The sequence below is a fragment of the Cygnus olor genome, chromosome 2 (assembly GCF_009769625.2).
Source record: "Cygnus olor isolate bCygOlo1 chromosome 2, bCygOlo1.pri.v2, whole genome shotgun sequence".
NCBI lineage: Eukaryota > Metazoa > Chordata > Aves > Anseriformes > Anatidae > Cygnus > Cygnus olor.
The window spans coordinates 7,662,620-7,723,567 of NC_049170.1; the positions used below are offsets into that span (position 1 = coordinate 7,662,620).

Below are 60,948 nucleotides of genomic sequence, written 5' to 3' on the forward strand. Positions count from 1 at the left end.
GTACTGGGTACTTCTTCTTAAATATGCGTTTTTATTAATAATCTGTTCAATCTAAACTATAAAACGTGTTGTGCAACATGACTGAACGAATATTGCTGTGAGAAATATTTTCCCCTTGTTTGAGTAATTTAAATTTGTAAGCTAATGTAAGTTTTTGTATTAAATAATGTACTGTGTGCAATTTTCTTTCTTGTAAAGCACTTTGAAGCTTTCAAAGGGCACTCTAGGTTAATAAATAATATGGTATCCTTTGCCAGAACTGTAGGGCATTTCCCATAAGTTCTGAATCTTCTCTGCCAGAATTGCAGCACGTAGCATGCCAAATCCTGCACACAAATGTTCTACATGTGGCAAATGCATATTGGTGAAGACCAGAGGCATGGCATTCCTGGATTTCTTAGGGAGAGCGGGGGAAGGGAAAGAAGTGGGAGGGAATAATGAAGGAGGGCAGGGAAGAAATTTATGTGTGTGCATACATCTTAAAAAAAAAACCACACACAAACCAACACCACCCACAACAACCCATAGCCCATCCTTCATTATTTTCAAAGACTAAACAGCTTGCTGCATGTAGCGCAAACTCCCAAGTACCCAGAGCTGTTTTTCCTTCGTTTATGGCAACAGGGTTCCATTTTTGTGATAGCTTTAGGTTCTTCAAACCCAGACCCTTCTAAAGGTCAAAACACCTGCAATCCTTGCATCTCTGAGCACGTGATAAAATAAGCAGAGAGGCTGTGAGGCTGGAGAACCATGGTCGGGACTACTGCTATTTAACAGGCTGTGAAAGCGAATCCTCGTCTTCAGGCAGAGTTGTGAATGCATTTCATATGCCCTAGGCTACTGGGAACGAACCAAGATCAGTATTTACAAAAAGTGAACACTTGGCCTTTTTGCAGTCTACCCATGGAAAAGTAGGCTTCTACGTCTGTACCCTGGGAAAAGAGGAGTAAAAAGCAGTAAGACTCAGAAATGAAGTCAGTGCATTTGACTGCATATCACAAAGGTTACATTAATGAAGGATACTAGGAGTTTTAAATGACTTTGGTTATAATTTTCTTGATTTAATCGCTTCCTGCATTAAGCACAAACAAATAATTGCCAACATTCCTCACTGGTTGGGACTGAACGTAAACAGTAATTCAAAAACGTTAAGGTTTCCTGCCCTTCGCTAAATTTTAAGAAAATGATAACAAAAATCCTTAATCACCCAGCAACAAACAGCTCATTTAAAAGCTACTAAAAACTACTTAGAGCTTACCAGGCCTTAAGCACCAGGATTTGCCAGACATTTAAAAAACAAACTGAAATTAAAACTGAACACCGCATTCTGCAATACTAAATGAACGTTTTACAACATTGTTTTTTTTGAGGTGGCAAGAAACGACTGTAAAACCTTTGGTGTTGCCAGAATTAAATTGCTTGGAGAAAAATATCCTGTGGGTTACCATTTGTTGCCATGATTTACAGAGATAAGGCCTATAGTCTGTATCAAATTCATGCTGAAGTTTTAAAGGAAAAAAGCTTTCTGCAGAGCTTGTAGATTTCTGCATAATCGTCTGCGTTGTTGCAAACAGGGCTAAGTGGTGCTCCCTCACAAGCTTTTCAAGAAAGTTAGCACATTTCTTCAGATTCATCTCCTGCAAGTTAAGACTCTCCCCTCCGTTGCTTCTGTCTATCCAATAAAAAGCTGATATGCTATCTAAAATCAAAAGGCAGAGAGAGGGGTGAGTGCAAAACATGTTTTCTAGAGAGTAAAGAGTGAGAAGTAACTGGGTGCTGCTACTACAGTTCACAAGAAATAGCCTTCCCAGGCACTGCTTTATCATTTCCTCTGTGCTTTGCACCAATCTGTGCTCAAGAATGGTCACTAGACGAAGCATATCGAAATGGTAGTCTGTATCAATGAACATGACTTCTACTTCCAGTCCTCCTCCTGACTTTGGAATGATGCAGCGGGCTACCAGGTGGTAGAGCATTTCAGTTTTTCCTGTTCCTTCTGGACCGTGGAATTCAATGACATCTCCTGTTCAAAAACAAAGAAGCAAGCAGTCACGTGAGGCCATTTATAGCTCAGAGTCCAATTTCAGTGTTTACTGAACCAATATTCACTATTCCACTAATTGGAAAATGTGTTTTTGAAAGCTTTGAGAGCCATAAAAATTGTTTAAAGCCTGGTTGGCATCTACCAAGAGAAATTCCGATTTTCAAGGCAGGCCTCTGAAGTGAGGAAAATCAACTGGCAGCAACGGTTGAAAAAAAGCCTGCCAATAGCATCTAGGACAATGATACCACTAAGAGGTTGGCAACTGGATTTCATTTATCAATACAGGTAGATGAAGGTTTGAAAAGGAAACTGCTACACAAAAAAGTGGCTAAGAAACCATCTATTTACGTTATGTACATAAAACTAGGGAAAAAAAACTAGGGGACAAGCGAAAAAAAAAAAAAAAGATGACATTAGAGGTTCAAATCACGTTGGCATAGCTATTTTTGCAGCACAGGCTGTCCTTCAACATTTCATGTCTGCAATGTGCTTGTTTGGTAGCTGCACACACCACAACATACCGATTCTTATTATGAGACCATAATAAGAAGCTGCTTCTTTGTCAGAAAGGGTCTCGCAGGTTGCTTAACTCCAGACAATGAGTGCTGTCTGAAGCAGAGGTCTCTGTTCATACATACACTCAGCCTAACTGCCTGACCTGTGTGTGTCAGTAATATGAATATCACGTGAATTTAACAAGTTAATTAAAAAAGCATAACCCATGACTAGGAAACCAGTTCAAATGTGAATGCAAGGGACTCTAAAGCCTTTTCCAAAGGCCTCTTATGTCTTAAAATCAGAGCAAGAATCTAAAAAAAGGTTAATTTATTAGGTGTCCTTTCCAAACTTCTAATTTAGAAAACTGGATTATTTATGATATTCTGGATTTTAGGGTAAATATAAGCAGTAAGGAGAATCACACAACTATAGCCATAGGAAGGTCATGGACTTCTATGGCCTTGAGAAGTGCCAATGGGCTAACAGCTTTCCATAGCAGGATGCAAGAGTAGAGAATTAATTGCAACTTTACCCAAACGTGTTTGTGCCTGCCTGAGTTAACAGGGTAAACTCAACTCGCAGAGGATGCCCTTGTTTGCACATGCATATAATGTCAGCATGCAGCTTGGGACAAGGGGCAGAGCGTGGTGAGGAAGAATTAAGCTCTTCACCCATTGCAAGTGTTGAAAGGAATTTACACCTAATGTGACAATTCGCCCACTTCAGTGGCACTCGGACTGCCCGCCTCTCCGTATTCAAGTTCCCTGCTCCTCCAAAACTGCAATGCCAGTTTCCTGAAATTCTGATACTTTGAAACTTATTTGAAAAGCTTGATTGGCTCCCAAACCTTCATTTATCTGTTCTGAATGGCTCTCCCCACTTTTGAGATGAAAGGTGACTACACGTCCTATGACATAGATCTTCATTTTCTCTTTCTGTTGAGAAGTCGCGATATCCAGCTCCACCGCTTGCAGCCAGCTGATGCTCTACTGCGTTACATCCATTGTGCTGGTGACATAACAAACCTGTGACAATAGGACACCAGCTTGGGAGAAATCCTTCCAAATATGCTGGGTAGGCCCTCCTATTTTAAGTCTACTGAAATATTTTAGAACAATTGTGTAAGGCACCTGTCATTAAAGAACAAACTGTATGTTCTGCCTGCCACAGGTTTCGGCACAAGGCTTCTGCCACCCTGAGTGGCATTGCTGAATCCAGATCAATGACTGGACTGGGCCACTCTACAATACAGATTGCTAGACCTACCATCACAGCAAAATACCTTGTTTAAAAAAAAAAAACAACAAAATATTTTTGTTGCCCTTTCAGAAGCAGCAGCGGGCAGATCTGACTTACTAGCTGGTATTATGCAAAAAAATGATTCTGTGAAGTGCTTGACTCTATCCGTTTGAAGATGTTTTATCAGGAGCTCCGTATAACCTCCTATAGCACATTACGTAAGAGACCTGCAATGCACAGAACAACATTGGAGGGACCTTTATTGGCAGAACTAACACATTTATTTAAGTAAAAATTATAAGCTCAATGAAAAATCATTCTTAAGAGTTTTTGTGGTGGCTTATAAACGTTAACAGCACGACAGCTAAGCACTTGTCAAAGTTTGTTCCACATTGCCCCAAAAGATGGGTTGCAGTTTGACCAAAACACGGACATTATGCTGACGCTCCAAAAAGACTAACAGCTTGGACTGTAAGAAAACCTCAAGGGAGCAGGGGATTTCTGTGCCTTCACGATTATTAAGGAGACTGCCCACAAAAAGAACTGGGGCAAAACAGAAGCCATTTATAGCAACAACTGTAAATGCAGGGTTTCATTAAATTAGCAACCAGGCTGTAGCAGTAAGATAACGAGGGGAAATTCATCCTTCTGGATCAGGGTGGACAAACAGTGACACAGCAGAGGAGGAAGTGTGGCCAGTAGTGTTTTCAAAAAGCCACTGACACTATCTCTCACGTTAGGTCATGGAAGAAACTAAGTGATCAGTACCAGCATCATCCATTAATGTCAAAAGAGTTTGAGAGCAGGATTAGTAAAGAGATACTGTCAAGGGATGGAAACGGTCTGGGAGGCCGAGTAGGGATAGACACTTTAACGTGGAAGAAAGTTAATGGGAAATTTTTTATTAGAATTGGTGTTGCCCAACATTACTGGTTCATCTACCAGTAGATTAATCTTCCATTAGCTTGGCAAAAGGTGGAGAAGACAAACTAATTGGGTTAATAACTTAAGGCTGTGAAGGTTTTAACGTATCAAGTTAGATTATCAGAATGATTTCATAAGAAATTCAGCACTGACAAATTCAAAAAGTATGTTTTAAGGAGTAACCCAACACATCGCTTGGCTCGTAGCAGCTTGAACTAGAGACAAAGCGGAGCTGGCCTGCTACAGGCAGACTACAGAGCACAATGGTCCACTGCTATGCAATGTTGCATAAACTTCGATATTCATATAACACTAATATATTTTTAACTAAAACATTGTGCTCAGTTCTGGTCATCTTTTCCATGTTATTGTTTGAACTACATTAGTCTTAAAATTTTCCTGTAATCATTACATTAGTGAATGTTGGTAAAACTATCTTCTGACACTGGAGTTAGAAGCAGATGATTAGAATACTCAGCAATAGCTTTGCAGGTTTCATACCATAAAATACCTTTAAGTTACTGGGCTACTGACTTATAATACCATGCAGAAACTGTCACTAATATTTGCACCATCTGTAAGTGGGGTAGAAAGGCATAATATTTATTCCAAATCCATTTTGGGTGTCACACTACTGCTGAGCTTTATGTGGACACCCATACCTTCATACCAGGGCCACAGGAGAAATATGCCTGGCAACAGTGGAAGCTTATTTAAAGCTCATGTCACTTTTCCTCCATTCCAGAAGAGCTCAAATGGTATGTAATTAATACTTATGTCTTCTTAAATATACAGTTCCATCACAATCAGAATCACAGCACTACCTATATTAACTGTTCCTATTCTGTAGTATTCTGACATACATGTTACGAACACTTAATGATGTAACCTTTACATGGTTTATTGAAACTTTACATATACGTAGCTTTGTTACAAATACTATCGGGAAAAAGAAAAATGCAGGTCATCACGTTGCTTTAATCATACCATTTCTTTGTGGGCAATGTGTTCCAGTAGTCCCTAATGACCTACTAAATGCCAAGTTCATGACAAATGGAGAGGTAGATCTTCAACAGGGATTTAAGACTGAATAACGAGAACACACATCAAAATAACACATGGACTCACATAAATATATATACTGTGATATTAAAAGACAAAGCAAAAATAAAATAAAAGGTGAAGGCCATTTATACACATAAAGATCTCTGCTAACATTATGCAACTCCATTAGTGTCAGCCAAGAAGCATGACCAATACAGACAATAATTGATGCCATTTGTTAAAAGCAGAAGAAAAACAGAAGTGCTTCCCAAGCTCAATGTATGTGTTGGCACAGGGAGAAACCAGTGATGAAACTAGAAAGTTTCCAGCCATCTCAGAACTGAGGTTCCGGAAGAGTTGTTAGACAGACATGAACAACCTATGTAGCTTTAAAATCAAAGTTGATAATTTTGGGAATGGAATTATGTAACCCTGTTGACTGCAACACCAAGGGCAATTACTGAATCGCAGGAAGGCTTCTTGGAGGCTGTTCAATCAGAGCAGGCCTCGTTCAGTCTGAAACATTTGTTACTTGTATGTAAAGTACATAAAAATAGACTGAAATATCAGCATTTCCTATAGCTGCATTTCTTTTAAAATAAAAAAAAAACGCGTTACAACTCCAGGAGCCTTTTGAATCCTACACCATTTTCACTACTGGTTCTTAATTCTTCTTGTGGCAATTCAGAACTGAGAGCGTTTAAATAATCTTCCATACTCTGCTCCATTCGCAATGACTTACCAGGATTTCTCTGCCCTTTATCTTTGTTATATCACATTTGAAACTTCTAGGGGCAGGAATCATATATTGCTAAACCCTTAATGTACTCCCAAGTGCTGCAAAATAATACGTGAATGGTCTCACAGAGACTGCATTTGTAGACTAAGCATCATCTCTCATCCAATTATCTTGATTCTTTTTATTGCTTTTTCTGCCATTTCTTCTGAACCTTCTATAATTTGTGGGAATTCAAATTGCAGACAAGTATGCTGATAACCACTGCAGCCACATACTTTTCATATGAAGCCCATTCATTCATTCATATATATATATATATATATATTCAACAACTGTGGTACCTCACAGCATGAGCCTTTCAGTTTGCCATTCATACGCCTTTTTCATTATGTATTTCTAGTTTTGTATAATCAGAGTAGTTTTTTCCATTGTAGAATCCATGACATTTCACACAATCTGGAAAAACAGGCAGAATTCCTGGATAATCAAGAAATTACTAATTGTGTTAATTTCTATTTAGCTCAACAATTTCTTTCATTACAACATCCAATCTTGATTTTAAAACTTCTGGCTACAAGACTCTACCTTAAACTTGCACTGGTGTCAAAAAGACCACTGATTAAAATTAGACCACTGATTAAAATAAATAAACAAAAAGGTAAGTGACAATGTAGAACAAATATCTGCAAAACTCTATGGTAACCAACATGCTTGGTATTTACTCACCTACACCTGTGCTTTAATACCCATAAACCATTTTAAAGTAGAATAATGCTCAGGAGGATGACTTTGCATTATTTCATTTTGTCTGGTTTGCCTAAAATCACATCAAGAGTTAAAATTCTGAATCCAGGGTAAAAAGATCTATTTGAATGCTTCTCTCTGAGAAAATTTTTACATTGACATTTTTGCATAAATAGGATAAAGATACGTTTTTACCATGAACGGGAGATCCTTCTTCAGCAAACAGACAAGGTTCAAGATTTTTCAGAGAACTTCTGCCCTCAAGGCGTGCAAGTAGCTTTTAACAAAAGATAGAAGAGACATGCTGTCAGCTCAAAATAATGGGTCTTGGGAATCACATTTAAAGGACTTCAAGAACCGGGAGTTTTCAATGACAGTCCTATCAAAAGATTGGTTTGATTTGAAAACATTTTTATAAATACATAAGCACCCCCACAGTCTTTGGGTACAGCAGCAGAAGTTTCCATCCTTACAAACAATTAACACACAGATTCAGTGGCGATAAGGAGTGGATATACACTGGGAGAAATATAGCTTAAAGAAAAAAAAAAAAAAAAAAACAGAAAAAGCTGCTCAGGTAAACTAGCAAGAGGGATTGCCTCTGGTATAGAGCAGTGCTGCCATTCGACACAACAAAGGGATAGCAGAGTATCTGTAATAACCCACACCTCCACAAGGCCACAAGGTTGAGAGGCAGAGCATTACCCCTCATGAGTCTCCTGAGTCAGCCTCTCTGCATATTTATAAGTAAAACCATGTACATTTCATTTGAAAAGTATGCAGGACTCTTATGGACCACCTAATTTGTATTATTTGCAGTTTTGGCACACAGCACTTCACCCTGTGCAAGAGCTGTTATTCCACATGTACATTAACACACACGGGAAAGGACACTACCAGGACGCTCACAGCATCTATCCTGGTGCTGAAAATTTTATTCTCCAAGACAACCAGCTGCCATTTAAAAAATTAAGCCAACTGAAAAAATCCTGTTTGCTTTTACTGCATCTTCCTTAAAGGCAGTCATGAAACAAGCAGTGGGCACAAACCTCTAAACATGCGCTGCCTTACCTTGCTTTCCTCCCTGCCATATTGATGAGCAGCATTTACTCTGAATTGTCTTAAAAGTTGTTTAAACAGTTGTGCATGTGTTTGCCTTTAATAGCAGAATAAAGCCCCATTAAATGGCCCTGAATTTACTTGAAGTGGTCATGATGGGAATTTAAGTGTGACATTTTCATTGACATTTTAACATTCCCTTCCATTAACAAAATGTCAATGTGTTTGCCTTTGTTTGCCTGTTCACACATTTCCAGGGGAGTTTTTTGACATGTTCACTGAAGGGCCATAAAACACTCGAACTGACCTCGCTCAGGATCTGCAGACCCTCCTGTTACGTTTCACACGTTTGTGCAGCGCACAAAGCAAACGTGGAGAACTCTGGAGTGTTTTGGGAACCAGTAGACTTCCGTGACCTGACCAAAGTAAAAATCTGGATGGATTTATATCCACAAGAACACACGACTGTCTTTGAGGGCACATAAACTAGGAGCTTGCGACTACCAACCGCACTGCTGCAGACCCTACGCACGCAGCCGGGGCTGCGGGGAGGAAAAGCTTCCCTTCCTGGAGAAAGGCCGGGAATCTCACCCCCCTCATCTGGTGCTGGAAGTCGAGAGAAACAGGAAAACCACCACAGGCTGCTGCTTTCTGATGCCCTTCAGTTCCCAGCGATAGGAAGGACCACTGCGGTGCTCCGCGATGCCGGGTGCCACCAGCACTGCTGGGCTGGGACACGAGGCCCCACGGGATGGTCAAAACATGGTGATGCTGCCTCCTGCTCCCAATTTCATTCCTACATTAACAAATACATTCCCCACAGGTTTTTTTTTTCCCCTTTCTTTTCCGGAAACTAAGAGCGCTTTCCTCTTAGACTATTACCTCTTTAAGATTACCACTCCAGCTTTGGAAACACACAATAGATTGATCTCTATCGTTTAAATATGAACCTGTGGTTGTTTAAATGATGAGTTTTTACATTCATTTTAAATAACTACAGGTGCTTACTCTGAGCAGTGCTCATGTAGGTAATTTATGATAATTTGCTGATGATAGTGCACCTGTGTTTTTATCAAACTTGTATTTACTTCCGAGTTCTGAAGCAGAATCTCCAAAGGCACTTGCCTCATTAGTGTCACGCTGTGAGCAATGGGGTTTCTGGCAGAAACAGCGAACAATTTTCCTTCAGATTTCACAAAGGTTTGTCCACACCACAGCAGAAGTGACGGCAGCGAAGCTGCACCGAGATGAGACACCAGACAGCAATCCCTCACCTCTGCAGACAGTGAAGACAGTGACAATATGGGTTCTCCCAAATCAGCAGAAGCTGCCTTGGCTCAGCTCCAGGGAGGGCATTTCCATGTTGCCTTCTTACACTGTCTTCTATGTGGGAGGAGGGAAAAATCTATGGCAATTAAAGAGCAATCTCGATGGTGGGAGTCGGGTGTCTCATGCTGTGTTGTGGACATTGTACTGCTGGATAAAACACTGCAATGGAAAAAGCTAGGAAAAAAAGAAGCCTGCAATTTCAAATAATGTATTAGAGACATCTGATTCTGTAATTCAACTGTAGATGCTCATTTCTTCCTTTTTAATGCTTTCATCTTCTTTTGTACAAAACATAACCTTTTAGCAACATGCTAGTGGTAGGTCTTCGCTCATACGTGTCCTTGAGAAATGCAATTACACAAACAAGAAGCTGCGCACAGGTACACATGGCAGAAAACAAGCTATCCAGCATGAGCTGGGCAACAGCTGGGTTAAATTTCATTAATGACAACAAGGCTGACGAGACTGAAGTATTTAAGTAATGTCTTTTATGGCTTATCAATTCCATCTTTTTAATAAAGAAATATGCATATGGGCTGTCCCATTGACTAATATATTGTAATGCTTATACTATATTGGATTCAGTGAAGTTATGCATAAATGTAAGAATACGCGTAGGTCTTGTCAGAGATATTACTTAATTAAAATGTTAAAGAAATTCAAATTAAATACTCTAGCTCTGCTAGAGGCCATGAGCTAACCTACAGGCTATTTATAAACACAAATACATCTCAAGTATGAGACAAAATTTAATTTTCAACCACTACAACCACTCTGAGCTTTTGTAAACTTTGGGCATGAAGATGTATGCTAGCAATTTATCATTTATTTTCTTGTGAGATACCAAAGATGTTTTCTGAGAAGTTCTAATTTGTTGCATTAATTACATTGAAGAATAAAATTATAAGACTGCGGTCTCAGCCTAAACCTCACTGAAGTCAGATATTATGCATCAGGCTATTTGAGGAAGTTTGCTTTAAATGAAGTTCTGTTTCAAGGGCTTTAAGCATTTTTCTTGACCATGTTCGTTACTCTTTCTCAATGCCTTGGTTGTCAGTTCTTCCCTTGTTCAGGTCTGCTCATCTGTTCCACCACTGGTTGTTCTGCCACGTGAATTCCCAGCTGGTGCTGCTCATGTGGACAAATGCTTTTACCCACTTGGCCACAAGTGGAAGACATGTCCTTAATTTGTGTATATTTGCTGATACTGGGCAGCTGTGAGTGTTTTATGTGCCAAAAGGGCTTAAGAACTTGTGCCTTGAAAAAAAATAGAGAGCTTTAACAAGAAATACTTACTATCATGCATGTTTCTATGCTTTTGTACTTAGCATATCATGATACAGTAACACACATCTCCACCTAATTAACATGCTGATTGGAAGTCGAAGTAACAAGTAAACATTTAAGGGCAGGGAAAACTAACAAACCCCAAAACTCAACCCCCTTTTCTCTGAAGAACACGAAAGCAACTCCACTTTGCGCGCTGTATTGAAACCAAATCCTCCTCGTTTGTTTCCACAGCTCTTCCTCCTCGCTGCATCCACGGCTTGGGAGGTGGACAGCGAGGAAGACACTCGCGAAGGCGGCAGTGTCTGGGAGCCACCGTGACAGGAACTTCTCCTGGTGGAACAAACCCTCCCGCCGTATCATCCCCTCTCCGGCTCCTTCACCCTGAGGCGCTTCGCAGGGCGGCGGGGCGCGGCTCTGCGCCTTCCCCTCCCCTCACACACCGCCAAGCACGGGGGCAGGGCGGCCAGCCGGGTGTACCCTGCCCTGCCCCGCAACCCCCCCAGGGAGCAGACGGTTCGTTTACACAACGCCCGGGCACAGCAAGGGGACGAACGACCAACAAAAGCCCTACGACCACCGCACCGCCCGGCCTCCCGCCCTGAGGGAAATGGCGGCGGGCGGCGGCCCGGGGCGGGGGGCCCTGAGGGGGGGGGGGGAGAGGGGGGGCTCACCTGAGTGCCCGACTCCGCCCTCCGCAGCGCGTCACCCATGGCGCGGCTGGGGGAGGGGGCGCCGCTCCCCGCTCCGGCCCCAGCGGCGGCGGCCACTGCGCAGGCGCGTTGGAACCGCCCGCCTGTCCCCTCCCGGCGCACGCGTGGCTCAGCGCCCAGCGTGGGCTGTGAGGCGCTGCTCTGGGGGTCCCCGGTTCGAGTCCCGCCTCGGCGCTTTGTGGCGCCTTATGGCATTCCCGAGGGACTGATCACTGCAGGGAGGCCGAATTTTATTTTGTTATTATTATTATTTTTTTTTTTTAAGAGCGTTTCTTTTTATATGTTCTTGGTGTGGGTTTTGCTTTTATTTTTGCTTCTGGTCATTATTGGTGGCCCTGAACCACCACCTTGCCCCTATGGGGAGCAACATCAGGCATGGTGCAGGTCAGCATCCTGTGGGGTGCGAGACTGCGTTGTGCCCTGCGGGCGCTGAGGGCATCACCCCTGTCAGCCTTGTGGCCAGGGAAGTCCTGCTTCCTTGGTTTTGCATGGCGAAATGTGAGCAATGTTTCCCATCCACAGAAATGGCCGTCTTGGGGCTGAAGTGACTCAAAGGAAACCCATCTGCACGGCCACCATTAAACCCCGACGCCTGCAAAATTACTCCCGCAGAAGCCAGCTCGCAATTATGGCTTAGATGAAAAGAGCTCTGGAATATTTTGCATACATGCATACACCTGAGCGAGCTGGGCTCGCATGGCGTGCGATGCTCCCGGGCAGGATCCGACCGCCCGGCATGTCTCTGGCGTAGGCGGTGGCGTGCTCGTGGTAGGCAGTGGGATCTGCTGAGGACCGTGGCCTGTCCACCGCCACTGTGCAAGGCAGCAGCGTGAGGGATGACGAGCAGGCGAAAACGTGGAGAACCTGTTTGTGTTTTCCATAGGCTAAATGCTAAACCAGCAGGATAAGAATAGCAATCCCACTCCCCGTATCTGCATATCAAAGAGCAGTGGTGATATCATCCCTTTGGGTTTAGCAAGGTTATCAGCGATACTGCACGTTCTTACAGTTAGGAGGAGAAACTGGTGGTGGTGGAGTTCTTTGTTTCTTCAGAGAAATAAGTTTGTCTATATAAAAGAAGTCTCAGCTAGCTTGAGCCTGAGTACACCACAAATCTGAAAAACCTAACCTCAAATGAAAGGCATAGGCCTTGTTTACTCTTTCAACCTTCTTTCAGCCCCAAATATTCTCCCTCTAATTCAAAACACCCTGATGTTGCCACCCAAATCAAGGTTTTAGATACTTCCACAAGGACGGTCAGATTTGACCTAATTCCAAACAGTACTTCTAATGTCAAGTCCTAATATCTCTCATTAAATCACTGAAAGGAGATGGTCTCTTTTGGACAGCTGTCGTAGCTTTTCTTATTCTCTGTGTATGGATACATATGCAAAATTATCAAAGCCAAGGAAGGTGATTAGTGAGCTTGGATGGCTACACAGGGACACGTGGCACAAAACACAACTGCAGTACTCTTAGTTTAATTTTACTGAAGGAAGCCTCTGCCTCACGTTTTGGGAAAAGCCACCATAAGGGACAGACAACCTTAAGAGTTGTGTTTCTGACTGTTGTTACAGTACCTTAGAGGTCTGAACCATATTCCCTGGAAGAGTTCAAAAGGCCTGTTAATTAGAAGTGGTTGCCCTTGAAGCTGACTGATGATTGAATCTAACCCAACAGTAGAGTGGACTCATTGTGAATTATGACAAAGACACTACTCATTGCATCAACCACTTTTTTTTTTTTTTTAATTATAGCTTCTTTGTTGCTGTTCTCTAATTAAAGCTGCTGCGCTAATTTAAAAAAGTGATTGCTGTTTGAATTTGGAAACATAAAATATATAGTACGCATAAATGCCAGTTGACTGAAACCCCCTCCTACCTCGTCACTTATCACTGTCTGTATCCCAGTAGGGTCCTATGGGAACTCTTCTCCTGCATGGGCGAACACAGTTTTGGTATTACAATCTAATGCAAGATGAAGTGTCACAGTTGAATGGAGATCAAGTGACAAAGATTCCAGAGAGGGTAAAAGCATCGAATTCACCAGAACAGTAAAAAGTGGATATTTTAATGGCTTGATATATTTAGTACATAACACTTAGAAATGTGTAAATCAAACACAGCGGTCATCTTGATAGACAGATTGCTGTAACCACCTCTCATATGTTACCTTTGCATTCATTTGCTTAATACAGTGTGGCTGGCATTATGAAGTTAGAAAATTGATGCTTACTTTGACAGCACTCTGCCTTAATAAAGAATCACATTTGTGCTTTTTACATTTATTTGTCAGTAGAAGTACTTCTTTTCTCTGCAGATAAAAAAGCTAGGTTTTGGCAATGATACACACTTCAGCCTTTAACCCCAAGTCACATAGATCTTTGTATACCTAAACTTCTGCTCCATGCACTCCAGCAGTCAACGCCACTGGCACCTTACCAAATTCAATATTATTATATTTTTTTCAAAACAGTATATGTATTTCTCATCCCCTTTTTTTTTTTTTTTTCCTATGTGTAGAGTAAATCTCTGCATTTACCTTGCTCCTTTAGAGGAAAACATAGGTAACATAGGTAAGCAAGAAATCTCTTTACCATTGGCTTCAGCAGAGCCAGGATTTTTTACTCTCTCCTTTTTTTTTTTTTTTTTGGTTCTATTTCCATTCTTTCATATTCCTCTGCTGCATTCTCGAGTGATGGTGAGCACCAGGAGTACAGGATCCTACCTGCTCCTTACTCTGTTTCTCTCCTAAATAGCAGAGTCCTCCTTAATGCAGAATCCTCCTTAATGCAGTATAGTTTTAAGTGGATTGTAGTATCCAGGGATTCTATGCCCCAGCACTCCTGTTTCTACAGGCAGAAAATTAGTCTTCCTTTGTTTGGCATGTGGGGAGCCTGAGGGTGCCCCTTGAGCCATAGGCACTGTTTATGTAGTGATTCAGTAGCAAGAGCAATGACTTTTCTAATAGCAGAAAGATCAGACTCTAGGGGTATGCATCTCTCTCTGTATAAAGTGTATATTGTGGAGAAAATTCCTCTTTCCCAGTCTAGAGTTTGAACGTCTTCCACGGTGAGAGATTGTGTTTTCCATTGAACGTATCTAAGACATTCACCATAGGGAGAGAAAATGACGGTGCTAGAGAGAAAGATATTTAAAGAGGAGTTGCAACCCTAAGTGAATTTTGTTTTTAATTTTTTTTTTTGAGGGGTGTGGGTATTTGCTCATTTATGTGTTCATCATTGCTAATTTCAGCCAACAGAAGGAAACTGGGTTGGGCTCTGGGGAAGGAAGGACTTGCACAGGTGCCCTGGGGCTGTAGAGACCTGAGTCTACTGTTTATACAAATATTAATATTTTTTTTTAGGACACAAAGTCCTAACCTTAAATTGCCAGTTGGTCTATAATACAGAGCCAGCCTAAAGAATTAACACCCTGTCCTGGAACAGGGCCTGAGGTAAGAGCTAAACAAAAGGGAAAAGCATGAAGAAAACCAATGTGGTGACAGGGAATTTAGATTGTGTGAGGATGTTTGCAAAAAAGGTTAAAATACTTCAAGCTACTTTTATATTTAATTAGGTAATAGCTAAATTAGAAACTGGAATTTAAATGTTTCCTCCTGTAAGCGATTTTTTTTTCAACCACAGAGATTTTGTTCCAACATGAGCTTCTTCATTTTCAGTGTATTGTCACTTAATGTTCTCTTGCAAGATTTGTGTGGGTGACATTCCAGCACAAACCAGCTCCAAACAGATCTTCTAGGTTGAAAACAGTTTGTCTCTGTTCATATAGTTGAATTAAACTCTTTCAGTAAAGTCAGCTGTTGTTTTTCTAATTAACCTCTAGACTCCTAAATACCTTTGCTCCAAATGTGACAGATTGGCTATCTGAAAATTCATTAAGCAGAAAAATCACTCCAAAAGACAAAATAGGTCTCATTTTCTCCGTCTGTCTTATCTGCTCCTTTGTCTAGTAATGCTCAAAACCCCAAAGGTTTATGAACTAAAGGCCTTCTCAAAGTTGTAAGTCTCAGCCAGGATTAATAATAACAATTTTGAAAGTTGTGACTTAAGGTTTATGAACTAAAGATGTTCTCAAAGTTGTAAGTCTCAGCCAGGATTAATAATAATAATAGCAATTTTGAAAGTTGTGACTTAAGGTACACGTTGAGTCTGCAGGTGGCAAAGCAAATGATGAACTGCCTTTCAGATTATGTGCAACCTGTATGCTGTGTGACTCCTCCAGTTTCATGCAGCTGATTTCTGCCCCACTGTTCCAAGTTTCTCTCAATAACTGAAGTGATCTGTCACTGGGCTTTATTAGATTTTCTTAGAGCAGATGGCTGATTCTTTTTACCTGGAGTGCTGCCACTTTCTTTAGATGCATCTCCGTTTTATGGTAGTATAATTTATCTGTTTACCTGACAAATAAACAGGTTAAATTACAAGGCTGTTATAATTTCAGTGACCTCAGAGAAGGTGATAGATTTGCTGTATAACCTGGAAAAAAAAAAAAAAGAACAAAAAAAAGAATTTAGTCCATTGGTGGATCGACTGCTCGCCATGAAAAACCAAGCCCAAGTCATTACTAAATTCTGGCATCCATGATAAAGTTTCAGAGCTGGTTGCTGGATATTTCACTTTACATTTCAGCTTGCAGAGCTACATGGTGAATACACTTGGTCTGTGTTGCCATTCACATACACTTATGAGTAGACTTCTTATTTCTGGAGGTTGCGTTTTATTGGCTTGTAATCCTGAGTTTGAATTCCTCTTTGTTTATTTGCACCAGGTTGTTCTTTTCCTGCTGCTGCTTCCGTCCTGTTTGAATAATTGTGTGCTGGTTCATTGTGAAACTGCCAGATACGCCTCACGCAGCAGTTAACCACATAGATAAGGACTGGTTTTGTACCACTGACCTGCTGAGGGATATTTTCTTGCTTTTTTTTTTTTTTTTTTACAAAAACTGTCTTTAATTGGAGCCTGATCTGAGACCCAGTTTAAGGTTAGCAATAAATAAATATAAAACATACAGAGAAGAGCATGCAATTTATATTGACATGCTTCATAGTCAGTGGTGACTACACATGAAGTTTTGTTCTGAGTACTCTGGCTCTGACCTAGAGCCCACTGAGGGAGAGGTTTTGTGTTTTCCCTTGTGAAGCCCCATCACTGCTCAAACCCCATAGACAGGAATAATGCAAGTTTTGCCCCAGTCAAACATGCTTTTGAAAAGGTTCTCAGGCTTCTACAAAGCTGTTCAATGAAGTATGGATGATCTTTCTAAATTCTACTCTTGCAAGTTCCTCTTTATGTGACTGTTGATGCCCTTACAAACCCCAGGTTTTACAAATGTGAAAGAGAAGCCATACAGCCAACATGATCTGGTTGGAAAATAATGCAAATTCTAGGCTTATTGATAGGAATTATTTAGTACGTTAATTAATTAGCTATCTATGTTGCACAGGGTATGCTGCTAAAAAATGCATCCAGGTAGTTGGAGCCTAAGCCGACTGGTATTCCTTAACAAAAGTGAACCAGACCTTGCCCCTGTGGTGCAGAGAACTAATGGTGCAGTTCAAATGTGCATTGCTAACCATGAAACTATGAGATAAAGCCCAGGAAGAACGGAAGAATAATGGAATAATCCAGGCCATTCCTTTTTTTTTTTTTTTTTTTTTTTTGAGAACTGACTAGGGAATCCCCTTTTTACCCTTTTTACACAAATTTAGCATTAAAGTTTCTGTTTTCTGTAATCCCGACGGACCTCCTGTCAGCGTGAAATATACATCTATTTCTTTTCTTTTTGATCTTAACACTTGTAAGTAATAAATAATTGATTGCCAACGGAATTCTGGGAATATATTCAGCCTTAAATTGAGCACTAAACTATTTGCAAATGTGCTTAGGCACCAGCCCAAAAGATACATCAAAAGAATGTCAATTGGATATTGGGAAGTGAAGTGCCATCGCATGTTAGAATTAGGAAGCATAAAATATAAGCAGAGAGATAACAGCTGTCAGATCTGTTACTAGTAGTAATAGAAAAAGGTATGTTTTTATAGAAGGCTATAAACCTCTGTTTAAGCTAGACCACACTTTCACCTCGGTAATGACACTCCAGACCTTATTCAGGGAATGCCTCGTTTGCTGGCTGTAGTCTTGAAATTGGGGCTTGCTAGTGAACTTACCCAGGAGACACCTACAACTTTATCTGAATCATCTGTGAAATAAATCTATTAGAAAGAACTGGGGTGTATCTACTGCCGTGACTAGCCGTCTTTGGTATGGATGACAGATTTACTATGGCAGTCTTATTGCACCATGGCCTGGCACGAGCTTGGTCCATAAAGCTATAGTCTGTGCTCCTGTGGCTAGACTATTTTTAGGGTCTGAACTAACCTGATAATACTTACACTGCTGTGTTTGCAATGCAGACAAACTCCCATATCTGAATGTCTGTGGAACGAATTTAGATGTTATGTTGGCTTTGCCACTGCAAATGAAGCTCAAGTGGCCTCAAGTTGCACCAGGGGAGGTTTAGGTTGGATATTAGGAGACATTTCTTCACTGAAAGGGTTGTGAGGCATTGGAACAGACTGCCCAGGGAAGTGGTTGAGTCACCATCCTTGGAGGTAAAAGACGTGTAGATGTGGTGCTTAGGGACATGGTTTAGGGGTAGACTTGGCAGTGGTAGGTTAATGGTTGAACTTGATGATCTTAGAGGTCTTTTCCAACCTTAACGATTCTATGTAGTGAGTTTTCTTGTGACATCCTCAGATCTGTTAGGTTTGTCTTGTTTAGAAGTTTCTTGCATCTGTCCAAATTGGACGTCCGTGACCAGAGGTGTATATCGAAGATTGCCTTGCACTGGTTTTGTCAGAAGCTGTTCTGCCTTCTGGAGCTACAGGAAGCTGCATCAGCTATGACGTAGGTTTCATTAGCCTCAGAGATTCTCTTGTGTAAGGCAACTTGCAGTAACTCTTGTGAGGTAATGCATGTGTGGAGTGTTGCAAGGAGAGCCTGCTCTGTCCATGTTCATCTGGCATGCTCGTGGTTCAGTCATGATGATGGAAGACGGTCATAGGAGTGATATGGAATAGAGTCAGTCGAGTTCAATGATCGGTAGTTTTCCTATCAGGGATTACAAGCTGGTGGAAAACAAAAAGTTCTTATGGACAGATTTGTGACAGAATGAGAAGGGGTCGGAGGGGATTCTCATCTTCATAACTGCAGGGGTAGGTTTTTTGGAAGTTTTGGAGACATCATCAGTTAGCAATTTCAATGGGAAAATTGTCTCATGGAACAATATTCTTTTTTTTATAGCTTTTGAAGTTCGTTATGCTAAAACACTTGAATGAGAAAGGCCATAGCTGAAATGAAACATTTAAAAAATGTTCGTGTTGGCTCACTGGTGGATTGGAGTACAAGACTTTGCTCTTTTGGTTTTGAAATTTTGAAACTCCCCTAGGATGGAAACCTCTTCCTAGTGTATGAAAAAGTGAATAGCCATCTACAGTTATATTACATTAGGGTAGAACAAAATATTCTTGTCGCTTGAGAACGTTGTCCTGTATTTTGATTTCTTATATTCACTGCATTGTTACACTAGTGAAAAAAGTCACTTTGTGATAAATAGCATTTCTCTAATTTTTAGATGTATTCACTTTGCTTGTGCTCATACCTATTTTAATACTTGATTTTCTGCAAATGTTCTGACAGTAAGCTGCTAATAGGAATGTTCACTGAGGCAGCAAATTTTTTAGTGAACTTTCAAGTATATTGTGAATGAAAATGAATTCTAAATATATATATAAAGTGCAAGATTTTTCATCAGCTGTATGATCTGTGCGCTCACATAAGCAGTCACAGCCTGAATTTTCGGATGGTGCATATGTATAACAAACGTGCTGAGACACAGTTTACAGAAGAAAACATCTTAGAGAAAAGTTTAAAAAAAGGTTAGAACTGAGATCTGGTAATGGTAGTTTCTGGATAAAAAAAAGTATATGACAACATCCTTTCTCTGCAAATGGGGTTTTCTGAAATGCTATCTCAGATTATGTAGATCATAAAAACATGGTCACCTCTTCCACTACCATAGTTTTTAATTAGCATTGCAACGGTGAATAAGGTTGTATTTAAACATTAACTGTGAAAATGAAGCACTTCAGTAAAACAAATTTGAGTAATATAAGTTTTCCAACGTGGAGACTTAGGCTGCAATTGCCTTATGCTTCAAAATGGCATAAATTCAAGCTGCTGCTGCAAGACATGTTCTCCCTCTGGGGTCTAGGTTCTTGCTGCCTCCTTCGTGCTGTACTGGTGGTTGAGAGTGAACCAGTTCAGCCCTGTGAGCCAGATGGGAGCTGATGGAGGCGAGGGGAAGCAGTCTGCCTTTGTTTTCAGCTGCTTAGCTCCCTGATGTGGTGATGGGAACATGAAACCAGAGGTGAGAGAGGGCAGGACTGTCTCATGCTGGCAGCCTGTATTTAGTTTGGCCAGAAGTGACTACAGAGCCAATTGCAGGGAGACCTGGAAGCACTGTTTAATCTCAAAAGGTTGATTTCTCCTCTGTGAAATTTACTGTCTCAAAAACAAAGCTTAAAATTCTGAAGCACAAAATGAAGTGTGCAGAAGACACCCTGTTGCTAGGCCATCCGGAGGTGATCCAAAGTGTTATTTGTGCCTGGCCCAAAGCAGGGCAGTTTCTACCCTTTAATTTGTGAAGGAATTGCAGTAGGCTAAATTTTTTTTGTATAAATCCTCTGACGCCATCAGAGTTTCAACAAGGGTGATTTTGCCCAAGGTAGTATCTGCAGTAAGAGATGTGTAACAATGCCTCCCAAAGACCTGCACGCAAGCACCAGCGTGGATTTATTAAACAGATGGTCAATAACAAAGAAGATGGTGTAAGACAACATGGTGAGTTGGGAAGGTGTAGCAGACTTCTGGGAGCTGTCACCATAGATTTCTGGGAGCCCCTCCATGTCCATATGGCATTTCACAAGTTACCAGGCATAATAAAAATAATTACAGGGATTCTCTGCATCAAGAGCAAGGTGTCTGATGCATTATGGCCATTTCCAAAGGTCACTGGATTTCTGAGAGACCATTGCAGTTGCCAGCAAATCATTCTGTTGCTGCAGGCATCAAGCTAAGATTAACAACCCAACTTCTAACTGAGCATAACATCACTGAAATTGGTGAAAAAGGATCTGAATTTAAGGATAACATCATTAAGTTTTGAATTATTTAGACCATCACAGAGTCATGGGGACCCAGAATTGCTCTTTTCACCCTGTTATCTGGAGTCATCAGCTGACTGTCATATTTTCCTATCTTTCCAAGGTGAATCTAATAGTTCCTTGAAAAGGAACTAAATAAAATATCCAGACTTTCCCTCCATTCCCCTTTACCTCTTCCTCTTGGCAAACAAAGCCCTGACAAACAGAAGTCTTCACTAGTGTAGCCTCCAACCCTCAAAATTAAACTGAAAGGTAGCATGGAGGTAAAAAAAAATAGTATGATCTGGGTAATTTTACCCATTATTATAATTAAAAGTGTTTATAAGCAAGTGTTCTCCAGCTTCTCGAGAAGTGAAGTTCCTCTGAGGATTTAAATAAAGCTGGGTAGATGAGGAGTCTCAGGAACAGTGAAAGAGAACACAAATAGGTCAGCTTGCTTTCCTTGCAAGCAGTTCTGCAAATGTTTTAATGCAGACATAAGTTAGTGGCCTGGAGAGTGAAAAGGAAGCAGTCCTGATAAGTTTGATCGATTGTGGAAGCATCTTTTGGGGGCAGAGTTCCAACTTTATCTGCATCTTTGATATTTTCCTCTTTCTCTTGGGACCCTGTCTTGGAAAAAATATCACATTTCACAATCCAAGGTAATTAGCCAACAAATGTGATTTAAATAATTAATTATGAGCATCTCTGCTTGCACATGACTATGCGTTGACCTTTGTATGGCTGGATGGACTCCTGTGTCGCTGCTTTCTTACATCTTTTTATCACTTTTTATGGCCCATCTCTCTTGTCCTCATGGCACGTTGTCTTTCTGTGCCTTGCCTGTGGGGCATTTCAAGCCAGGTAGCAGCCGTGCGCTCCGTGGATGTGCAGCTATTTTATTACGTGCAGTTATTTTCGTTCATGCTGGCGTCCTTTCCACTGGCACACTGGCTCCTCAGTGGCAGCAAATCATCAGGATCTGGCCCAGAAAATGGTGGCTGGTGGATTACAATATTGCTGTCTTCACAGTGGCAGCCGTGCGTTGACCACAGCAAGAGAGATACATTTTTATTTTCTTTTTCTCTGGGTTATCCTCTCTTTTTCAGTTAAACAACAAGTGCATCAGGCTCAGTCGGTGCCGAGGTGACTGCTGACATTCTCCAGCTGTGCATTTATCATCTGCTTCTATTTTTTTTCCTTCCTTTTTGTAGGATGAAAGTAACGACAATGTGGGATTCTAAATATATCCGAGTAGCTCGCAGGTTCTCTGATTGCGCTGTAGGCTGTGTGAAATCTGCAGGCAACAGGACGCCTGCTTTCAGTGTTGCTTTAGGTGAAAAGCTGTTTAGTGCCCTAAGACAAAGTCAGAGACATACAAAGGCCCAAAGGCTAACACGCTGGAGGAGACGCTGGCAGGGTTTGCCTGAAACCCTTCTTCTGTCAGCAGGCCATGCTCCTGCTGGAAACCAGTGTGGTAGATCCCCATTACAGTGAATTAGGCACCCACCAGCAGACAAAGGTTTATCCAGTGAAGCAGTGCCGGGATAGGGCAGAGGAAGGACCATCCTCGCAGAGGAACCCTAAAACTAACTGATCCTGGTGAGACATTAATTTTTTAGGGCCTCAGGCCTGCTGAAACCATCCCTTCTGCTCTCTCACCTCTTCCTCCGGCCAGCCGCTCCTTCCCGCTCCCTTCGTCCTCCTTCTGCTACCCTGGCACAAGCATTTGGACATGTGGTGAAGTGCAACGGGAGAGATGATCTGGCTGAAAACAATCCTGGCTCACAAAGGAGGGACAGGGGGCTAGCCAGCTCAGCTCCCTGGCCTGGTCTATCTGCTGGGGGCACAGGGAGAAATGATGCAGGGACTCCTTAAGTAGACGGAGCCACTGAAAATAATGCTCCTTGGGCTATGGTGGGATTTCCTTCTTGTGATTACTTCTTCTGCCACCTGCACAGAGACAAGGCTGCCCCATTGCAGGTTACGTGGAGAGGATGTGGAGGAGGAAATCACCTCACGGCCTTTAGCACTGGGCTCCTTAATTTTGGGGGCTGGGATGTGAGCTGAAGGGGGAATTAGAACAAAGCGCCCCGTCAAGATCTTTTAGATCCTTGTCTGTTTGGCATATAGTTCAATTTAAAATAACAGGTTTAAACTAGTGAAGCCCTGCATGGTTTGAACCTTGTTACCTCCAAAAAGAGGAACTGTTCAAAAGCACTGCTAAGAGAAACCAAGAGACTATTAGAGAAACATCTACATAAAGGGAAATGTCTCCTTGGTTCAGGAGTACCTTAACTGTGCTCAAAAACTTTTATTGTAGTGTTAAATATTATCATTACATTTATGTGTATATCAATATTTAAATATGTTTCTTTTATTTTTCAGTGTTATGTACCTCTTGGCCTGAAAAAATAACTGAAGGCTACAGAGAGCACTTTCAGTGAGGAACTTCTAAAGTTGCTCTGAGGATCTTAAGTCGCACGAGTGCTTTGTAAAACATGACCGAGGGTCACACTGGACTATACCCTGCTGCTTCAGGGTGAAATAATGCTTCCTGACCAAGTCCTGGCCACCAGGTAGTGACCCCAAGCAGCTGAGCAAAGTGCTGGGAGTCTCCAGGTAGTCAGTGAGGACAGCTGAGAGGGCATTTCAGAGTGCCTGAGGCAGTACCTTTCCTTCTGTCTGCAATGAGCCTACGGGATGAGGAGGTCTGAGGGAGAAGCTCTTGTGCTACCCAAGGGGAAGTGATGGATGAAGATGTACCCGAGATCAGGTGCTTGATTGGGACTGCCTGGTAGGTGTCTCTATCCCTTACAGGCCAGGAGTACTGAGCAGGAAGGTAGGTAGGTAATGAAAGGTAGGCTCATAAATGGAAAAACGCAAGTAGTCCCTGAGTGAGAATCAGTTTCCTACCTTCTAGAGGTCTTACTATTGATGAGTAAGGAGTCAGATTCATGCTTATTTTCTAACTGGCCTATTGAATGCTGCCTTCTTAGCAGCTCAGTCCCCCAGCTGTAGTAGGAGATGTATGGGATGGGGGCTGAGCACCTGTGTTCTGATGACTCGAAGGTCTTGCTGAGATGTGGGAGCAGGGACAACGAGGAATCTGGGTCTTTCGTATCTTAGGAGGATGCTACAAAACCCTCCTCAGCTATGATGCAGAAGATTATTATCTTCTCCACGTGTGTTCTGCAGTGAGTGCCTGTGTAAGACTCACTCAGATATACAAAGACAGGTTTTGCAGGAAGTACGAAAGTTTCACAGCAAGTTTGAGACAGTGTTAGGGGCTCTGCACTCTTCTTCTTTTCCAGCCCTAGGTAAGTTTGTATTCCAAACTGATGACAACAACTGATTTTGATTTTGTTTTTATTTAACATTTATTTTAGTTCCTCTGATAACTATTTGATACTATGATAAGTGATTCGAATCACTATATGAGAGTATCCCCAAATTGGCTAAAGTTGGGATTTGCTGATGATGTAGGTGTGGAGGATCTGGCCTTCTGGCTATTAAATTAGGCTTTTTTTTTTTTTTTTTCGAATTGAATTGCGTTAGAGAATTACAATATGGAGCAAGTCCTTCACATTATGTTTTTTTTTTTTCATTCCAGCAGGAATGGCTGGGGGCAGGGAAAGGAGGGGTGTGATGCACAGAGATCAGCCCCGACTTTGTCTTTAGAAAGTAAGGATTTACGGAGTGATGAGGCAGTGGCTGTGTTTCTGTTGTGTGCTGGGCAGATTGTGACTGCTGGATAATCTTTAAACTATTGCCCCACCCTCTGTAACACTGAGCTCCCGAGTTACATTAATCTCATGTTTCATCTGTAAAGCTGTGAAGCAGATACGTTTTTCAAAGCGTAAGAAACATTTTTCTTTCCTATTTTTTTTTCGTGCCAATTCCATATCTTTCCTGAGAGAGCTATAATGCCTGGCTGAGTGGAAAAGTAATAGTGGGTCTGCAACAAGTAGATAAGATGGAAGGCTTGCTCTATTGTACAGGGTACAGCTGCTTGATTGCATCTGCTTATTTTGTCTGCGTGTGATATCCACTTTCTAGTTGTCAGAGTTTGAGATTATTAGTACTGCATCTTCACCTCATTGCTTGCATCTACTGATAGCCTTTCTTATTTTCAACCCCATCATGTGATAGTCTCAGCTACTGTAATGATAGCTAAATTTATGAAGGAAAAAAACAAAAACAAAAACAAAACATAACTGAAGCAAGTCGCAGCACCCACACAAGTTCCAGAGAAGTGCTTCTTCCTTAGCTACTCCACGGAGTTGCTACAAGCCTTGACATTTGTCAGAGTGGGATTTTAGGCAGGGGGAGGTTTGGTATGCAAGGACTCACCCAGTAATGGAGTGGCCACGCATGTCTACCTCCGCTGGGGGTCTGCTTGTAGCATGGGCGAATACGTTTGATTTGGCTTTGATCTGCTTTGCTTGGGCAACAAGCAGAGTGAAGAGATCACAGGAAGTGCCACCCACTTGGTTAATCACCCACAGCCCGATCCATGCTGCTGTGTTGACGCTGCTGCCTATAGCTGAGATACGCAGAACAGGAACAGTTTGCAAATGTTTACAGGTGCTGCATTTTTTTTTTCCAGGTGCAGAACAGACCTGTTGTTCTGTGGTGTATGTGAAGGTATTGTGTGAAACCAGGGGTCCGTGGATTTGAAAGTCTCTGTTTTCACAAATGCTGAAGTTAAGATATAGGAGACCTGAACCAGGGCGTTTGGGCTTTATACAGAATTAGTACCAAAACATTTCATAATTCATTAGCAAAATTCTATCATTTATGGAAACATCCTAGTTTGTCTGTTAGTTGATGTGTATAGCAACCCAAGAAAAAAGTGGAGCTGAATGCATGGAAGCATTAGTGGAGATATGGGAGGTGAGAGAAGCCAGTATTTGAGAAAATTAGATTTTTCCATGTAGCAGAAGATGAAAACACTAGTTTGGAAAGATGGGTTTCCTTTGATATCTCACGTAGACACACGCTAAGTTTTGGTGGTGACTGGGCTTGTATAACTTAGAAAAATAAGGTGGGCATAAATCTTTATGGTGTTTGAGGTACAAAAGCAAAAAAGGGTAAACCAATGGACAGTTGTCAACAGAACTATCATAGTTATGAGTGCTCTGCAGTAGGTGGCAGCTGTTGGATGTTGGATCTGTGAACTGCAAGTCAAAACGACACCCCTTAATCTGCATTTTTACTGCTAAATGGAAGAGTACTTGCTCTGAGTTAAGTCCAACTAGAGATTTTTGGGATTCTTAATCAGCTTTCATCAGTAACTGCCCCCCCAAATTTATTTGCTTAAGGTAGAAGTAAGGTCCAGCTCCAGTTTTTGTGAATCTTTTTGTAGAAAGGCCTTTGTTGGAGGAAATGACCCATTCCTCTGTTGTCAGAAAAAGTACGTTCTAATGTTTTCATACTACTGAAGAGAATTAGCCTCTGGCCTTTGTGGAAGGCTGGGCTTCCACCTCAAAGTACTGTGTGGCCAGTACCAGCCTCAGAGCCCTTCTGGTGCGTGACTTGTTGCAACCTGAAGTATTCACAAGATTTTCCCCAAAAGCCTTTTTAAAAAAAAACAGTTCTGCTGCTTGGGAAAGTTAAACACAGACTTGGAAAGATATTTCATAAAAACAGCAGGGGGTTAGGAGATGAGGAATGGTGTGCTGCTTTTAAAGGTGCCTATTGGGTAGGTCCTGTCACCTGCATCTTGGATCTTCATGATTTTGGACAGCTATATATAGCTATAATAAATATTTTTGTAAAGCCTGATCAGATCAAAATGATGTTTGTGTTGTGCTTGAGGGTTCTTGTGGTGACTCGGTGAACCAAAGACTTCGTCTCCACAGAGAGGCTTCTTGATATCTCTGGTTTGGCTGAGTAACAAATGCATTTAGTAACTGGAAAAATATGTTGCTGCTTTGTTGATGTGTTGACTCATTTGATGTATTGAAAAAAAAAACAAACAACAAACCGATTTGCCTGTCCAAACTAGTCTAACTGACATGTCTGCGGAGGTAGGCTGGGCTGGAGGGTGTCAAGATTGGCTCTCATCAGACCATTGTGATCTCTTGTTTGCTTCATGGTCTTTATGAAGAAATCGGTTCTGTATTAGCAACAGCTCTTCTGGGCCTCAGATGAGGTCTCATATGGCATTGCTGTGACAGACAGATCTGTGCTTTGTGAGCAGAATGTTGTGGGAAACTCACCAAACCACGAAACATGAGCATATTTGAGATTTGATAAAAACTACATGGAAAAAACTACATTTGATTGATATTGTAATGACTCAGTAAGAAGAGAAAATATTCTATTCAGTGCACGGGAGATGAGATTGGCAGTTTCCAAGCTAGTGTAATCGTGGGTTAGTTGAACCTGCCGGCAATTTTAAGGGTGGAAACTCTCAGAGAGGAAGTTTTGCACATATTTGTGTAGTTGCTTTTGACTGATGCACTTCTCCTAGTGGGGGTGGTTCTATATAGCGCGGAGCTGGGTTATTGTTTGCATCCTGGTGTTCCCATGAGGGAGTTTAATCCATCTTTTTAGTGTGTGTGTCCGTCTAGGCGGAATTGCCATTTTGGGAACTGGCTGTAATGCATCTGTTGTCTAGCAGATAAGGATTATCTGCAACTATCAGAGAGATAATACAAGCTTTTTTTTCCCCAAGAATACCAAACTGAAAACTCAAAGATGGAATTTGGGGGTGAACACTATAATTAATATAGGAACTAGAAAAATACAGCTGACTTCACGCTATTCCCATGTTCAATATTGGCAGTCTTCTTTTTTCCCCTGAAATTTGCAATTTGTAAGTGTATCACTGGCATTGTTTAGGAAGATAGGGATGAATAGAGTAGTTCAGACCTTCCCTGGGTACTGGCTAGACCTCTTGTTTTCCAAGTTTCTTCAGAAGTGCTGAGGTAAAATCCCCTGATGTAAAACCATAGCTTCTGGTGTATTATTTCTAAAGATAGAGGTGTGATATTTGGCAAGCTCCATGATGCTGCATCATAAAGTAAGTTGAGTATATGGAACAAAATGTTGTATTAGTCTTTAGAAGCATGTAATGCATTTTTGTCATACATATTGTATTTATACATATACACATACATATTCAGAGTTTTACCAGAGTTAATAACCAGATTTCAAGGTAGACATGAAAAGATACGAAAGTGAACACAAGAATTTACTCAAAGTCTGCTTGCTTTACTTGAGTTTGATGAACTACTGCTTTCATTAATTATGAATGTTGTAGCATAACATTTCTCTTAGAGTAAGAAAGCTAACTAAATAAAAGGATATTATTAAAATAGTTGTCAGAGTTACTGTGGTTGATATTCCCAGCTAAAACTGGGTTCCAGGTCATCTGGACTGGTTTCAAGTTTCAGACTGTTACTTGCAAAGAGCAGAAGGGTAATTTCTCAGCTGGGGTAAACTGAAGTTGTTAGAACTCGATTTTAAAGGCAAAGAATTGGTGTGGTTTAAAATAAGCTTTGCGTAGCCTCTACCTCAAAGAGACTTTCTAAGGCATTCAGCTACCATGGTGATGAATGTGGTATAAATAGAAAATAGATTAGATAGAATCCAAAATGTTTCCGAGTAGATCCAAATTAACAGTAGCCATTCGGGAAAGAGAGGTAGGAAATCACTGTGCACAGTTTAAGAAAATACACCAGTAGTAAATCTAGAGTGGTTTATACAAAGAGGAAGGTAGGAAGCGGTCGGTAAAGCCATGGCTGAGAATGTAATCTCAATGGGAATACTGGGTTCCGATTCTGTTCAACCCTAGCATGAAATAAAGCATAAATAGAAGATGTACTAGAAACCTGAGAAGCACAGAAAAATTCTACCTGGGGCACAAAAACCTCTTCTGAGCAGGCGGGTGTTAGAAATGGCAATGTTGCCCCATCTGCCTATGGGGCGATTAAAGGATCCCGCAGCCACTGGGAAGGGCACTCAGACATAAGTCACCTGTTCTACAAAAGAGGTACAACTCTGTCCCCCTTCAACCAAACCATGGACTCTCTTTTAACTTGTCGTAACAGAAGACCCCAATATAATTTAAAGACAGCAAGTACTTTTTGTTCCGTTTATACACAAGCAGCTTGTGGCTTTTTGCCACAATATATTCAGGTCAACTGTCTGGTAAAAATTAAAGCTTGTTTAGGCCCCAATTTCCAGTTACTTACATGGTGTACAAGTTTAGGGATATGGATAATTTTGTTTTTAGTGGGACTATTCGTGTGCTTTAAATTACAGATGGTCTTAGAAGTAGCGGCTAAAGGCCTATGTAGGTGTAAAGAATATACAATAGATTAATGAATGCTCTACAGATACATCTTTGTAAGAATAATTTGTGCTGTGTTGCTGTTACCCCCCACCCTTTGCTGCTTCACCCCTCTTTGCTCCTTGGTTTTCTGCCCTTTGCTGCTGCTGCTTCTTTTTTTTTTTTTTTCTTTTTCTTTGGCTGCAGCTGAGGGAAAAGCTTAGACTCTCCAGCAATTTACTTCCTAGTGATTGAGTAATACTTCTGTGATTTCTAGTGTGTGAACACCATTACTTGGTGACCTTTCCTAGTGATTGTATGATGACAACTGCATAACAGCTGCCCTTAAACTGGCCTCATGTCTGAGATGATCAGAGGATTAAAGACCTTTCGTGCTGTTACTTTTTGAGCTTCTGAAGTGAGTCTTTTTTCATGTTGTTGTCATTTTTGCTAGTTAGAAAAAAAACAAGTGCATACTGCAATTATGTATTTGTGACCAATATGTAAGCACAGTTTTTGTCTAATCAGATGAACAAAATGAGAGGGTGTGGTTTATCTAACTCAAAAACAATTCACAGAATATGATCTGATAACAGTTCTCTGCTACTTGCCCAAAATCAAGGTCTAGAGGAACAATGCTGACCAGCCATTCATTTAGAGATTGAAGTTTTAGATTTCGAAGTGCCTTTTAAAAAATACACAGCTGAAATTATTCTGGATGGAGGATGATGGCTGGATAGAACCGAACCTTTTGGGGATGTGCTGATAGTGCTCTCTCACCTTTACGTTACTTGATTCAAGATACTACAGACGTAGCTGTGGGGTGCAGGAGAAAGTTCTTGGGGGGCCTCTGTGACGGTTTCCACTAAAAAAGTAGTGATGGGGTCAACACAACTATCCCTTCAACTAGAATTCATCACAAACATATAGCCTGAAGGAAAGCTGTTCAGGCAATGTGAACTTAAGCGCTAGCAGTGTCATCCTTTAGATCTTAGGTCTTATCAGTACCACCACGTTAGCCTAGTGCTTTTACAGATCAGATCAGCAGTGAAGAAGAGCTGACTTAAGCTGATCTCAAGAAGGGGGAGAGGTTATGTAAGCAAAGAAAATCTTATTTGTAGCTTCGTTTATTTGAGGGTAGGCAAACACAATTAGTTAACTTGTTAATTAATTTGGCAGTGTCCCTGGACTCTGAGCTTTTGCATGCATTTTGTTTAGGAACCCTGTCTCCTCCTGGCAGATTGCATATGTAACTGAAGCTGGGTTTCCATTACCCCTTCTCCAAAATAGCAATGTGATATATCTGGATATGACACTATCAGCTTTTAAGATGCATGGTTTAGAACACAATGTGCAGTTCATCTTAATAACACAAAGCTAGTGCAAGTGCATCAAAACCATCCTCCTCTTCCACACCGACTTTTCATAGCTGAGCTCAGGCTCACTATTTCAGTTATCTGACAAGTTTCTTGAGGGCTGCCCTGTTGCTGTTGAATTAGTCTCACAGGAGTTAAGGGTTATCAAAACTTCAACACCTTCTACTTCTTTAGATTACCTACTTTATTGTAAACATAGAATAGCATCAACACTTTAAAATAAAAATCCTAAAATAAAAAACAACCATTTGCTGCCTACGCAGCTCTCCCTTTGAGAATGAAATGAAAGAATGGCAGATATTAGCCACATCACTTAACACGTTCCTCAAAGGCATTTGGATGCTGTGGTGAAAAAGGGTGTAGTCAAACTGATGTAAAGGATCTTCAGTCGTGTAACTCATGGTAGGCTCTACAGATATTAAAATTGCGACCACTTAAGTTTCTTGGATGTCTTATTTCCCTTTCAGTATAGCCTAAACTTGGCACAAACTGTCGTGGCCTATATTGTGCAAAAGGTGGAAGGACACAATGATCCCTGTTGGCTAAAAGCATGAAACTACAAATAATAATGGCTGTGTTCTGAGAGGAAGCTATGACATACTTCAAATGATGAAGAAGAATCTATCATTCACTAAGCTATATAGATCAGGCATCTCCTCCTTCCTCCTCTACCTGAGGAATTACTTACCATTATTTTCATTTAAATAGTCATTAGCTATTTGAGTTCTAATGCATCACCCGGACAGATGAATGTTCTCACATTTGTCATTGCTGCTGGGTAAGATCACTAGCTGATGTATGTTATCACAGTTTTATGGCACAGTTTTTGTTCCAGGTTCTCCATGGACTTGTCTCTATGTTTCCTAGGCTATGGACAGATGTCCTCTTCTGGATCCAGCTGGAACAGCTCAAGATGTTACTGTGCTTTACCCCTCCCCTCAGTTCTGCTAACAAAGCAATTTGTTTGAGTGCTCCCTCACCCACTTCAGGCACAAGCAACCGAGTTAGCTCATAGCACCTATTCAGACTGTTTGAACTATCTCAGCTGGTTTTGCTTGAAGTGGGTTAGGGAGCACACCAGCAAACAGCTGGGAGAGCTAGGGGGTAGTAATCAATGCCCCAGGGACCACGATAAACAGCTTGAGAGGAGAACAGCAGGGCACAAATGTTTCAAACCTCTGCAGCTGTTTGCAAATTGAATTTCTACACGCAGGCTGCATGTGAGCCATGGCAACACCTCTCTTTCCAGATGAGGCTTTCTCCTCAGCCATCACAGCTAGAACCTTCTTTAAAAGAACAATAAAAATTAAAAATTAAAAAAGTGAAATTAAAAATGGTAAGAAAGTTTAGAGATGTGCCCAGATAGCATATGAGCGCATATTCTCTGAGCATAGCATATTGTGCAACAGCATGAGAGGGAAACTTTTGGCCAAGGAAGACAAAGTATATTCTTTCTTTTATCTGTTGGATCTCAAAGCAGTGCCTTTTATGTGCTGTTCAGATTTGACTGTCCTGAAGAGGAGGCAGATGATTTTCATCCAGCTTGAATCCCTGGTTCCAGAGCCTACTTATTAGAGCCTGCCTGTTAGCTATTTCAACACACTGATAAGGGAGCCCTTCCAACAAACAAATTGGGCTGGCTTCCACTCCACTCTGTTATCTTCCAAAATTTCCACGGGGACTGGAGTGAGCAAATATGTTCAAGTGAGTGCGCTCAGTTTGGGTAAATGGCTGAACAACCCCCTAGGGCGTCTGCACGGTCTACAGCTATTGCACCAAAGCTGGCATTTCTGAGGACCAGGGGATGCATTTCATTCATGGTTTTACAGACAACCTGTGTCTGTACGAGCTTCTGTGTAGCGATGTGGGGCTGGAACAGGGTGGTAGGAAGCAACGCCCTCATGATTAACAAACTTGTCCTGGTGGTGAACGCTTGGGTCGAGGCATCTGCAGGGCCTATTTCTGGCATGCACACACAGTATGACCATGGCTGAGTCATGTATGAGAAGGCATTATCATATATGTAAATAGGGTGTCAACAACTTTGCAGGTGATGTTTGTTGCAGCCTATTTTTTTTTCAAGCATCGTTGAGACCTGTGTCTGAGTTTACTGCCTTCTGGGCCTGCTTATGGCCAACGGAGAGGATTTGTGGGCTGTTCCACAGCCACCTGCACCCAGAGAAACCCAGCTTTGTGTTTTTACAACTGACTGGTTAAATGGTGGTGTTTTTCCGGGGGCAAACCCCACCATCACTGAAACGTTAACCACAAGGCAAGTCTTGCTTGGAAGGGCAGCAGCATCTGTGATGCTTGCTGAGGGGTGGCGAACCCTTTCTTTCTCTTCCTTCCTTCATTCCCCCACTTTGTGGACATGTTTGAAAGAAGCTTTTTAATCTGATGAACTCAGTCAGCGTGTACTTGCTGAGGTGAAGGGGCGCCCCTCAGAAAGCTGGGAGATAAGCACAACACCCCTCAGAAATCACCACAGCATCAAGCCCTGAAAGAAAACCACAGCCCTGCTGACATGCATAGCCCACGACAAGCTCCTCGACCCCTCTCTGGAGCCTGTAACAACGCGACGAAGCTCCGGGACGGACCCCACGGGGGCACCAGGCTGCCCCTCCAGCAGCCCCTCCGCCCTCACCTAAGATGGCCGCCCGCGAGCGGCGGAGGCGGGCGGGGGCCGCGCCGTGTGGTGGCGGCGGGCGGCGCATGCGGCCCGGGGGCGGCGCTGCCGGGCGGCTGCATGGTGCCGGCCGCCGCTCCGCCGCCCATGCAGTGAGGTCGAGCCGGGCCGGCCCGGGGGGAGCCGGCGGCGGCCCGGGTGGTGGTGGTGGTGGTGTAGGACCCGCGTTGCCGGCTCCCCAGCATGGCGAGCTACCTGCCCCCCTGCGTGATAGACGGAGGCACCGGGTGAGTGCGGGGAGCTGGGGGGGCGGATTGGTGCTGCCGGTCCCTGTGTGGGTACGTGGGACGGGGGGGGTGTCTGTGCTGGGGGGGCGCGGCGGGGCGTCCTTTTCCCTCTCCGGGTCTGGCTTTCCTTTGTCACCAGCCAGGCTCATGCTGTGTGTCCCGGTCCCCTCTATCCGCTGCGGGCCCCTTTGCCGCTGGGCAGGCCGCTGCTCCCCCCCGCCGGGTGCCCTCTTCATCCTCTTCTTCCTCCTTCTCATCTTCCTCCTCTTCTCTCTCCTCCTGACCTTCCTCCCCTCTGGCAGCCGCAGCAGGGCAGGCCGTGTCGCCCCCGGGGATGCTCTGTCTCCCTGTGCCCGTTTCTCCCCATGAGTCCAATTTTCATTCGCGTTCACTGACTTTAAACGATCATAGGGCTAAAATGCTAAAAACACAGGTGGTGTTTCGAGTGGCTGCATGCTGAGAGAAGCCCTGTGCTTGTCTTGCTTGGGAGTTGCACACCAGAGGTGACTGTGGGCCAGGTGAGGTGTACTTGCTGCACTGTGGCATCTCCCTTGCATTCAGCGGCCGGACCACGGTGGTGTTGATGGGTTGTATCTGATCGTACCTCTAGGAGTGTACATTTCCTCAAGCCTTTTGGGGTATTGCCTTCAGCCAGCGGAGAGAGGAAAGCCACCTGTATCATATTAGCGGTGTTTCTTGGTGTTAGGTCATCCCTTCTTAACCCTTGTCAAGTCAACGTGAGATGTACTCTACATTTAGCCAAGCCACGAGTTTTGTAATTCTCAGTGCTCCAAGGACTCAAGTGAATGTAAATTGCAGAAGCAGTGCTGAGGAGGCATTTCTCTTCTCAGAGGAACAGGTCTTACCTACCTGTCTGTGGCTAGAGAAGACCAGTCATCATCAAGTTGGTTGTGCCTTGGGAGTGGGAAGTGTCAGAGGGAGCGGTAATGAAGAAGGTACTGGATATGTAATGTGCTCTTGCTAATCTCTTTCCTTTGGCCCAACAGTTACGGAGAGCTTTCGGGAGGAGAGGAGACACCGGTCCATGAGTAACTGTTCAGCCAATAACTTCACCTGTCAGGCTGTGGCTCAGGGTCACTGATTGCCTTAATTTATTACGATAATAGATCTTCCTTCTGCAGGGAGCTTGCTGCACTATTTTAATTTATGTAATGCTTGGAATTTACCTTTAAGATTTCCAAAACTGAGCTATCATATTAAGAAAAAAAAAAAAAGAGATAACCAGGGGAAGCACATTACATTGACGTGGTGTCACCTTACCTTCTTCTGAAAAAGGGTTTTGTATTTTGAAGTATGTCTTTATTAAACTGTGACAAAATTTTAAGAAGTCTCTTGTCCTGTCTCTGTTTATACCTTATATTAGAAGAAATCAGTTCGGTCTTCTCAGTGGAGAATACTGGAGTCCGTAGCTGAAAACTTTGGGAGTAGAATAAGAATGGGTTTCATCTTGCACCTGATTCTGTGTGTGCATTAGCTACTCCTTGGTAGTTCCCCAGGTTCAATCTGTTTATTTTCTGAAGATGCTTTAAGTGTCTGTTCTGCACAGAGCTGTTGGTGTTACAGGAGTATCGATTCGCAGTTCTGAAGAGATTTCCTGGGAAGCGAGGGGAACTCTAAGTGAATCCTTTACAAAAGCTACAGTATAAACTACAGAATCCAGAAAATGCACAAAATACATCTGTGTCTTTCAGGAGACCTCCTTTGCTCTAAGTTTGTGAAGTGATTCCATTCTTTCGCTAGCAGTAGATATCGCTGACCAGGAGTTGTACAAAATAAATAAGGACAGAAAATAGCTTACTGCGTGCCTGCAGAAAAATAATAATTGAAGTGGAGTTTCTGAAATCTATTTAGTGCTTGCATGGCAAAAATTGTTGGACGTGTGTGTGCTTGTATATCAGTTTGTTTCAGAAAGGGTTCGGATATCCCCCAAGTGGACTTTTAATTTCCATGCCTCCAAACAGTCTTAATTCATGAGACAACGTGGTGTCTCTTCTGATGGGACTTTTGCTTGGCTTTGCTGCAGAGCACCTACATGTTGAAGAGCTTTTAGCAATGAGGTTACTAAATCTGAAATAAATGATCTTCCAGCACAAGAAGAAATATTCTGAACAAAAGTAGCTTGACTCACTGATACAGTCTCTGGAATTTTCCTCTGTGTGGGTTGAAAACCTTCTTATTGTTAGAATGAATCTACTTTGGGCTACAAGCTTCAAACAATTCATTCAAATTATTCATGAAAAGGCTTTCAGATGAAACATTTGGAAGAGCATAGCGGAAATGAAAAGGTATATGCAGACGCGCTGTGGAACGTTACGTATATAAAATACACTTTTCTACTTCTGTGTCTGGTACTGAATGAGGTGCTTTGTCTGGGGACTAGTCCCTGTTTTTTTCGTGTAAGTGGATTTAAGAAGTTTGTGAAAAGACTCTTTCTGTTGTTGTTTTGTGCACAAGAAGCCTGGGTGAATTTACTGTTTTTAGCAGCGATAGGCCTCGGTCCTGCACAACGCTGGAGTTCCTCAAAAAAGCAGCAATGGGTGTATAGGAAATAGGTACAGGGTTCTGGTGAGAAACTTACTGTCATAGCAACAGGTTAACATTCCTGTATTAGGCAGATGACTTTTTCTTTATGAATGAAAAGAGAACCATTTATGACAAATGTTTGCAGAGCGCAGTAACAATTTATTGGATATGATTGCTCTTTTCCATTAGTATTTGCAAATGACTTGTCCAATTTTGATGCGCTACGTCTTCATTTTCTTTGCGTGAGGTTTTTCTGGCGGTCAGGTTACGTGTTGCTATCACTCTTTTTGTGGAGAAGGGCATGCTATTTTTAGTTGGTTAGGACTCCCAGGCCTTTCTGATGTTGCTGTTTTAAGTAGCTTTAAACTTCATGACTGGTTTTAACAACTGGCATTTAGTGGTGGGACGTCAGCATGCTGGTAGGTGGGTGTGCAAAACAGAGGTGGCTCAAAATACTTCTCTTCATTGTGTGTGTTTGCAGACACTGAGGAATACTTCTATTTTGGGTTTATTTTACTCAAGTCATTTCATTTTTATTTTAGTAAGGAAAACTTATTTTGGCAGCGCATTACCGATCAGCTTAGAGGTAACTGCTTGATTTCTGGGTGGAGTGAGCTGAACTTGTCTAAAAATTGGGGGTGCGTTGTGTATTTGTTTATTAATTTTTATTTTTGTGTGTGTGTGTTGCTGCTGGGCTATTAGAGATAACATCTGCCAATGTTCCAGCTACATTTTTCACCCCCCCCCCCGTTATATGTTTCTGGTGAGAAATGGGTTGCTCTATGCAAGTATTACCTCTACCCTTTACACGTGAGACTTGCAAACAGCCATTTTTCTAATTGCTGCTCTGGGTCTAAGGAGCATGGGTTAATTAGCTGTTGTTTCTAATCACAGGTTTCAGTCCTGTAAAGGTCTGAATCACAGGCCCCAGTCCTGCTAGACTCTCTTAAAGCTATAGCTCTGATCTGTAGTTTATTACTGTAGTGGCTGGTGGTGCTTCTTCGTAAATCGTGCAGACATAATAGATTGGGGTTTGATATTTCCTACTTTGCATTCCTTCTTTCTTTGTTCTCCTTCCTTTGTCGTGTCCTTTTTCATTTCAGAAGTGCTTTTCCACATCTTGATGAGGACCTTGCACTGCAAGTTTCTCAGGCGTATTTGTAATAATGAAAATACAATCTGCTTATGGCAGGATGTCATGACAGGTGTTCTGGAAGTAAAAACTGCTAAGTTTTAGCATCATCTGAAGTTTTCCCATTACAGAAGTTATTATTTTTTTTTTGTTTCTTTACAGGACTTTCTTTAGCCTTTTTGATATTCTTCGTTATTTTTTCTCTCTTCAGAGCTTGTTTATGGATGTAACACACTGCTTTTTGGTTCCAACCTTTAAAACAATAGAAACGAAGGAAATTTGAAAATGTTCATAGCTGGGCCTTGCTCTTCTGCGTAGCTGTCCAGAGAAACATTGTCTTCTGTTTTGAGATGGATAAGGCAACTGTTTGAGTTTGTGGTCTTATATGCCTAAATCATGTTGTTTTTATGCTTTAGTAAGAAATTTCCCAAATATATCCCTCTTTAAAGTGGCTGAGGGGTCCATATATCTTTTACAGGTTTGGTCTATTTCTACATCTTTGCAGTCATCTTCCTGTACATTTCATTTTTCTTTGGATTTCTTTTAGTATCTCAAAAGGACCTCAGGAGAGGCAGGGGCTAGACTTACCGTTCCTCAAGCCGAAGCTAGTCAAACTGATTTGTGTACTAACTGATCACCTGGGAAAATAGTATATATTAAAACCCATTTCTTTTTTAATTTTTAGAAACTGTTTCAACAATACATAATTTTCAGGTGACTTTTTAAGAACTGAGTATTTCCTTCATATCCCCTTTCATAATTTAGCTTTCATCTGTTGGATCACATTTCTCCTAATCTTTAATGAAGTCTCCAATATGCTGCATTTTGTAGAGTTTCCAGCAGGTTCCTATCTCACTAGCGATAAATCTGCTACTTTTAATGAAATTAAATTGACATACGCATTCCCTAAAGCTGTCTGTGTAATTTACAGATGAGATGTCGCATTACCATTAGTCTGCTAGGCTGTTGCTCAGGAGAAAGAAAACCATGTTTCAGATGCTTAAATATTCATTGGAGAAGGGACTGGAGAGCAGGTAACCTCCCCAACTGTTTAAGTCCAGAGCCTTTCAGGTCAATGAATATTCAAGTGTTTCGTATAAAAGGGAACAAGGTCTGTAGGAGGTCCTGAAAGTGGGTCACCCAACGCTTTAATGGACTCTTGGATTCTGCTCTGGGAGGTGGGACGTGCTCAGGTCCTGCTGGGCAGGAGGAAAGTCTGGGGCCACGTCTGCGATGCTCTGAGTGAGTGGGCTGGGTAAGAAAGGGGAGCGTTGTTTGCATCGTTTTTCTTCCTCAGTGGCTTTGAGAGTACTTTGAGTTTCCCTTTCATGTGGTTTTGTCAAAACACCTGAAATATGCCACAGACACTGGGAAGTCTCTGTGTCTTGTTTGGTCCTAAATAGATTCTTTTTTTTGGTTTGTTTTTGAACATGATTTTTTTCCACTTCCTTCAACACGAAACTGAAAATACAGTTATTTATATAGCTCTGATATTAATCCTTCATGGATTAATGGCATGCAAAAGAAACCTTTCCGGATGATGTTTTCTGTGAGGTACGTTCTTCCAAGGGAACTCTTTTCACTGATACTGAAAAATATCAGGGAGATTTTTCTGGAGCAGAGAAAATTCAGCTAGTGACAAAATACTGAGCTATGGCCTGTCGGTAACTGCTGAAGTATTTCTTCTAGTGGGATCTGATCCCTATTTGGGTTATAAGGTAATGTTTTTAGAGGCTGCTGCCCCAGATTGGCTCTTTGAGGGTGTTTTCTTTTTAATACCGTGATTGACTTGATGAGTTTGGCAAGTGTTTGGAAAGGGAAAAGATGGCAACCTGAACTCCCCTTTGGGCCACTGTTTAGCTTAAGAAATAAGTTTGGGTTGTATTGCAGGAACCTTTTAATTTTAATTTACGCACATGCACACACATACAAATAGTATTAAAAAGTTTATATACATATTTATATACTTATACATATGTGTATATATGTATATAGCGACTTATTTTGTGTCAGTGGGGCTTGGAGGGCTGAGGTATGACTGATATTTTCATGATTTCATGAGGCTTCTGCATGATTGCCATTTCTAAGGCTTAGACGTAGGCCTTCTGAAGCCAAAAATGGTTTTCTTGGATGCCATTATGGGCATGCAAGCCAAACCCCTTTCAGAGAGACAAATGAAGAGTAAGTATCCTGTAATGCATCTTAAATCGCAGTGTAACGCCTGCTTTGTTGTTGGGTACGTTTCAACAGTATTCCCAAGGTGGCCTTCCTTCTAAAATGTGCAGAAACGAAGCAGTAATTATCAGAAGAAGAATTCTTGCTAGTAATGGCCTTCTTTACAAATCAGTCTAATTTAATGCCCTGATTATATCTTTTGAGAGGCATAGAAAGTATGCATAAACATTCTGGATTATACAGGCATATGCTTTCAGTCTAATGATGATTAAAAATACAACAAACCCTTGCCCCCAAAACACAGTCCTTGTCTTTTTAGCCTTGGGGAAAATGGCTTTTTTTTTTAAGATTACTTGAAGTCTATTGAAGCTACAGCTTTGAAGAGATGTTGAAAATATAATATTTAAATTCCAAGGTCATTGCCAATTCAGTTTTGATTTAATTTCTTTATCTAAGCAAACTGACTCTTAATGAGTGTTTTTATGCTGAATACTCCATGAAGAGAACTTTTTAATCTGTTAATGAAAAAACAACCCTCGGTTTTAGGGATGTAGTTTGCAAATATTGAGAGCAGGCTGTAGGTGAAGATCCTAAATTCACTTTAGGACCTAGGTTGTGATTTTGTGATTGGTCTTATTTAAGATTTTTGTGGCTTTAGGTTTTCAGGGCAAAACTGGGTGTGAGTAATGCTCATTCCCTCGCATCTTGCTGCTGTTGTACTTTGTATCAGTCTAATGACAATACTGGAGGAAAAGTTCAGTCTCTGGAATAATTTTTGTTTTTCTGAAACTGCTTCTGAATGTATTTGTTTATTTTAGGGATTAGAGCTATTTTTCATAGTCTGGGATGCTAATTATTTCTAATTGCTAAAAGCCTGAGCCAGCCTGTAGCCAGTAATGTCATGCAGAGATCTTGGGTTTTGTGTCAAAATTCCTTTTCTTTTTTTTTTTTCCTTCCCAAGTTACTTGTTTCTTTTTATTTTCTTCTTTATACTTTAGTTGATAAATATTTATTATATGTATAATGAGACAGACAGACACTGCTTCATACCATCTTCTGTATTTTATGAATGCCTGCTTGCTTCTGTGTAGTATGTATATATTACCACACCATACCTGTGGCAGAGTGAGTGGTTTGTGCAAGGCATGAAAAGAAATTGTACTGGGTTGGAAACTGAAGTTCTGAACTGTGGTTTGTACTTAAGGCACACTTTCCCCCTCTCCTGTGTTTGACAGTATTAAATATGCCATGTCTCATGACTACTTCACTTATATTAGCTTTCTGAAAGGTAAGATCTCCATCTTCCTTTAATCACAATGTGGCCTGCCCAAATTTTGTCATAGCTGATGAACAGGATGGAGAAAGTAAGAGCTGAGCGCACAGATTTCACGGTTCTGAAAATCCACTTCCGAAATCTCTGGAAAAGCTGAAAGTGTCTAAAAAATAGCACCTAGAATATTTACGCCTTCTGAGTTTTCTTTGCAGCAGGTTTACACCTCAAAGCATAACGTAGAAAATACAGACGTGGTATGTGCATGTTTGGCCTTCAGTCTAAGAGATGTTGTGAATTTTTGCTTGTGTATCTAATGCATCTAATGACCTTTTGATCATTCTTTTCCCAGGTACACCAAACTTGGCTATGCAGGGAATACAGAACCTCAGTTCATTATTCCATCATGTGAGTAGCTTTTTATTTTTGTCCCTCCAGTACTCAATGCACACTGCTTATTACTGAGCACTTTGGTGAGTAAATGGCTTGCTTTCCAACTCCCAGCGTGGCCTTCGTAGTCTCTTGTCCATCTGGGAAGTGATATTCACCGTGTTAGCATCGTTGGCTGGAGTGTAGCTAAACAGAACTTGTTGTTTGCAGTTAGCTATGGCTGTTGCTCATTAAATGAGCTCTTGGTTGCTATGACAAACATGAAGAGACCTCCAGTCCTATTTCCTTTTTATCTCCATTCTGTTTCTGCCAGGACTCTTGAGTAGACAGAATGCAACTCACCTCCTGTCTACCTGACACCATGGTTACTGCCTGGATAATCTGGGGAAGGCTTCCCATCAAATTAAGTACTGAAGTGCAGGTGGCGTCTGCCTTACTTACGTTTGTCTGGGGCTTCAGAGAGTTCAATAGTCAAAAAAAGACTAGATAATGGTCATTTTTAGTGGGTAAATATAAACCAAATGTTGTTACCCATTTGTTTTATTGAGCAGAATTACTATTGTAATTTGTTTTCTATGTTAAAATTGTTTAAATTAAAATGTTACACGTTTTCAGTGTTCTTGATTTTAATTGTAGTCTTAAAAGTTCCTCTCAAATGTTATATATTTGTATAGATGGTAGCACTGACTACATATTTAGTTCCATAATGGCACTTACTGTCTCACAGTTAATCTCTAATTACACTAAACACCGTCTTTACTTTCTGTGAACTTCATCAGTTAACTCGTTACTAAAGCGTCTAGCCTGCCTTTTGAATACTCACAGTAGAAGGTATAAAGATTAAAAAAAATAAAAAAGGGTAATCAGGCGGCCAAAGAGTCTTCTAGACTACTGGTTATAGTCTAACCGTTGTAAGTATTGTTTAAAAAAAAAATCTAACGTAAAAATTTCTAATGTAATTTTTTTGTAAAAATTTAAATGTCTTATGTTAAAGATGTGGGATAGCAGGTGTTTCCCATGAATTTGTTTTAAATACTGTTACATAAAACTGAGATGATGTGTGGAGGCTTGAATGTGTTTCTGAAGGAATTGTTTGCTTGTCGGTAATTTTTGGTCCTGGTACAGTTCGGTGTGTTTGTGGATGATGCCTGTCTACTGTGTGTTTTCTACTCTGTGTGATTAAATAAGCAGTGTTTTACAGTACTTCATTCCATTTTTATTTATAGCTTGCCCCAGATTTTTTTTTTGCTGTCTCATCTTCGTGCCTATAGCAGCCATCTAATAATTTTAGTGATAGTTGCAGGCTGATAATGGGACACATGAGAGTCTCCAAAGATTTCTTTGTAGCACTGCAAATTGATTTCTCCCCTCCCTGCTTCCTTGTTCTCACCTATGGGGATAATGACTCCAATACTTATTTCTGAAGTACATAGCTTTTCTTCTCCTGTGCTCTTTTTCTTAATTCTCAGAGTAGAAACTGAGAAAATCACGTCACTTGCTGACTTAAAGAGTATTTTTTGGTGGAGTGTTGTACTTGTGCAAGTTTAGTGACTGTTGTAGGCCACAACAAAATGCATTTTTCGAGATTTTTTCTGAGTTATCATTTACTTTAACGAGAGAGATGACCAAAATCCTACCTGAGAGCGCGCTGAGAATGAATTCTGCTTTATTGGTTTGTTAGTAGATATAATTTCTGCTTTCTGGCAACTTTCTATATTCCAATTTTTATTCCTGGTAAAGAAATCTTAATTAAAATATGCGTATCAATTTTATTTTTAGCTATTTTAATTTTGCTTTAATTTGTTTTGATTTTATTTTAAGGTATTGCAATCCGAGAATCAGCCAAAGTAGGTGACCAGGCTCAGAGGAGGGTAATGAAAGGTGTTGATGATCTGGACTTTTTCATAGGAGATGAAGCCATAGATAAACCTACCTATGCTACAAAGGTAAGAAAATATTCAGTATTTTTTTCAGAAGGTTTCTCAAATTTTCACTTTTATATTACTATGTGTTGTCCTAGAACATCTTGATAGCTATTTAACAAACACGTTGGCTTTCTTGTAAAATATTTTTGTGGCATTTCAACAACTGCATAAGGCTTGTTGGCCTTACCTCTTTTAAAAGTCTGTTTTACTAGTGCTGCCCTGTGTGATTGGTGCTTGATGACTTTTGTAAATATCCACTGTACAGTGCAGTTCAGTTTTCAAAATGGTTCGCTATTAAAATAGTCATAAACACTGAATATTTAAATTCTTGCTAAAAGTGACTCCTTTTAATGTGGTGTATGAATTGGGGAACGTGTTGGATACTTTTGCTTCAGGGAATGTCACAATTGCTTTGTGGAAGGCTGTCTTCAGTGTGGCTTCTGTGTGAATCATATTTTCCATATCCTACTAGAGGACTTGTTGTACTTACAAGATGTTAACAGCTTATGAATTATGTGGAAAAAATCATATTTTATACATCCTACTGTATTACTTAAATGTCATCTGTGTTCTTAACATTGAACAAAATGTAAACATATCAGAATATATGTTGAGAAATGTATTGCCTGTATGGTCTTTATTTCTTTTTAGATTGGCAGACATATTGAATATGAGTATAATTTTCAACTTTCTAAATGATAAAATTGATACAAAAAGAAATTGAAATACAGTGCTGCTACAAAACAATAGTGGGATGAAACACAGTCTGGCTTGCAGTCCTGCTACATAAAATTGCAATTGGAATTACCTGAGGGTACAGATAACTTGGAAGTAGTTAACTCTAAATTAAAGTGAAAATAGAGGATTTGATAATGTGACCATGAGATGAGATGTTTTCATTCTTGCAGAACACGTAAGGATTTGTGGGCTTTCAGTGTTGCTATTTTTGGTTTTGTTTATTCTCATATGGTCTAGAAGGTTGACATGTTTTCTTGCTTCAGTGGCCTATACGACATGGTATTGTTGAAGACTGGGACCTCATGGAGAGATTCATGGAGCAGGTCATTTTTAAATACCTACGAGCTGAACCTGAAGATCACTATTTTTTAATGGTGAGTTATTGAGACTGGGGAAAGAAAACATTTTTGGAAGGAAAACAACATTTTTCCAAGAATATGTTTCTAAGAGGAAAAGTGAATAATATTCCAAGCACAAGCTTCCAATTCCAAGCTCTGTTAGAGGATTTTTCTCCGTATGTCTTACATTTCTTCATCAACTGGAAAAAATATCTGTGAAAGTGCATCAGAACCAAATTCTGTTCATTTTGTGATGTAGGCTACTGAAGGTTGGATTTTGTTTTTGAAAGGCTTTAATTGCTTTATTTAAACTGATTTTTATTTCAAATTATTGGCTGACTTTACAACGTAGTAGAGGATATTCTTGCTTAGTAGAGCACCATATGTTAGTGGTAAAGCACAAATGTATGAAAATTTCTCTTAAAGATCAAATTAGGATACTAGTTTTTAACAAGTAGTTTGCAATAGACTTTTTAAAAATTATTCTTTATATTCGTTTGCCCTTATGCCTAGTTTATCTCCAGATTTTTCATTTTCGTTTCATTTAAAGGAGCTCTTTGTTGGTTCTAGTTTGGACATGACTCAGAATCATGGAATCATCTATGTTGGAAAAGGCCTTCAAGATCACCAAGTCCAACCTTCAGCCTGGCCTACTGAGGTCCATCCCTAAACCATGTTCTTTAGTGCCATGTCCACACATCTCTTAAATACCTTCAGGGGTGGAGACTCGACTGCTTCCCTAGGTATCTTATGTTAGAGTAGTTTAACAAAAATTCCACCTCCTGCTAACTCTATGGTATCTCTCACCGCCTGGCTAAAACTGAGTGTAGGCCACATGCAGCCATCCCATTTCCCCAGCATGTCTTATTTTGTAGCACCAAGCAAGTGTGGCAGTGTCTCAGCCCACAGTTGCTCAGTGCACTTCATGAACATGGAGGTCTTCCTCTGAAGCCTGACTTCCGTCACGTTGTGCTCCTTGATCTGGGTTATGCTGCATACACTATAGATCTAAAAATTGAGCAGCGCAGCAACAAACTTCTATTTTGCATTCTCAAGATCCAATGCCATTTCGAGACTAGCTGAATGAATGGTGCTAGTGGCTTTAAACTTGTTGATTTTTAAACATTTAGTAGTTTGCACAGATTGAGTGAAAGTGTATTTGTAAAAAAACTGTGGTATGGATGTGATTGCTTACGCTATATGGTTGTGTGTAAGAAGAAATCTTTGCTTATGTGGAATCCTGCAAAATATTTCTAGCATTCCATCCTTTTCCAGGTAGGAATATCTGGGACATGAGGAATCTTCAAAGATTGTCTGCGCACAGTATATATGATTAAACTTTTCCCCTTCGTTTAAGCATTGAGTACTGTGTTTTTTCCTCTGAGTAGTCCTTCTGAAATCAGCTGTGCTACTCTAACACATTACTCTCCTATTCTTTGTGAACATTTGGGTGTTGAAATCATGCCACTCTATCTAGCCGCAGTGAGACAGTATGGTACAAAACAACATTTCTTGTAACATGATTGTTACTTTCCTTTGAAAACTTAATTTAAATCATCTGTTGTGGAAGATAACCTCCTTGCTGCTCTCCCCAGATTGTATGAATTCTGTATTTTTAGCTTTGGAGATTGTTTGAGACTTTTGAGTTCATTAAGAATTTTAAAAGTTTATTAGCATACTGAGCTAGTCATTACATTAACTGTTAGGACACTACTGAGGAGCTTTTTCAATCTTTTCCTTTTTTTTTTTTTTTTTTTTCAGACAGAACCTCCACTGAATACACCTGAAAACAGAGAGTATCTTGCAGAAATCATGTTTGAATCATTTAACATACCAGGACTTTACATTGCTGTTCAGGTGAACAAAGTGAATATATACTTCTAAAGTACAGTATAGCTGCAGTATGTATAGTCTTCCATATGCACATGTCTATAATGCTTGAAACATTACCTTCTGAGATTGTAAATGAGCACGTTCTGCCTGCCTCTAAATGTGTACTGTTTCTCATATAGGCAGTGTTGGCCTTAGCTGCTTCTTGGACATCACGACAAGTTGGAGAACGTACTTTGACTGGAATCGTCATTGACAGTGGTGATGGAGTGACCCATGTGATTCCTGTGGTATGTAGCAGGGTGCATTTTGAAAATATTGGTCGTTTGGACAAGCATACAATTTATTTTCTATAGTTTAAAATAAGAACTGTCAAAGTAAACTTTTTTAAAAAAAATTTAGAGTTGCTTGGTTGTTTGGGACTTTTTTCCTCCATATGGAGGTTTGGCAAAATTTGTATTTTATTATGTGGCTTTATTTATTATTTATGGAATTATTTTAACTGTCCAGGCTGCATGAAGACCACAGTAAGGAATCGTTAGGCCATCTTTTGAAGAATATTTCTATGTAACTCCTTGTCTTGCATTACTGTGATGCCTCAGTTCTGTTCAGTATTAATGCATATCACTGGGTCAAATCTCCTGCATGCCTAGCATGCTTCTTGTGAGACATCCAAACTTTTTTTTCATGTCCTGCACTTTGTGTTATATACCTGGTATCTGCTTTTCATGTGCTTTTTTTTTTTTTTTTTTTGTATTTTGGAAATTAGCGAACTCTGATTCTATGGAAGCAACTGCAAGCTTGTACAAATGCATGTTCATATATATGTGGTTGATTTCAGATGGCTTAATTCTGTTAGGATGTTAAAAATACCCAATTATCCGTGCATTACTAACATCTGCTCTATTGATGACAGTGTATTTCTGAAGCATATAGTATGCTTGAATGATCAGTTATTTTAGAAATGAAAATTTGAGTCCTGTTAATTTCTTGCATTTTGGTAGTAGTCTGGTTATGTCACTACTGTCTTCAACTGGGAAATAATAGGAAAAAAAACACAACAAAACATATTAAACATATGAAGTTCTGAAGAAATGTATGTAAAAGGCAAGATAAGAAATAGTGTCGGCTCAGCAATACCAGTGTTCTCAGTCAATACATCCTGGGAAAAAAATCAACAAATAGATTTCTTGTTTTCATTGTACTTACTGTTGGATATTTCATTTGATTTTTTTTTTCTGATCATTTTAATAGATTTATACTTTTTCCTATTTGTTCTTCACTCTGACACAGGACATGAGCAGTCTATTCATATTATGTTATCTTTTCAGATTATGCCTGAAAAAAATAATCCGATCAGAATTTGGGTTGTAATGTGTGCAATGTGTTTTTTGTCTATCACTTGTGTGTTTCAGTGTCTGTTATCTAGTTAGTATCTGTTTATATGTTGTAATCAAGTTTTTTTAAATAAAAATATCCACCTGGCAGGGGGTTGCTTGTACCTTCTTATAGTCATTTTAAAGTTTCAAGATTTTACTTTTTGATTAAAAATCAAAATAAAGTATTATAGAAATGAGTGATAGTTTTGCTGTTAATTGTTGGTATTCCACATTGTATGAGTATGCCTAAACGTATTTTTTTCTGTTGTTGTTTTTCTCCCTCTCCTCCCACATAGGCAGAAGGCTATGTAATTGGAAGTTGCATCAAACATATTCCTATTGCAGGTAGAGATATCACTTACTTTATTCAGCAACTCCTAAGGGAGAGGGAAGTAGGAATTCCTCCTGAACAATCTCTGGAGACAGCAAAAGCCATAAAGGTACACCCTTCTTTATCTCATAATAAATATATAAATAAAATTCCTTGAACTAATTTTTTGGCTTTAACAAGTTGCCGGTGGCTCGCTTAAAAACGCAAATACAGGCACTGTGTTGTAATTACACAAGCTTCTGCTGGTTTGTCCAATCAAGTGCAGAGGAAGGAGAAGAAGGAAATCTTCATGCTAGACTCTTTGGTAGAGTTGAGTATGTTCTGCAGATTAAATTAGCATTTTAAGCTTGAGATTTGTTTAAAATTTGCTTTTTAGTTTAATAAATATGCCGGTAGGCTGATTGTATGGGTCTGATCTTGCCACGGAAACTTGCCATTGAATTTCCCTGTTGTCTCACACCTAGTGCTTGTGGCATTTTCATTTTGAGACAGACTAATCTAGATGAGTTGGTGTGGAATTTTATTGAATGTGTGTTGTCTTGGATGGTTGAGGCTTCAGCATTCATTTGTGTACAAACATCTGTTGAACAGCCCTATCTGTAAGAACAGTTGCATATTTTTGTTTTTCTGTTTGCGATACGCTGTAATTCAATAATGGAATAATTATTTTGTCAAATTTTAATGCATGGTATTTCTTAACAGGAAAAATACTGTTACATTTGTCCTGACATAGTGAAAGAATTTGCTAAATACGATGGAGATCCACGAAAATGGATCAAACAGTATACTGGCATCAACGCAATCAACAAAAACAAGTTTGTTATAGATGTAGGTTATGAAAGGTTCCTTGGGCCTGAAATTTTTTTCATCCTGAGGTAAGAGTGGGTACTAATAGTATTAAGTTACAGTCACTTTATTGTGTAAATAAAGTGTTGGGGGGAGGGAGTTACAATGATTTTTGATGCGAGTGCGCCATCACGTGGAAGTGAGGAATCAGTAAGTCTCCTAACTCAAGCCTTGTACAGTCTCAGGTAACATAAGCGCAGAAAAACATGAGCACAGTGGGTAATTATTTTCTTGTGTCCCATGTTACATTTAAACCCTCGTATTTCGTTTCTTTAAAGGCAATCTAAAATTGAGAAGGAAGTTTTTGAATTCTCGGATTATATGTAGTATTTTTATTCTTTCTTTAAGCACAGGTTTAAACTAGTATGCTTTTATGCTGTGTATTTGGTTATGTTGCCAGTCCTTTTGGGCACTGCTCTGCATTGTAGCATTCCACTGATAATATTTTAAGTCTTGGACACTGACTTTTTTGTCCTTTCTGTTGATACTCAGTCAGTTTATAAAGCATATATGCTAAATTTCTCCCTGAGGAAGTCCACTGAAATCTGTCGGTGTGGTAATAAGCAACATGTACAATTTTGGGAAACATTTACAGTACCTAGTCTGTCTGGTTTTTGGTAGTTCAGTATGAGTGAACTTCAGGATGTTATGATATCCTGGGAGAAGATAGAATCGATTTTTAATATGTTACAGCACGGCAGAGTATGTCCTCTCTATTCAGCTTATTGCAGTCTGTAAAACTATTAAAAATTTAATCAAGTCCATATTAACACTGAAGTTTCTTCTTGTCTACCCTCTTCGTATTGTAAGGGCATTTGAAAATCTCATTCTCTCACCTTTTGTCTAAATTCCAGCCTTAATCTGTTTGCGGTCAATTTATAGGCATCTAGTCTTATGTTACCATTAAACCTTTAGGCTAAATAGTTTCTCCTCCCTGCTGTTTGCCCATGTGATTCTTATAGAATCACATTTCAGACGTTGTTTTAATAGTCTCTCTTTCCATAGTCCTACAAAGACTGTTAGGAGTAGGATAAAGGACTAATTTCCATTTTCTTCATTTCTTAATAGTTTCTTGGCTCTGTATTGAAAAGAAAATTGAACTGACTTTCTAGACAAGAAAAACACAGTAGATGATACGTACTGCATCCAAAAAGAATTTCTCGCTGGACTTCATTAACCCCTCACTTCAGAGGGTATCACGTTAGCTTGGTAAAGCTACCTTTGGTAAAGCCATCTTGTCATCTTATCCTATTTTCAGTTTATCTCTGTCTTAAAAGATTTCAGAAAAAGTTTTGTAATTCTCCTGAAGTTAGGCTTTGGGGTTTGTAGTAATTCAGATTATTTCTCTACTTTTAAAATAAGTACTTAAGTATTTTACTTGTCATTCTCTAGCCATATGGTATTCGCTATGAGATGTAACTTCACAAATCGGTTCTCTGGTCCCCTTTCTGGGAGCATGTTATGCTCTGCTTTGGATACCATAACTCTAATTTCTACATGTCCCTTCTGCCCTGCTCTTTTATCAGTATACTTACTGGAGAGGTCAGGAGAAGATTTCTGGCTGTAGTTCATTCAGTTGAGAACTCTCCATGTGAAGCAACACCATTTCTTTCATTATTCTCTTTTAATTTGTATCTTAATGTTCTAACTTCTTGCATGATTAATTCTTACAGTGGAAATTAGCTTGACTTCTTGGGGATTTTTCACATCATTCTTATGGCTCTTGATCTCCAAGCCAATTTCATTTGCTAATTTCGCTTTCAGTTCAATGTATACTTTATGTTTTGGCTTTCTGTTATTCATCCAGTTAGATACTTCATCTCGCTTAGAATATAAATCCCAAATAGTTTCTGCACCTTTGGGAGAGTCTTAAAATTATATAATAATATATCCTAAAATAATATCTATTTCTCAATAATTCAAATTACTCAAAAATTTATCTCTGAAAGGGCAAAACCTAGGCTACAACCTTTTTTTTTTGTTTTTAAAGCGTGTGTTAAATTAACAAACGGAAAGTGGCCAGTAGTCCAAGATTATTCACTAGCATTAGCAACTCTGACTTTCTAGTATTTATAAATGCAGAAATTATGTTAGCACTGTACTGATATTTGTATTGATGGGGCTTCCACCCAGAACCTAGAATGTTTGTATTGTCCTAGAGTATAGGAGACTTTTCTGTGCTTGGGGAGGGAAAAAAAAAAAAAAAAATACAACGGCAACAAAAAAAAAAACCACCAGCCCCTCCCTCTCCCCCTCCAAAAAAGCCTCAGACAAAAAAGCCTGATTTCTTTGTGGGAATTAATGTGTGTCTTAGTAGGGTTGAAATCTTTTGCGTAGAACATTCTGATTTGCGCACTGATGTATCTGATTTCTATTAAAAGGAAAGACATGACTTCACTGCACAGTAACAGCCTATTTAATATTGCAGGAGAACTCAAACTCATGTCACATGCAGTAGTAGGCTCCTAGTGCATAGATTTTGAACAGTGAATTTATGACCAAGGAAGAGAATCTGAATTTCTGTACAAGGGAAATAAGAATTCCTTTTTTGGTGTAGAAGTGGGTTTGATACAATGTAGAATACTCGGTGAACAGGAGTAATATTGGCTTTTATTTCCCCTATCTCCCTTAGAAGTGCTATTGCAAAATTGCTCTACAGTCTCACTTCTGCCTTTTTGCTTCGTCATTCTTCTTGGAAGGAAAATACAATGTCTGTTCTGTTTGATTCTAGTTTGCTAATCCTGATTTTATGGAATCCATTTCGGATGTAGTCGATGAAGTTATACAGAACTGTCCCATTGATGTCCGGCGTCCGTTATATAAGGTATGAGCTTTCTGTTATAAGATTAACTTTAATTTGATAGCTAAAGATCAACGTCATCATCATGAGGCATTTATATATGGTATGCATAGCTACAATTTCCCCCAATATGACAAATGTGAACTTTGAATAGAAATAAAGACAAATAGGGTGCCGCTTCTGAATGAGGAGTACTTGGTATTTGCTGCTTTTATTTTTGAAAGAAGGATTACCTATAATAATAGTGGCTTGATATGTAGGTAAGTATTGTCCCCAAGGAACTCTATTTGTATCTGACATTTGCAATATAAATTCTTGTGCGTAAAGGTTTTTGGATTTTGCCCATTTTAAGGGTTACCTCATGGTCTTCCCTTTGCATAGTTTTATATATAGATTTTTTCATAATCTTAACATGCATATGTTCACTGTCTGCAGTTTTAGCCAGGTGTTGAACCCATTGTTAAAGTACATGAAGACCTAAATTCTTTTAGGAGACAATGATTAAGCCTGCTTAAACTTGTCTAGGGGTGTAGTCCAGAGAGTTCTTTCAGTCACTGCTTCCTTAAGAAATGGAAAGGAAGGTATTGACAGGCATAGCCTGTGGCAAGCTCTCTTGCTGTATTGGCAGCAGACCCTATGCTTCCTAGTTGCTTTCTGCTTGTGCAGCAGCAGTGCTCTTCTGGAAATAACAGCCTAAAGTGAGAGTGTGGAGAGGTTTGCTTTCTCATGTAGAAGGCAGTAGTTTTTGTCTCCTGTTAGAATGAGTGTTACCCTATCTAGAGTAAGACATACTGATTCAGAGCAAATCTGGAGCAGGTTAAAAGAGGAAGTTCAGCTACTTACCAAGCTCAGATGGAAAGTGACTTTTGTAGTACTTCAGTAGCTTCAGGCTTAGGTATGCTGCAGAAAGTTTTAGGAAGTGCTTAATGCCTGTCTGTCTTTAGGGTCTGTGTTTTTCTCCTGCAAGACCAAAGTTTCCGTAGAGAAATTTCTTTGCTTGCTAGGCTAGGGATTAGTAGTGACTTCTGGAAAGTGGTATTCAAAGGTTGAGGTTAGTTACTCTTTCTGCACCATAACCATCAGGCAAATAATTACTGACAAGCCAAGAGAAAGTTGGGATGTTTTTTTTTTGCCGCTTTCTGTTTTTCATTATACTTCCGTAATTAAAACAATGTTACACAATTGTCTATTGAATGTAAATCAATGTCAGTAGTTACTAATACTTACCATCTCGTTTAAGCAAGGTCATTGCAAAGGGAAGAACATCTCTATTCTCATCTGTTAAAACTGTAGGTGCAGAAATCTATTCATATTTTCTCTTAATTTGTGTGGTTTGTCAATTCCAGTTGCCCACAGTGCTGCTTGGTGGCCAGCTAAGGCCCTGTGCTGTGGTGCTGGGCTTCCACCAAATATATTTGGATGCTTCATCAGTGTTCATGCAGAAATTATTATCTGCAAGTGCCTTCTCACAAATTACATGTGGTATGGAGCCTTTGAAGAATTATTTGCAACCCATGTTTTGATGTCCTATCATGTTTCGCTCAGGTTTTATTGCCAGTATCCCTGTTTCCTGATCTTACCAACATCTCTCTTAAGAGGCCAGTTATCTCACCTTATGTCGAGGTTTGGAGCAGCAGGACCTTTACAAGGCTGTTGTTTGGACAGTTCCTGTAGCTGTTCAATAAATAGCACATGGAAGCATTCTTTCACACATTGTGCAAATGAAGCACGTTCATTCTTTTAAATTGTATAATGGTTACTAGTGACGCACTTTTTTTTTTTAATTCCTGTGATTACACCATCTTAATGTGTTTGCTTGGAAACATTGTTTTATATTCAAAGAATCATAGGATGGTTTGAGTTGGAAGGGACCTTAAAGATCATCTAATCCTACCCCTTTGGCCATGGGCAGGGTCACCTTCCACCCACTCAAAGCCGCATCCAACCTGGCCCTGGGCACTGCCAGGGATGGGGCATCCACAACTTCTTTGAGCAACCTGTGCCAGTGTCTCACCACCCACGTAGTAAAGAAAACTGTCACTTTTATTTCGTACTCTATTTCATCTTCCTTTTTCCCCATCCAGAGTCTCTCCCCAGATACTTCCAGAGTTTTGACAGAAACAGGTGATGAGAACAGTTATTGACAGGTCTGAGGTCCGTGCCTTCTGCCAGTAGGAAGGATGCAAGTGTAAGGTCATTGGTCATCCCCATGATTTTCTTCATTTTTTGCTGTGGTTTTGGCACAAATGTATGGATGAAAGACTTTAAGATAAAAATGATGTCTGACAGAGCATTCACCTGGTTTCAGAAATATCTCTGGAAGGTTCTAGCCAAGTAAGTTTAAATATTCAGGATTCAATTCAGGGTGGATTGAGTTCTGGTATCCTTGGCCTCAGACTTTTTAAGCTAGCTTTTCGAACAGGAATCAGTGCATGAGAAAGGAGCTGTAGCATGTTGGAGAATGTGGGCTTTCGTTGTGGGTGGATCATCCAGGTTTTCAGTGGAAATGGAGGTGGGACAGAACTTTAAGGATGCTAGCTCTTTTCCCTAGAGATGACTTTTGGTTGGGTGTGCAACTAATGGAGGAAATTGTCAATTTGAGCCTGCTGCTGCAATTGAGATTTGGCGTACGCTTGTTTTGTCGGCAATCTTTCAGAAGGTTAAACCATTGCATACCCAGCTTGTAATGACCCATTGTCAAAACCTATAGAGATCCGGAGTTAGGGAGGCTAATCAGGGGTAAATATCTCTCATTTCACCTCTAACTTAAGTTACTTTTACACACTTTGTGTGAGAGCAGCTTCCCATACGCTGCTTGGTGTGTAGATGGCGCTGTCAGACCGCTGTGTGGTGTGTGAGCTGCAGGCAGAAATACTGCCTGTGATGGTTCCCAGCTTGTTTGCCTTATCAACTCTGTCCTTACCTTTCCGCTCTGCAGCTGTAGGTGTCCTCGTGCAGAAGACTAGGTAGGGTACAACTGACTTCTGCTGATCTGTGCTTTAGCAAAATGATGTTTGCTGTTAATCACTAATGCAGAGGGGCGAGTTGCTGTGGGGAAGTTAAGGCCGGAGGCATTGCCAGGCTTTTAGATCTGCGTCGTATAAGCACTGATGGTAGGTCATGAGGAAAGGAAGGGTGTTCCTACTACTTAAAATGGAAGCCCCAAGTGATTAACACTGTTAGTAGCACAGGAGCACTGAGAAAAAAACCCTTTATATGCTTATTCCCTCTGTTATTAGCTCCGTAACATTTCTTGTGCTAGCTGGTCTGACAGGAGCTGAATCGTGGTTGCTTTTGTGTCTGAGTGCAGATGTGTTCCTGCAGAACAGCAGGGACTCAAACTGGTAAACAGACATTGAAAATCATAATTTTAAAGAAGCATATATTTTTTTCTTCATGATTAAAGTAAAACTCATTCCAGAAATAGTGTTTCTTAGAATACATTTACTTTGTTGTGGAGACGATGTTTCTTGCTCGAGATGTATAGTATTTCTTCTTACACTTTCTGTACAGTCTTGGCAAATATTGCCCTGTTTTAACTAAATTAACAAAACTTAATTCACTTGCTCGTGGAACACTTGGTTTCAGATTGTGAATCTTCCCATTTTTACCCATGATAATTTTTATTAACAATCATACATTCTTCTAGTTACATGTCTCTGGTGGTGTGGTTGTGTCATATAAAAATCTTTCGGCTATTATTTGGAAGGAGGGGAGCTCTGTATGTGTTGCTGAAGTTTGTATTTATTAGGAAAGCAGTAGATGCTTATCAGCAGGGTGCTGCAAAGTCTGAAGTGTCCAGCTGAGAGTGTTCTTACACTGTGTTGCATCTTTACACTGCACCAGGAAGAAACCACTTCTGTACCCTGTGTTTGATAGTGTGGAGCTCTGCAAAAACTTCTAGATGTTTCACCCCCAAGTTTCCTCCTAGAAATGGGCTGCTTTTATTACTTGTGGTTACCTTATTCAAGTGCATGGAAGGTCTTCCACCCTCTCTTCTAAGGAAATATATTCTTTTCTTCTAAGGAAGTATATTCTTTCAAATCAATGTAACTTACAGCCAGTTAGCTGTAAAAGTAAAAAATCAGCTGGAGCTTTTTTCCATCAGATGGGAAGATAGTCAGTGTCAGCTGTGTGAAACCTGTGCTCTGCGTAGAACTGTTAAACCAGCTGAAGTGTGTTTAAGTACAGTAGGATCAGAAGAAATCTCATTTAAATGAATCAGCTGTAAACAGATACTTGAATCCTAACTCTTGATGTCTTTTTCTGAGAGGCTAGAAAATTCCTAGGCAGACTGGAAACCCACATACCGCACTTAGCATACTTCATTTTTACAGTGTTTTTCATTCCAGTAGATACGGGAATCTTTGTATTATGCTCAGTTATTCTAGAGTAGGTATTTGCTGGTTTTTTTTCTCCCTACAGTCTTTTGCTACCTTCACTGTGTCCTTTGTGAATTGTGGTGTTTGCTCAAGGGGTGGGGGAACGTGTGTGGATTCTGCTTCTGTCATGAACGCTACCTGTCGTCTGCCCTCCTTCCAGAAGATTGACCTGCTGAGCTGTGATGACTTGGTGAAGCCCATATGTGAGCAGTCTTCTGCTAAAGCAGTAGGAGATTTGGCCCAGTGCTGACAAGAAGTGCAGGGAACGGGAACTGTAACAGTGTATAATCATGTTATGATGGCAGTTGGTTTCAGCTTGTGTATCACACATGCTGCATGGCCTGGCTTTTCCAGATATGTGGTAATGAGGTGACTCACCTTTTTCAACCAGTACACCCTCTTCTCCTTCTCCTTGACATGTAGAAATACTTAAATAGCTATAATCTGAGGAAGCTGTGACCTTTTAGCTTCTTGCCCTGGAATGATAAAAGATCCTTTCAGTGTTACCACTATCTCTGTAGCTGCGTAAGTTGGTCTCAGATGTATTCACACAATTATTCTCAGGTATATTCTGAAATCCATTTTTAGTGGTAGCATTGTCTACTTTATGCGGTATACTCAAAGTTTAATTTGCTTTGAACAGAATTATTGCTTTCACTCTCTTTGCCAACTTCATTATCTCCAGGTAGTATTTTCTGATGGCATCTTTTTAATTGCTATTTCATCACTCAAGTTAGTTTTTTTTTTTTTTTCCCCCCCCATTAGCAGTTTTCTCAAATAGAGTGCATGACCACTTTGATGCAGGGGAGGAGATGTTCTTGAATATGGCAGGAAAAGGGGAATCTACCCTCCTGCTTAATTTTCTGACCAACTGTGGTTTCTGGCTCCTGTTCTACATCTATGGCTCCTTTGTCCTCCTCTTATGAGAAATCTTTCAGTAATGCTATAGGGAAGTGTGCTTTTCTTTTAAGTATCTCTACTCCTGCTTTGTTATATAGTTTTTTATATTGTAGATAATCTGAAACCATGAAGAAATAAGTTTTCCTTACTGTAATGGTTTTTATGATGTGCACAGACTTTTATTTTTTTCATAAATAAGCAAACAGCTTTCTTCTCACTTAACAGGGATAATCTTGTTTGTGACTTGTAATCTGTTGCTTAAAATCCAAGCGGTTACTTCTGCAGCCTGCAAGTAAATGCTTATTATGCGTGTCTTCAACTCTTCAGATCTGTATGCAGGTTCCCTGGCCATATTTTTTCATTATGTGCACAGCTTTGGTCTACAGCGTCAAAAACTATTACCAAGAGGTAACCCTTTGCCCGGTGTATAATGAACTCTTGATGTAAGTCTAGCTCCTTGTCAACGCGTGTCTCAGGCATAGAAGTGATTTTAGTAAGCACTTGCTGGCATTTGGTTTGCAGTAGCAGCGCTATGCAAGGGCACGCATGCTGTTCTGTCACTTAGAGTTCATTTTTTGATAGTGAAGTGCATTCTTGTTGCCACCAGTGTTATGTTCTAGTGTTCCTGTTTTGAGTCCCCTTACCGTTGAGATGACTTCTGCATTAGTCTACGGCCTTGCAGCGTTATCAGCAGAACTAAGGATGTGACATTCTGGAACCTGTCTTTAGAATCCAAGCACAAATCCCGCTATCAGGCTGTCAGTTCTGCTCTGAAAATGAAGTAATACCAGAAAAGGGGAAGGCACTGTATTTTTCTCAGTACTGCAGCCCTGTTTGGAGGCCTGATGCATTTTTGAAGAATCGTTGGACTTGCTGGCTGCCGTGTTTAGGAGTTTAACTCCTTAAAAAAATAATAAATTGAGTCCTAGATAACTTTACAGTTTGTGGAAAGACACTAACAGTAATATAGGCTAGAGCCTTATTTGACATCTGGGCTAAAACTGCTTACTGTGAACATCTCTGAAACTTCTTTCTACTGCTCTGCACTTACAGAGTACTAGCTCACTATTTTAATGGAATCCTTCTCTTTTGTGATAGCATATTCTACACAAAACTCTTCTTTAAAGAAAAAAGGGGAGAACGTAGGGGGCCGTGGACCTACTATGGAAAAAGAGCAATGCTTAAGGTGTTCTTTGTTGCATGTCAGCTTCCTAATACCTTTTGGGAAACTTGCTTGAAGGTGGATTTAAAGAGTGTGTCTATATTTTCTGCACAGAATGTGGTCCTCTCAGGAGGATCCACGATGTTCAGGGACTTTGGACGACGACTGCAAAGGGATTTGAAAAGAGTAGTGGATGCGAGATTGCGACTTAGTGAGGAACTCAGCGGTGGTCGGATAAAAGTAAGTAGGAATTTCAAATGCATTGATTATGAGAGTAATAGAAGAAATGAAGTTCAAAATTTTCACCTCACCAGTGAAAACAGTGCTATAAGATGAATTGTGTGTATGTATGTATTATTAAATCTGTTCGTAGCATTGCAATATATGACATGTCTTTGTAGGAATTTTGAAGTTACTGTGAGCAGTCTGTAAGGGCATTTCTGGTAGTATCTTTCTAGGAGATAAGTGATCTTAGCAGTAGGCAAGAGGGGTTTAACTGTTGTGTCCTTCAGTGTGCTAATCAGGAAGAGTTATTTGACTTGGTCTCCCAGGGAGTATGGTACACTGAGTAATAAGTGTGAGATAGTGATGTTAGGGGATGGGTGAAGATTTCGGGTTATTTTCAGTTCATAAGGGTCTTGCCAGGAAACATAAACTGACTAAATGTGAACTGTTTCTCTTAGCCCAAGCCAGTTGAAGTTCAAGTGATAACACATCACATGCAGCGTTACGCGGTTTGGTTTGGTGGTTCCATGCTGGCTTCAACAGTAAGTCTTTAAGAAAAACTATTCTGAATTTTTTATTGCATGTCTTCTCCTGGCTATATTTGATCTGAGTACTAACTTTTAAACCTTCTAATGGTGACAGCATGAACTATGTCACAGTCTGGAATCCTCATGCAACTTCCATCACAGCAAAATTTGTACAGGTCAAGTGGGAGCTTTACTTGAGTAAGGATATCATGATATGACATAATTCTGAAGTAATTTTTATATGATAGCTGTAATATAGTCCATTTATTCTTGAAGATATCACTTGGGATTAGGCAGGACTTCAGCAGTATAGGATCCAAAGCAATGTTCTTAAAACTGAGAGAGAATCAAATGGAGGAAAATGGAAACAATTCATGTCTCCAAAGTGGGATTTCTTATTGCTATATTTAAAGGAGTCTTTTGTTCAGACAAACTTTTATTGATTGCCTTCATATTTTAAATTTTCTAATTTTATTCTGTTGTGAAGGTGTAATACCAGATCATAAAGCTGCAATCTGCAAACATTTTAAATCATTATTTATTTCTGTTTTAATACTTTATGTATTCTTATGTTTTTGAGAGGATTTGTTTTATATTTTCATAGCCAGAGTTTTTCCAAGTATGTCACACCAAGAAAGACTATGAAGAGTATGGCCCTAGTATTTGTCGTCATAATCCTGTTTTTGGAGTCATGTCATAATGCTCGTATAATGGAAACAAGATCTCTGATTTCTCGCTCGTGAAGAAACTTGTGTAAAGCAGAGGAAGGCAGCAGGTACTGTAAATACTGAAACAAGATGTGGTTATCTCTTGGAAGCATTTGGATCACCACCGTGCACTACAGCACAGCTCACAGCCCCAAGTCATTTCAGTGAAAGCCATTTCTCTGCAGACTACTTCAAAGCCTATCCTTCTTTCTTCCTAAACGTGAGGTAATTGAAAGTAGGTAGTTCTCTGTTTAGGAGGTTGTGCAAATGCTACTGAAATGGAATCTAGAAGAATAAGGCAGTGTTTTACTGCTTGTGGAAAGATTTAAACCTTTCCACTTGCCCCGATTCTGCAATCAAATCTTTAGCAACGGAGCACTAAATACCACATTGCCTTCAGGGGAGTTGGAATGGTTGCAGGTACCTACCCAAACAGATTAGATTGCAGGATTGGGACTGTACTTTGTAAATGTAGTTTTTTCATATCATTTTGTATTTTATTATATTGATAGGGTGAACTGATGACTAGTTCTAAGCACAAACTGCTGTCAATGTCATGGAGTGATGTTACGCATTTCTGGGTGTGAGGCATGTACTGGAGTTGTGCTGGTATGTTTTATTTTTGGGGAGAAAAAAAAGCCATGTGTGCTAAAAACCTATTTGTTCTTATTTGAATGACACAAACTAAGTGATATACAGTATTGTATGAAGTTTATTATAGCCACTGTTATTTTGTTTTGAATTTTCTGAAACTGTTTTATAGAAGATGATGTTTTGTTTTGATCTTGGTGAGTGGTGGATGACACGCGGGCCTTGCACCAGTGAAATAAACGCTGTTAACATCTTTACGAATGTCTGTGGTAGTCCTGATTTACATACTCCTTTGTCTTATCTCCCAAGGTTAGCTTTTCATTTATATGTCATTGATATGTAGAATCATTTATATGTAAAACTCCAGCTGAAAAGGGAGATCTCTGGTCAAGACTTCTGCTCAGGGCAATGCTTGCTTCAAAGTTAGGTGTGGTTGCTCCAGACCGGTGAAGTTTCAAGGATCTTTGAATGGGGATTTTTCAGGACCTCCAGACAGCTTGTTCCAAGGCTGAACTACCCCGTATTGGTACGTGTTCTTGTGTTAGAAGACCAAACACTGTGTGCCCATGATTTCAATCTTAATATGGTAGGAAACTGTACTTTTTTAGGGTAGGAAACTCTGCTTTTTCCCTCTGTGCTGATATTTATCTGATCTTTGGCAACAGGCTTTGCAAGTCTGCTCTTGTAACAGTTTGTGGAGCCCAGTAAGGATTTTGCAATAGACATCAATTTGTTTTTAACTGTCATGGAAGGAATGAGACCAAGCAATTATTTGTTCAGCATAAATTAAATATTAAACAAAGCGTAACTCCGTGACTCAAACCTGGTTCTGAATGCTTTTGAACTAAAAGTTCGGCTCAGGGTGAATGTATTGAAGCTTACTTTGCTCATGTCTTTCCCTAAGAAAGAAATGGATAATCCAATGTAATGTGCACTGTTTCAGCTTGTTCCAGTGTTACACCAGCTTGTCTATGTTCAAATATTTTGCACTAAGTCTTACTGCAAAATATGGTGAGGTACAGACTTTAAATAGGTGCAAATCATATGAGAGTAAATCGCTAGGAATACACTTAAAATGCTGGACAAGTATTCTTATGCAGCCCTGAACTGAATGAGTTTTTTTTACCACTTTCAAATCATCTGCTTAAGCAAAAGCTTGAGGAAACAGAAACATGGGAATAAGCCTGAAGAATTCTGACATGTTGGCCTAGCAGAAGTTCAGAGGTTATTAATTCAAGGAAAATGGGCGATCCTGAGAATAATATGCCTCAAAATTACACACACAATCAAGAGCCATTAGCACCATCCATTCGGCTAGTCTCAAAATGGCGTTGGATTTTG

General features: G+C 40.3%; 2 protein-coding genes across 2 annotated transcripts; one reads left to right on the forward strand and one right to left on the reverse strand.

The window, feature by feature from the left end:
• Nucleotides 1-973: 973 nt before the first annotated feature.
• On the reverse strand, nt 974-11,757 carry XRCC2 (X-ray repair cross complementing 2). The gene is made up of 3 exons (XM_040546224.1): nt 11,582-11,757; nt 7,428-7,509; nt 974-2,023 (listed from the first exon to the last, which is right to left on the reverse strand). Exons 1-3 carry the CDS (start codon nt 11,618-11,620, stop codon nt 1,308-1,310), a joined length of 837 nt encoding a protein of 278 aa, XP_040402158.1. The 5' UTR covers nt 11,621-11,757; the 3' UTR covers nt 974-1,307.
• Nucleotides 11,758-33,224: 21,467 nt separating this feature from the next.
• On the forward strand, nt 33,225-59,864 carry ACTR3B (actin related protein 3B). Its single transcript, XM_040548533.1, is given in 13 exon segments — nt 33,225-33,415; nt 40,889-40,944; nt 42,748-42,872; nt 43,853-43,963; nt 45,689-45,784; nt 45,940-46,047; nt 47,433-47,576; nt 48,170-48,323; nt 48,326-48,342; nt 51,045-51,137; nt 57,672-57,797; nt 58,241-58,324; nt 58,914-59,864. Coding segments are annotated over 13 exon segments (1,254 nt in total). The 5' UTR covers nt 33,225-33,371; the 3' UTR covers nt 59,010-59,864.
• The last annotated feature ends 1,084 nt before the right edge of the window (nt 59,865-60,948 follow it).

Coding starts and splice junctions, on each gene's coding strand:
- XRCC2 (XM_040546224.1), bottom strand. CDS start 11,620: ATGGGTGACGCGCTGCGGAGGGCGGAGTCGGGCACTCAG. Junction 7,510..11,581: donor GGGCGGAGTCGGGCACTCAG/GTGAGCCCCCCC, acceptor TTTTGTTAAAAG/CTACTTGCACGCCTTGAGGG. Junction 2,024..7,427: donor AGAAGGATCTCCCGTTCATG/GTAAAAACGTAT, acceptor GTTTTTGAACAG/GAGATGTCATTGAATTCCAC.